A 72089-nucleotide genomic window follows, 5' to 3' on the forward strand; every position below is an offset into this window, starting at 1 on the left:
GGGTGTCACGATCGTCAAACGGAGTAGACCAAAGCGCAGTGTGGTAAGTGTTCATCGTTGTATTTATTGTAAATCAGAACACTACAAACAAAATAAGAAACAATGATAACGACCGACACGTCTTGCAGGCTTAACAAGCAGTACAAAAATAAGATCCCACAACTACAGGTGGGGAAAGGCTGCCTAAGTATGGTTCCTAATCAGAGACAACGATAGACAGCTGCCTCTGATTAGGAACCATACTCGGCTCAACACGAAGAAATAGACTCCATAGAATGACCACCCCACACCCTGACCTAACCACATAGAGAAACAAACCGTCTCTCTCAGGTCAGGGCGTGACATTGGAGGATTTCTTCTTCATCTGAAGATGATGCATCGTGCTCTGGGTTGTATTCTTCCCCATCTTCTTCTTCAGATACCTCCTCTTCTAAATCCTTGTTCTCTTGTTCCTCCTGGACATCTGAAAAAATCTGATCTTAGGACCTGTTGGGCACTGAAACGTGCACTCATGGCTTCATCAAAGAGAGAACTGGGGGGACTGTCATCTGCAGCACCTTCATAGCCTCTGTTGTCTGTGACTATCATTAAATGTGAAGACTGTTATTTTATCAAATCAATTTTCTATGGATTATTATTATTATTATTATTATTACGTGATCAAACTTATCACCCCCCAGGGCAGGTCATGACACCTCTGACTGCATTCCTCATTAGTAAACAATGCTTTCAAGAAATGTTTATTTTGTCTGAAATTGTTTTTATTTTGTCTGTGAACTTGAGTCATGTGTGGGGTCGTGGAGGGGAGATGCTGCACATGCACCAGAAAGTTTTAGTTTTGTCTGAGTTCAATCAGTAGCACACATGATCTCAATTTCTTAGTGTGTGTGTGTGTGTGTGTGTGTGTGTGTGTGTGTGTGTGTGTGTGTGTGTGTGTGTGTGTGTCTTTGTGGTGTATAAATTATTTTATAACTGCCGGGTCAAAAATGATCCTAAGACAATTGTTGTACCCTGGCGGTGTACAGCGTTCATGGAAATATGAACAAAGGTGATGTTTCACTTTTTCTAATGTTGGGGTCACTCTAGGGAAAGTAATACAATTTTAAGTTGAAAAAATATAATTTAGGGGGTTTTCTCTGCTGTTAAACATAGTGGCGGGTCAATTTTTACCCTTAAGACAACACAAGGGTTAAGACATCTGTGGCATTGTGTTGTGTGACAAAACGGCACATTCTAGAGAGGCCTTTTATTGTACCCAGCACAAGGTGCACCTGTGTAATGATCATGCTGTTTAATCAGCTTCTTGATATGCCACACCTATCAGGTGGATGGATTACCTTGGCAATGGAAAAATGCTCACTAACAGGGATGTAAACCATTGTAAACCAGTTTCCATGGACCCGTTGATACGGTAGAGTGTTGATTGTTTTCTCACAGTATTTATTCCCTGATAGACAACACAGTGTTTGGACCCAGAGGAAAGGGTTGTTGTGACAGGAAGACAGATCTACAGTTCTGGGTAGCCTGGTTACATCCGTCAGATGAGACCACATCCACTTTGGGGGCCCCAACTGTTTTGTACTGAACATCTCAAACAGGTGTCTAGACTGAAGAGGATGAAGATACTTTGAGCCACCTGGTAACAGAGCCTCATGATTCACTTCAGACTGTAAGGGTTGTCATACTCTTTAACAATGACATGGTGTTGTTGTGTGTCATCAATGCTGGGGAGATGACCAAACTCCTTCTCTTCACTCTCCTTCTTTCTCTCTGTGTCTCTCTCCATCACTCTCTCTTTCTCCATCTTGATCTATCCATCTCTGTACCTCTTCCTCTCTTTCCCCTTCTCTCTCTGTCCATCTCTTTACCTCCCTCGCTTTCTTTTCTCACCCCCCTCGCTCTCCCTCTTTTTCCTCTCTCACCTTCTCTCGCAGTCTCAGTTATTTGCATAATCCCTGTGACACGCAGATTAATAACTCCACAGTAATTAGCATATCTATGCCTGGAATTGAGAACAGAAATTAACACCATAAACACAGTCCATCTTGAAATAAACTGTTTACTGATGTAGGAATAGATGTGTTGAGTTACACTGGCAGAGTAGTGAGGGAAAGAAAGACAGCCTGATGGTTCCCAGGCCCCCAGTACACACACACACACACACACACACACCCTCACACTGTCCTTCCTTCTGCTCTCTTCAAGCCCTTCACCCCGACCAAACAAATGCAGGCCTGGGAAAAGGAAGACCTTGCCACTCTAATGGTTCTCGGTAACAAACTGCAGTTTAAGAAAATGTAACCCCAAATTACAAACCCAGAGCTTTGGTTAAAACCATTGCCTTCTCCTGTTGGGGGCGAGGAACCACCAAGATCATATCTGCATCAACACTGTCCCCCAGTGGAGATAAGATGGTCAGCTCTATCACAGATGGTTGCCTGGGAAGCACAGGACTTTGAGTTCTAGGAAAGAGATGGTCTTTCCTAGTATGAATAAGAGATCCATGACTTTGGAGCTTCTAGGAAAGGATTCCCCCGTGTGTACAAAGCAATCCGACGTCAAATATCAAATATGAATGAGACAGTTGAGAATTGAGAAAACTATAATGCAGTACCAAACCGTCAAACCAAGCGAGCCAAGCTGGTTCAAGTGATGTCATTACATCTCCTGCCAAGAAGAGATTGAGAATGTCTTCTCTAATAAATGAATTGAGGGTGGAACTCTGTCAACGAGACATAATATGCAAGTTCTGTCTCCATACAGATGAACAGCAATGTATGTACAGGTTCCATAAGAGCTTTGAGCATCTATTATAGTTTATTTACCCTTACAGCCATCAATAGATGAAACAACAAGAGTTTTCTTTTTTCAATTTAAAGTTTAAAGTTTTCTTGTTTTTCAATAAACCAACAAAACACATTCCACATTCACAGATGTGACAGACTTAAAACATATATAAATAATAATAATATATATAAAAAAAATATTAAAAAATAATAATTAAATTAAAAAAATATATATACACACACATACACACACATATATATACACACAAAGAATAATTATTAAAAAATAATAAATAAATATATAAACCTTGCAGCAGCACTATCAAGGTTCTTATTAGCTATTTCCAGCCTTAGCTGAGACGACAAGCAAATAATTCGTTTTTAGATTTTACAGCACCTTACACAACATGTATCTGCTCATTTCCCTAATCACCCCATTCACTCTGTCCAATTTGAAATATAGTTGAGTAGTGGAGACCAGTCTATCAAACTTGGGCTGTCTCTTGCAGAGGTCATAAGTGAGCTTTTCAAGAGAGAGAAAGTCAACAATCTGGTCAATCCACATTTTAAATGTAGGAGAGGTATTAGAGGCCCACAATAGAAGAATACATTTCTTAGCAAAGTATGTAATAGTCATAAGCAAAATTTCTCTGTCAGGATCAGGAACAAAGTACCACTGGGCATTAAGAAGATAGATACACGGGGTAATATCAAACTGTACATCTAGTATTTTCTGTGCAGCAGTATGTATAGATTGCCAGATTTTGGCAATCTCTCTACAGCTCCGAAATACATGCATATAGGTTCCACTTTCAGAGGTACATCTTTTACAGTTAGGAGAAATGTCTGTTTTCATTCTATGGAGTCTCATTGGAGTGTAATAAAATTTGTACAAAAATGTGTAATTAGATTCTTTCATTTTTACATTAGTAGAGGAGCAGTATACCCTGTGGCAAACCTCCACCCATAACTCATCACTGATAGTCAGACCAAGGTCCTTTTCCCAGATTATTTTCAAAGGAGTAAAGGAGGAGTCCACTTTCTCAGAAAGGAGTCTATAGATATAAGATATTTTGCCTTTAATGGATTGTGCTGTGACAAGAAGGGTTTCAACTTCATTCAGCTGAGTTCTAAACCTCCTAACAACAGTTTTCTGACATTTCAATCTCATATGTCAAGTCCTTTCAAATCAGTGGTCAGAAAGGAAAGGAAACATAGAAAGGAGGCCTATCGAGCCAGAGAGAATGTGTGTGTGTGTGACTGTTAGTTACTGACAGAGAGTGGCAGGGTGATCTCACCCCAGGATCTGGTGATAAGAGTCTGTTTATACCCCAGAGTTTGTGAACGGGGTCCTCCTGCTCTGCGCAGTGGGGCCTAATTCAATGCTACTGTGCACTTACACTACACACACTCTTCACTCACACGCACACACGCTCACACACACGCTCACACACGCACGCACGCACACACGCACGCACGCACGCACACACGCACACACACACACAGAGAGAGAGAGCGATGCACCACTGCGGAAATGACATGTGTACAATGAGGTAATGACATTTCCCCCATAATGTGGCCGAAGGCATCTTTCAGCAGAATGGCAGGTCTAAGAGTCTGACCTGCTCCAGTGACAAGTCAGGCTCTAATCGGTAGGTACAGCTTTCACTGCGGCTCAGGACCCAGCCACAGAGTGGCCGTTCAATTATTGAACAGGTGCAATATGTTCAGGCAGAGAGAGAGAGGTACTTCTCTAAAATGGCTGCAGTGTCCTTCCTCTGCTTGCCTGGTAGGAGTCATCAAATGTTAGACGGGAGAAAATGTCCAACTACTTTCCCCCTCGTTCCTTCGGTCCGGAAACATATTCCTCTCAATTCCCCAAAGGTGCAACGTCTTCGTCGGTTGTCAGCCGCGGCACTGATTTATTGTCTTTCTCTCCTATCTCCCTTTCAGACCTTTATTTTTTTATTTTTCTCCTAAGGATGTTTTATTGTTTTTCAGCTTTTCATCAGGGCCTGGGTTGCCATGACGACAAAGTGGAATGTCATGCTGAATTTCACCTTTGCTGTTTCACCTCATATGCAGCACAGCATCACTGTGTGTATCTGCACGCGTCTCATATGGAGCTTGCCACTCAGAGCAAACACTGCGGAACGACTCGGACATACAGATGCCTGATTTCATGGCGACGGGCGATGAGAGAAGGAGGCGGAGGGGAGGAGGAAGAGGAGATGGCATGGGAGAGTGACCTTGGGAGAGTGTCCCTCTTGAGGTTTGGGGGGGGCGGGGGGGTTTCACTCAGCAATCTGCTGCTTGTGAGCCCCCAACACGGGGCCCAAATGGTGAGTGCCACAACTGCACTCAGGTGAAACCGACATGGCCTCCCACTGAAGGCTAAGGACTGGAGGGAAAGTTGAAATTAAAAAACAGTAACACTGACTATACTGTTACTGTAGGAGACCTACAATAATATCTGAGGGGCTGTGTTATGGGACGGTATTATACCGTTACTGTAGGAGACCTACAGTAATATCTGAGGGGCTGTGTTATGGGACGGTATAATACCGTTACTGTAGGAGACCTACAGTAATATCTGAGGGGCTGTGTTATGGGACGGTATAATACCGTTACTGTAGGAGACCTACAGTAATATCTGAGGGGCTGTGTTATGGGACCAGGGGCGAAAATCTGATATCAACTCTGGGGGGGACAATTACATGAAATTTTCTCAAGAGCAATTCCTGAGAAGGGACACCAAAAGTAGCGCTGTAACACATAGCCTACATTGTAATATGGTAAATGTATATTGAGGAACCAAAGAAATAAGGTGTTTGCCGTACTCCTAACTACCGGTACCCAAAACTACACAACTACTCACAACAGCAATACCATTGCCTTTAACAAATCTTAGTTCAGTCACCAGTTTAAGTTGAGAGTGGGGGTATCCATGGCATTCACATCAATCATCTCCAATCCAAAGTTAAATCTAGAATTGGCTTCCTATTTCGCAACAATTCATCCTTCACTCATGCTGCCAAACTTACCCTCGTAAAACTGACCATCCTACCAATCCTCGACTTCGGCGATGTCATTTACAAAATAGCCTCTAATACCCTACTCAACAAGCTGGATGCAGTCTATCACAGTGCCATCCGTTTTGTCACCAAAGCCCCATATACTACCCACCACTGCGACCTGTACGCTCTCGTTGGCTGGCCTTCGCTTCATAATTGTCGCCAAATACATTGGCTCCAGGTCATCTACAAGACCCTGCTAGGTAAAGTCCCCCCTTATCTCCGCTCTCTGGTCACCATAGCAGCACCCACCTGTAGCACGCGCGCCATCAGGTATATCTCTCTGGTCACCCCTAAAGCCAACTCCTCCTTTGGTCGTCTCTCCTTCCAGTTCTCTGCTGCCAATGACTGGAACAAACTACAAAAATCTTTGAAACTGGAAACACTTATCTCCCTCACTAGCTTTAAGCACCAGTTATCAGAGCAGCTCCCAGATCACTGCACCTGTACATAGCCCATCTATAATTTAGCCCAAACTACTACCTCTTCCCCTACTTTATTTATTTTGCTCCTTTGCACCATATTATTTATATTTTAACTTTGAACTTTCTTCAAATAACAAATCTACCATTCCAGTGTTTTACTTGCTATACTTTATTTACTCTGCCACCATGGCCTTTTTTGCCTTTACCTCCCTTATCTCACATCATTTGCTCACATTGTATATAGTCTTATTTTTTTCTACTGTATCATTGATTGTATGTTGTTATACTCCATGTGTAACTCTGTGTTTTTGTATGTTGTCGAACTGCTTTGCTTTATCTTGGCCAGGTCGCAATTGTAAATGAGAACTTGTTCTCAACTTGCCTACCTGGTTAAATAAAGGTGAAATAAATAAATAAAATACATTTTCCAATTATGTTCCTATTTTACAAGTAAAAAAAATTGAGAACCTTTCATAATGTTGCCAAACAAAGACTCAACAAACTTACCTGAGACTCCGTCTCTGCCAGTCTGTCCCTGCATATCTGTCCCCAACTCTGTCTGTGTGCCATCTGTTGCCTGCTCTGCCTAATGACATCATTGTGAAACATTTCCATTAGAATTTCATTTCTTTCTTATGAACATTTTATCAACTAGTCTTTGAGATATTAGGCTACTAGGGTTCTTACTTTGCGTTTTGGTGTACTGAAAAATACTCTGATGTCCGTCTTTTATTTTTCTGCCATTTTTCTACCTGGCTGGCTGGCTACACACACACACACAGTGTGTAGGTTATTTACAGTAGGAGATGGGCTTCTATCATCTTATCTTTTATCATTCTATTTGGGCTTCGATCTAAAAGGTAGCTAGCAAATGTGAAACGGATTAAAATGACAAGAGTTGACAGCTGTATGAGTTCACCATTTACACAACATATGCTGCAACCTTTTGTAATTTTAATAGTTTGTTTCATATTGGCTGGCTTCCAACAATAGCTGAATTTGCAAAGCAAGCGAGCACCAATTCCGTTTCAGTGGTGTTTGCTATAATCTTTGCTACCCGGGTTAAATAAAGGTGAAATTAAATAAATAAAAGTTCCCTTGCGACAATTTAGCTTATGCAACGAGACCATTAAATATATTTAAGACAATGGTAGAAGAGAGTGTAGTTCTGTTCAGTTTGGACTTCAGTTTATCGCTAACCTTATCACAGGGACTTTGAAGCACTAACTTACATCATCTGCATGCTGATCTCGGAATAAATTGACGATAGCAAAAGATTCCATCTTTGACGAGGCCACATAAATGGAATAGGTACTAGCTAGCTTAATAGTTAATATTTGCGCGCTAGCTCTGCATATTCAGCTAGTGTGTGTGCGCGATTGACTGGATTAACCTCACGTCAGTTACGTTCATTGAATGCCTTTCAGACAGTAGATACGACCTCTCTGTTACCTTGCCAGTGGATCAAGCCATTGTGAGGCAAAGGGTGGGGGGGTCGCAATCTTTTGAAACTTAAAAAGGCGCTATTAAGTGTCTATAATCAGTACAATTGCTTTCATTGCGTATTATTAATATTATTTAAATTACATAGTTATGTTTCAGTGATATATTGGGGGGGACAAATCATATTTTTCCCAGGATGGGGGATCGTGTGTCCCCCCGTCCCCCCCGGGATTTCCGCCCCTGTATGGGACGGTATTATACCGTTACTGTAGGAGACCTACAGTTATATCTGAGGGGCTGTGTTATGGGACGGTATTATACCGTTACTGTAGGAGACCTACAGTAATATCTGAGGGGCTGTGTTATGGGACGGTATTATACCGTTACTGTCGGAGACCTACAGTAATATCAGAAAGTATTAAGATCCCTTGACTTCTTCCACATTTTATTACGTTACAGCCTTATCCTAAAATTTATTAAATAGTTTTTCCCCCTCATCAATCTACACACAATACCCCATAATGACAAAGCAAAAAAATGTTTTTACACATTTTTTCAAAAAAATTAATGAAATTTACATAAGTATTCAGACCCTTTACTCAGTACTTTGTTGAAGCACCTTTAGCAGCGATTACAGCATTGAGTCTTCTTGGGTATGACGCTACAAGCTTGGTACACCTGTATTTGGGGAGTTTCTCCCATTCTCTCCAGATCCTCTTAAGCTCTGTCAGGTTGGATGGGGAGCGTCGCTGCACAGCTATTTTCAGGTCTCTCCAGAGATGTTCGCTTGGGTTCAAGTCCGGGGCTCCGGCTGGGCCACTCAAGGAAACTTGTCTCGAAGCCACTCCTGCGTTGTCTTGGATGTGTGCTTAGGGTTATTTTCGTGATGGAAGGTGAACCTTCGCCCCAGTCTGAGGTCCTGAGCAGGTTTTCATCAAGGATCTCTCTGTAATTTGCTAAGTTCATCTTTCCCTCTATCCTGACAAGTCTCCCAGTCCATGCCACTGAACAACATCCCCACAGCATGATGCTGCCACCACTATGCTTCACCGTAGGTTTCCTCCAGACGTGACACTTGGCATTCAGGCCAAAGAGTTTAATATTGGTTTCATCCGACCACAGAATTTTGTTTTCATGGTCTAAGAGTCCTTCAGGTGCCTATTGGCAAACTCCAACCGGGCTGTCATTTACTGAGAAGTGGCTTCAGTCTGGCCACTCTTCCATAAAGGCCTGATTGGTGGAGTGCTGCAGAGATAGTTGTCCTTCTGGAAGGTTCTCCCATCTCCACAGAGGAACTCTGGAGCTCTGTGTGACCATCGGGTTCTTGGTCACCTCCCTGACCAAGGCCCTTCTCCCCCGATTACTCAGTTTGGACGGGCGGCCAGCTCTAGGAAGAATCTTGGTGGTTCCAAACTACTTCCATTTAAGAATGTTGGAGGCCAATGTGTTCTTGGGGACCTTCAATGTCGCCGAATGTTTTTGGTACCCTTCCCCAGATCTGTGCCTCGACACAATCCTGTCTCGGAGCTCTACAGACAATTCTTTCGACCTCATGGCTTGGTTCTTGCTCTGACATGCACTGACAACTTTCGGACCTTATATAGACAGGTATGTGCCTTTTCAAATCATGTCCAATCAATTGAATTTACCACAGGTGGACTCCAATCAAGTTGTAGAAATATCTCAAGGATGCTCAATGGAAACAGGATCCACCTGAGCTCAATTTCGAGTCTCATACGAAAGGGTCTGAATACTGTATAAATGCAAATAAGGTATTTTATTACATTTGCCAACATTTATAGAAATCTGTTTTCGCTTTGTCATTATGCAGCATTGTGTGTAGAATGATATATATAATATGTGGAATAAGGGAAGGGGTCTGAATACTTTCCAAATGCACTGTATACCTGAGGGGCTGTGTTATTGAACTCACAAGGCAGTATCACAGTAAACCGTATAAATTATGTGATGTTTAATATTCGTAAACATCAGCTGTTTCTGAGATCGCACAGTAAAGTTTAGAGTATGGCCTACAAATAATAACCGTAAACTCCTACTCAACAACAAAAACCATCTATTGTAATGACAGATCATGCAGTGTGTTTTCAGGAGTGTCTACATGCTCTGAAGGTCCCTATTAGACGAGTCATTGTTGTGAGAAGTGGCACGGTGCCACACAGGTGCCACAGCAAGCAGATGCTGTCGTAGCCTGTCACTGTTGAGTGGTAGACCGCAGGAAGAATACCCCCCCTCCCCCCCCGAGAGAGAGAAAGAAAGAGAGAGGGGAGGGAAAGAGAGGGAGACTGAGAGATGGAGAGAGAGAGAGACAGCGACAAAGACAGGATTGAGCTCGGTTTCGACATTGTTGTGTATCATGGGACCTCCTGTCAATCCTCCAGACAATGCCTCTCCTCTCCATTCATTCTGGGGTTTAACTGACAATAACGGCTCTAACTGTCATGGCTGACGGCTATATTATTCACCATGACAAATGGGGTTGAGTGAAGAGAGGTGCGGATGCCAGAGATCACCTCCCCCCTCTCTAATCCATACGTGTCTCTTTAATCCCCCCATCCCGACTCACACACACACACACATCCCACACCCCCTTACGTATGCTCGCCTCTAAAAAGTGACAACTTCATTATTAGACTGTAGAGGAATATAGAAATAATAGCTTTTCTGTGGTCGTCAGTGTGTGTGTGTGTGTTAGTGTTGAGTGAAAAGGCTTCTGACATGTCTGAGAGCTATTGTTAAACCATATGACAGATGTCATTATGAAGACTTAGGAAAAAGGCACATAAAGCCATCAACGAGATTGACTGTCATCTGCCAAGAGTCAAACACTGTGACCAAGTCCTGAGTTACTACAGCGTAAGACTAGAGTGGAAAATTAATATAGCTATGGTGTCATACTCTTCCCGTACCGAAATGCATTACTTCCAAAAACTGTTCCACAAACACCAACAACTATCACAGAATATTCTCTAAAAGCTGCATGTTCAAGATGAGTCTATTAGTGGGCCTATATTCCTGTCAGTTATGATACGAGAAGGGAGAATAGATTATAAGGCTGCTATCAGGGGCCTTGGGCCGTATAGTACTGTCTGCTGTTACAATTCATTAAGTGAGGATAGGCCCTATAGGATTATCTCTGTTCAGAGGCCGGGTTTAGACGCTGGCATCAGGCAGCCTTTCTGACAGGTCATTATGGCGCATCACACTGGGACCCACTGCAGAAAGAGGAGAGGATCAGGAGCAGGCCCACCATGCCACTGTGTGTGTGTGTGTGTGTGTGTGTGTGTGTGTGTGTGTGTGTGTGTGTGTGTGTGTGTGTGTGTGTGTGTGTGTGTGTGTGTGTGTGTGTGTGTGTGTGTGTGTGTGTGTGTGTGTGTGTGTGTGTGTGTGTGTGTGTGTGTGTGTGTGTGTGTGTGTGTGTACTTGTGCGTGTGCACCCCAACAGAGATGGGGTAGTAAGACCTGCTCTTCTCTGAGATGTGTGTGGAGGGTTCCCTGCTACACTAATGACTTATAGTTGTACACACTAGGCTCTGGAAGGCTTCACAGCAGTAGAGATGCATCAGGCATGCTTCAGACTGGGAGGGGAGGTCTGATACATCGTCTTAATGCAGATGTTAAACTAGTAGGGGGCACAATGTTAGAATCATAGGAGAGTGAGCCAATGTGTACTGGATAGCATAGATGAATACACACACACACATACAGTATCATTCAAAATTTTGGACACACCTACTCATTCAATGTTTTTTCTTTATTTGTACTATTTTCCCAATGTAGAATAATAGTGAAGACATCAAAACTATGAAATAACACATATGGAATCACGTAGTGACCAAAAAAGTGTTAATCAAATCAAAATATATTTTATATTTGAGATTCTTCAAAGTAGCCACCCTTTGCCTTGATGACAGCTTTGCACACTCTTGGCATTCACTCAACCAGCGTCATGAGGTAGTCACCAGGAATGTATTTCAATTAACAGGTGTGCCTGGTTAAAAGTAACTTTGTGTAATTTCTTTCATTCTTAATGTGTTTGAGCCAATCAGTTCTGTTGTGATAAGGTAGGGGTGGTAAACAGCAGAAAGCCCTATTTGGTATGAGACCACATCTATATTATGTCAAGAACAGCTCAAATAAGCAGAGAGAAACGACAGTCCATCATTAATAGAAGACATGAAGGTCAGTCAATCCGGAAAATGTCAAGAACTTTGATGAAACTGGCTCTGATGAGGACCGCCACAGGAAAGGAAGACCCAGAGTTACTTCTGCTGCAGAGGATAAGTTCATTAGAGTTACCAGCCTCAGAAATTGCAGCTCAAAGAAATGCTTCACAGAGGTCAAGTAACAGACACATCTCAATATCAACTGTTCAGAGAAGACTGTGTGAATCAGGCCTTCTTGGTCAAATTGCTGCAAAGAAACCACTACTAAAGGACACCAATAATAAGAAGATACTTGATTGGGCCAAGAAACACAAGCAACGAACATTAGACTGGTATAAATCTGTCCTTTGGCCTGATGAGACCATATTTGAGATTTTTGGTTCCAACCGCCTTTGTGAGACGCAGGGTAGATGAATGGATGATCTCTGCATGTGTGGTTCCAACTGTGAAGCATGGAGAAGGAGGTGTGATGGTGTGGGGTTCTTTTTCTGGTGTGACAAAGCTCCCACTCTGTCTGCCGAATTCTTTCTCTTTGCTCTTGTTTTCCTTAATAGGATGTCGGTGAGTGGAGCCGGGAGGGTTGTCAGCGAAATTGGACACACCTGCGCTCGGGTGTGTCCCAGGATAAATGCACCTCTTCCCCATTCATTGAGGAGACTCTCTCCATGCAGACACCCTGATAGATTTTGGTCAATTACACTACTGATTACTGAATACACACACGATTGTTAATTGTATTTAGTTTACTTTAGTTAATAAATATATTTTGTTATTCCTTATCTCCACGTCGTCTCCCTTTTTGTTACGGGCTTCGAGCCGGTTCGTGACACTGGTGACACTGTCAGTGATTTATTTCGAATTCAAGGCACACTTAACCAGTATGGCATTCTGCAGCGATACCCCATCCCATCTGGTTTGCGCTTAATGGGACTATCATTTGGTTTTCAACAGGACAATGACCCAACACACCTTGAGGCTGTGTAAAGGCTATTTGACTAAGAGAGAGATGGAGTGCTGTATCAGAATACCTGGCCTCCACAATCACCCGACCTCAACCCAATTGAGATGGTTTGGGATGAGTTGGACTGCAGAGTGAAGGAAAAGCAGGCTCAGCATATGTGGAAACTCCTTCAAGACTGTTGGAAAATCATTTGAGGCGAAGCTGGTTGAGAGAATGCCAAGTGTGCAAAGCTGTCATCAAGGCAAAGGGTGGCTACTTTGAAGAATCTCAAATATAAAACATTGTTTAACACTTTTTTGGTTACTACATGCATCCATATATGTTATTTCATAGTTTTGATGTCCAAAATTTTGACTCGTACTGTACATACAGTTGAAGTCGAAAGTTTACATACACTTAGGTTGGACTGTATCACAATTCCAATGGGTCATACACTAAGTTGACTGTGCCTTTAAACAGCTTGGAAAATTCCAGAAAAGGATGTCATAGCTTTAGAAGCTTCTGATAGGCTAATTGACATAATTTGAGTCAATTGGAGGTGTACCTGTGTATGTATTTCAAGGCCTACCTTCAAACTCAGTGCCTCTTTGCTTGACATTTTGGGAAAATCTAAAGAAATCAGCCAAGACCTCAGAAAAAAAATGGTAGACCTCCACAAGTCTGGTTCATCCTTGGGAGCAATTTCCAAATGCCTGAAGGTACCACGTTCATCTGTACAAACAATAGTATGCAAGTATAAACACCATGGGACCACGCAGCCGTCATACCGCTGTCTCCTAGAGATGAACGTACTTTGGTGCCAAAAGTGCAAATCAATCCCAGAACAACAGCAAAGGACCTTGTGAAGATACTGGAGGAAACAGGTACAAAAGTATCTATATAGAAGAAGCCACTGCTCCAAAACCGCCATAAAAAACCCAGACTACGTTTTGCAACTGCACATGGGGACAAAGATCGTACTTTTTGGAGAAATGTCCTCTGGTCTGATGAAACAAAAATAGAACTGTTTGGCCATAATGACCATCATTATGTTTGGAGGAAAAAGGGGGAGGCTTGCAAACCGAAGAACACCATCCCAACCGTGAAGCATGGGGGTGGCAGCATCATGTTGTGGGGGTGCTTTGCTGCAGGAGGGACCTGGTGCACTTCACAAAATAGGTGGCATCATGAGGAAGGACAATTATGTGGATATTTTGAAGCAACATCTCAAGACATCAGTCAGGAAGTTAAAGCTTGGTCGCAAATGGGTCTTCCAAATCGACAATGACCCAAATCATACTTCCAAAGTTGTGGCAAAATGGCTTAAGGACAACAATCCCATAGAAAATTTGTGGGCAGAACTGAAAAAGCGTGTGCGAGCGAGGAGACCTACAAACCTGACTCAGTTACACCAACTCTGTCAGGAGGAATGGGCCAAAATTCACCCAACTTATTGTGGGAAGCTTGTGGAAGGCTACCCGAAACATTTGACCCAAGTTAAACGATGTAAAAGCAATGCTACCAAATACTAATTGAGAGTATGTCAACTTCTGACCCACTGGGAATGTGATGAAAGAAATAAAAGCTGAAATAAATCATTCTCTCTACTATTATTCTGACATTTCACATTCTTAAAATAAAGTGGTGATCCTAACTGACCTAAGACAGGGAATTTTTACTAGTATTAAATGGCAGGAATTGTGAAAAACTGAGTTTAAATGTGCATCCAGGCATGCACACACATGAACAAACACGATTGAATACAAACCCAGTAGTAATAACTCCTCTATGAGAATCCTTTCTTGATGGACATAATGTGTATGAGTTGTTCATATTGGCAGCAGAACGATTATCTACTGTGTCATGCTTGAGCTTAATACCCACTCATGTTTGATGTCAGTGACTCCCAGTTCAGCTAAATGTCTGTCTGATGCTATCTTCCCTTTCACAGAGAGTAGAAATAGAGAGAGAGCGGGAGAGAGAAAGGAAGAGAAGCAGAGGGAGGGAGAGAGGGAGAGAGAAGGAGAGAGAGAGAACAAAAAAGAGAGAGTGACGGACAGAGAGAGAGAGAGAGAGAGAGATGCTACAGTGGGATGTTCCATATGTGCAGCAGACCTGGATCAATAAGCCTTGTTGCTATGGCAGACCAGAGAAAGAGAGAGAGAGAGAGAGAGAGAGAGAGACGGACGGGGTATCTGAAGGTAGATGGTATCGATTTGCTCCCGTTTAAACAAACCTCCGTAATGCAATTCCGAGGGTAACTGACACACACACACTGACGACCACGGAAAAGCTATTATTTCTCAATATTGCAAAACAAATTGTACGTCTGTGACTTTGAGGCCACAGACGATTGAGAAACACAAGAGAGCAGAGCCCTTTAAATTGATCTGCCATTTTATTTAACTTGACCTCTCATAAACAAGGAAGATTATTAGAGGCTTAGATGATAAACCTGTTTCGCTGGGAAACTGCCTGACTCACAGACATGGACAGACAAACAGACAGGAAGGGGATACTAGATCTCATCAAAATGAAAGGGACAGCTCAGCTACCCGTCTCATATAGAGCTAAGAGCAGCTCAACTAGCCCTAATGTAATGTGTGATTGACTTCTCCCCTTCATATGTCTGAGTCCGAGTCTGGCCCAGCCAGCTCCTAAAGACCTAGGATTTATGGGGGGCTCATTGGAAGTGGGAGTGCACACACACACACACACACACACACACACACACACACACACACACACACACACACACACACACACTACACATATATAGAAAGCATGCACACACGCACGCACACACACACACACACACACACACACACACACACACACACACACACACACACACACACACACACACACACACACACACACACACACACACACACACACGCACGCACGCACGCACACACACACACACACACACACAGCTTTCTCAATCACACAGTGGTGAATTAACAGGAATATGTAAATGCATTAGATGAGCATTAGATGAAATTACCCAGCCTGGGCTGCTCCCTCCCAGCTAATATTCATGGCTAATTACAAGGTGCTGGTCGACTGTCTATCAACATGGTTGGTGACGCAAGCAGACGTTACAAAGACTTGTTGGCCTAGGAGATGAGTGCAGAGACTGGATTAATGTTCATGACTGAGAAAACAGTGTTGAACTTCAGATGGGTGCTGAGGGGAACACCATCAGGCTTGACAATGTAATGCACAGAAATGAAGTTGTGAGTTTGTAGGAACTCGATAGGATTTTGTCAGACCTGGGTTCAAATACTATTCTATTTTTTTTTTTAATACTTTGAGTGTTTACTGTAGCTTTTGCAACAGGAAAGCTCAATCAAGGACAGCTAAAGTATTTGAAATCATTTCAAATAGTATTTGAACCCAGGTCCGAATCTTGTACATGCGTTACGCGTAGAAACTTTACTCCCTCCAGAGAAATGAGTAGGACTTTCTTCAAACATCTCACTCTTCAAGGTCATACATCTCTCTGCGTTCCTGTTGCTTTAATTCATCTTTATTTAAGGATTCATATCTAATTCTACCAGTGGGCCTAGATTACCCTTTTGTTATTGACTCTGGCACGGCGAAAGAAAACCTGTTGGATTATTTCAATTGAAATGTTTATTTTTTTAGGCTCATAGCCAATTGCACACTGTGCAGTGAAAGTTTACTCACCACATTGATCTCCTGGACAATATTGAGGGTGGAAATCCCAGGATACATCATCACCCTTCGATGGCTCCTACCCAACTTCTATAAGAGACCGGGCCGTCCGGCTGCTCTCTCTACACACGCTACGAGAGAGAAGAGCACAAGGTTAAAAGATTAGCAAAGTTCTGTTGAGGTTTGATGCCCCAAAGTAATGCATACCTGTCTGGAGCTTTGCATGCTGGGAGCTAGAAAAGCTAGAAATCTCTCGCTTAAAGGTCCAATGCAGCCGTTTTTATCTCAATATCAAATCATCTCTGGGTAAAAATTAAGTACCTTACTGTGATTGTTTTCAATTAAAATGGTCCAAAACAAAAATAGCTTCTTAGCAAAGAGCAATTTCTCAAGAAAGAATCTTCCTCCTCTCTTACGCTGTCTCCCTCTCCTTCTCTTCTCCCATCCTCTCCCTCCCTTTCTCTCTTCATCAGTATGCTGTCAGGTCATCTTCATACGTCCCCTATGAGGAATCCCCCTTTAGGTGGGAGATAAAGATAAACATTATGTTCCATAATTCATCCCGTTAATAAAGGAAGCATTTGCTTTTCAGATGTGGGAAAACATTATTATCTGTGCTCTGAAGGGAATCGCTGGAGACACTATCTCATTGATTGCAATATTCAATGGCGACATGTTGCACTACGGTAGTTGGTGCTACACATGGTTTAGTAGATAGCAGATAGTGGATTGTATAATGTCAGAGGCAATAGCAATATTTTTTATTCATGCAATACCTTCAGTTGCACTCCCTATCAGTTTGATCGTTCTCGTTTGAACACGCTCGACAGAAATGACTTGACTATTTTCGTGAATTGTATTTCTATGTTGTTATGCCTGTATTACAGAGCCAGTGGGTGGTAACTCACATTCCCAAGAGTGTTATCATGCCTGTAAGACATTCAAAACAGTCAGGCCTGGTACTCAGTCTGTGCATCAGGTCAAACTGAACATCTTGTAAAACAAAGGCTGGTACAGTAGATGGCTATGTTAACCCCTGACACAAATACACACACACTTGAATAACTTGCATGTAAATAGATATGTATCTATGCTAGATGTGACTGAATGTGGGCCTAGAACATAAATCTTCCTGCTTTCTCAGTGTCACTACAGGACCCTTTCATTTCTATATTTTTATTTGGGGGCGGCAGGTAGCCTAGTGGTCAGCGTGTTGGGCCAGTAACTGAAAGGTTGCTGGATCGAATCCCTGAGCTGACAAGATAAAAATCTGTTGTTCTGCACCTGAACAAGGCAGTTAACCCATTGTTTCCTGGTAGGCTGTCATTGTAAATAAGAATTTGTTCTTAACTAACTTGCCTAGTTAAATAAAATATTTTTTAAATGTGTGTAGTGCTGTTCTTGTCTCTTTATCAGGTTGAGTAGCTGATGCATTTGCAACAGCTAATGGGGATAATAAAATAACAATAACACACACACAGCTGAGTCAGGCCCACTAGGTCTGGGCTAATGATACACACTCAAAGATGGATACCGGCCCACCTTACCGGCTGTCTTGGAGCCGAAGGCCAGCTGAGCCATATTAAAACCATGGTGTCACAGCGGGCACACACACACACACACACACACACACACACACACACACACACACACACACACTGCCGTGCTGTTTGGCATGCTGCTCTGTCGCCTTACGTTAGTCCTGAAGAGTTACCCAGGGAATAGTTATATCCATACTGATCACTGCCCACACCCTTCTGGCCCTGAGAAATCAACAGGCAGGACATATATATTTGCCTTAGATTGCCTCTTCCGCATTTGTCCCCCCATAAATGCTTTTACAGCTCTACTAATGCCACTACGGGGAATAAGCAAGGTTACAGTGGATAAGATGAGGCTGAGATTTAGTTGGCGGTTCAGACAGCGCCGGACGAGTGATGAGGAAGGGACTGGTGTTGGGCTGTGTTAGCATTGTTAGCATGCTGTGTGTGTTGATATGTGTGTGTGTGTGTGTGTGTGTGTGTGTGTGTGTGTGTGTGTGTGTGTGTGTGTGTGTGTGGGAAGGCATCACAGATGCTGCCTGTGTGTGCTCCCAAGCTGGGTCTAGTGAGAATATTCCTCAGCCTAATGTGACAACACCACCCCATTGTACTCTCAACACATGCATTGAGTTTACTGTAGAGTGTGACATGTCTGTTCCATGTGTTGTTGTTTTGCTGGTGAAGGATTGCATAATTCAAGCCCTGTACTGTACCACAGCTATGGTGTTATGTCTATACCAAGCCCTCTGAATACATAAGAAGCATGTTTGGTTGAATGAGGAAGCTCCCTCTGTGACTATCTCTCTGTGTCTCTCTCTCTCTCACTCTCTCTCCCTCTGTGACTATCTCTCTGTGTCTCTCTCTGTGTCTGTGTCTCTCTCTCACTCTCTCTCCCTCTGTGACTATCTCTTTCCCTCTCTGTCTGTGTGTCTCTCTCTCTCTCTCTCTCTCCCTCTGTGTGATTGTCTCTCTCACTCTCTCTGTGTCTCTCTCTCTCTCTCTCTCTCTCTGTGTGATTGTCTCTCTCACTCTCTCTCTGTCTCTCGCGCTCTCTCTACCTGTGACTCTCTCTCTCTCTCTCCGTCTGTCTGTCTCTCTCCACCTGTCTGTGACTCTGTACATCTCTATCTGTCTGTGTCTCTGTGTGTCTCTCTCCACCTGTCTGTGTCTCTGTGTCTCTCTCCCTATCTGTTTGTGTCTCTCCACCTGTCTGTGTCTCTGTGTGTGTCTCTCTCCACCTGTCTGTGTCTCTTTGTCTCTCTCCACCTGCCTGTGTCTCTGTGTGTCTCTCTCCACATGCCTGTGTCTCTGTGTCTCTCTCCAACTGTCTGTGTCTCTGTGTGTCTCTCTCCACCTGTCTGTGTCTCTGTGTGTCTCTCTCCACATGCCTGTGTCTCTGTGTGTCTCTCTCCACCTGTCTGTGTCTCTGTGTGTCTCTCTCCACCTGCCTGTGTCTCTGTGTGTCTCTCTCCACATGCCTGTGTCTCTGTGTGTCTCTCTCCACCTGTCTGTGTCTCTGTGTGTCTCTCTCCACCTGTCTGTGTCTCTGTGTGTCTCTCTCCACATGCCTGTGTCTCTGTGTGTCTCTCTCCACCTGCCTGTGTCTCTGTGTGTCTCTCTCCACCTGTCTGTGTCTCTGTGTGTCTCTCTCTCTCTCTTTCCGTGACTACAAAGTTGTTTATCAATGGGCAGCATTATTGAAAAGCAGCTCGTGGCTGAAGCAAAAACAGATGACCATGGTGCTAATGCTTATCAGAGACATCCACTATAAATGATTAAAATGAATGACTTCATTTCAGTTTTAAATGCTACTCATTTGGACAACTTCATGAAACTTGCAGGGTTTAAAGCCATAAAATATGCATAGTAAAGCCATCACTCGTTGGATAATGAATAAGCACACCTTGGAATTGACAGATTTGCTCAGGGAAAGTCTTGATAAACTGATTACAAGAGTACTCTCTAGAGTTGGCTGGGTTATCTTCATACACTATGTGAAGCCACATCAGCAATATTAGGAGGGGTTGTAAAACTGGTTTTGTCATCATTGTGCCATGGCCAGGTAGCTTTAGAAAAATCTACATGACAGTTGTCAGTAAAAATAAAAAACGGAACTGGTTCTATTTCCAACTGGACATTTAATTGTATTTTACAAATGATAACACATACAGTATATAATGAATGCATGTATATTAACGCTAAATTTGAAGAGTCATTCAGAATCTATAGTGCGTGATCACATCTGACATAAAATTAACATTGATGTTTTTACACAGCTGTTGTTTGCATTTCACGACCCAAATTGATATGAGCCATTATAACACATGACATTTCAGTATCTCAGTACACCACTGTAGTATAATCTGGGTGGTTCGAGCCTTGAGTGCTGATTGGCTGACAGCCGTGGTATATCAGACCATATACCATGGGTATGACAACATTGTATTTTTACTGCTCTAATTACGTTGGTAACCAGTTTACAATAGCAATAAGGCACCTTGGGGGTTTGTGGTATATGGCCAATATACCACGTTGGCCATATACCACAGCCCCTCGTGCCTTATTGCTTAATCATCATCTTTCCAAACCTCGATAGAAAGACCACTTGAAATACAGTAATGATACACAAACTATAATATCACAGTCTGTGGTATAAAGTGCAGCGTTATTAGCTCCTACTCCAGCTTAGAGTGTGTGTGAATGGCTATGACAGGGTCCGGGTCAGAGGGGCTGATGGTGAAGTGTGCTCTCCCGTCCCCGCCAACGGTCACCTGTTTCCCCGAGCAACGCCCCCCTGACCTCTGACCGGAGATGACATCACAGTAGGTTCCTCCATGAAGGCCGGTGTACAGCATCACATCCAGGGAACTGAATAATAGGAAATAGCTCAAAGTGTTACAAACAAGTACTGTAGGATGACTACTAGGTTATGGAATTGATTTCCTTACCCATTCAGATATCATCTTATTAGCATTTGACAATTCCGTCAAACAGTGCTTCCCTTCCGATCCAAAATGGACCATTAAAATGTCCTCTAACAAATTAATTAATGGCATTCATTTAAATATATGCAAATGTGTTATCTATAACTTCTTTCATATGGTGAAACGTACCAGTTATCATTGTTGATAACTATGAAGCCTTGGTTGCCTCGTCCAAAAGCTATCTGGTTCCCCCCATTGTCCCACCAGTTAGACAACGGCTCTCCATCGACAACATTACGAAACATCACCATATTTCTACAAGGAGAGAGAGAGAGAGAGCAGTTCAGCAAAATAATAATCACCATCAAGCACACATACAAAATAACTGTACATTGACCAGGTCAAAATACTCACATTACTGGATGGACAACGCTTTGTTCGAAGGGGACCTACATTAAAACTTCATATAACACTTTCATAAGATGCTTATGTCAACATCCACATTTTTGAGACACTTACACATTTTTTAAGAATGCTTTACATATTGCTTACGAACGTGTTATGAAGTCCTTGTTAAAGTACCCTTCAAATAAAGTGTTACCCTTTACAGTAGGTCAATACAATACTATTCAACATGATTGACTGACTGAGATCTGGAGGTGTAAACTGTCACCTGATTGTGGGCCATCTGTGTTCACACACCCAGCCCTCCCCACAGCTGCCGTCTGGCTGGATGGGGACAGGCTTGGTGGAGCCGTCAGGGAAGCTGGGAGGACCTATCCAATCATTCTGGTCCTGACAGACAGATAGGTAGCAAGACGAACAGCACGACCGTGAGGCAGGCGGTCACATTGACCATAGTCATACACAATATGAGAGGTTTAAGATCTAAAGTGTCGCGGTTTAACAGTTTAAGTCACCAGAACTTTTTTGATATCGTTTTCGACTGTCAGAAGCATACCTTTCCATCCACAACACGTCGATCCCATCGGTAGCTTGACATCACTCTCGTAACTCCATAGGGATGGGCCAGCATGAAAGCTGTGGCCATTTTATACATTCTGAGGATATATGATAGAAATAATTTGTCTATACTTATGCAACATCTATAATCAGATTCTACAGTATGGTCCCTACCTGGGCTCCCAGAAGGTGAGGATGGAGGCCCCTCCTGCACCGTGCCCTCTCTGGTTGTCATGGTTATCCACAAACACCAATGCCTCGCCTGAGGGCAGCAGATCCCAGCTCTCACCACACGTCCTGAAACAACAGACTAGAAGCTAATTTTCACCTCAGAATAGTCCGAATTCTCACAGTATCTCAAGCTGGTTCTCTTTCAGTGATGCTTTGTTCTCTCCATCAGAGAACCAGGGTTTACGTAGTAACCTAGACAATATACTTTAGGGGGTTCAACATATATTTGAGAATTTGCTGATATACAATCTGCCATATTTATTTTCTTAGACCATGGCAATATGTTGTACTGTGTGTGTGTCCCCCAAATGGCACCCTATTCCATTCATAGTACACTAGATTTGACCAGCAGGGAACATAGGGCACTATACAGCGAATATGGTGCCATTTGGGAGGCATACTATATCATACTTGAGGTCAGAGAGTTTCCCTTGGTTCCACTTGCGGATGACAGAGCCCAGCATAGTACCATACTTGAACTCTGTGACAAGGCCCAGTCCAGAGTATTCTGTCGCTTTTATCGGCTCGCCACCGAGGTCGATAACCTTGAAGAGAAAATGGGAATGTGTTGCTGTTGGATATGTAGTGTTTTTGCTAAATCACACACGTAAACGTGGTGCCCCCAGTAGGCCTACAGCTTCAGTGTCGGAAGCTGATCGATAAATTCCTAAATCTGCAGCATTAATGTTTAATTGACACTTACAGGAAACGCATGACAAAATGAGAAAATATATATAAAATATTTGCTAGACTAGCCTGCATGTTGGACAAATCACAGTACATAAAACACATTGGAAGCAATCAAAAATGATCCCATTCAGGCCAAAACAACAGAATACATAGCCTACTTAAATACATAATACAAGTACAATAAGTCGACATATGGACATTTCTCATTCCCACCTCTTGGTAAATGAGTGGTCTGGATCCGTGTGTGAACCAGGTGGTGTTAAGGTTGTGAAGTCTGCTGTAGACGTTCTTTAGGTCCTCAGGCCACATGTGTTTACATGCGTCCACCCTGAAACCTGCTACACCCATATCCACCAGTCTGTTCATGTAGTCCACTATCCTCTCCCTCACATGCTCCTTGTCCTGCGCCAGATCCAGAAGTCCTAGCAGACGACAGTTACGCACCTGGTGGGTTGAAATGCCAAAGCAATACAGTGTATGATCTCTGGGTTTATATTACATTACATTATATTATTATAAAAAAAAGTGGTTCGCAGAGAGAGAGAGAACATAATACGTCTCCATCAGTGTCTAGTGGTATTTACAAGGAGTTATCCTTCTTATTTTCTCTCTGAAATAATACCTGATAAATGTCTTGGTAAGTCTCAATATTTCTGCTGCTGGTGGTGCATTTGTCATCGTTGAAGTGGGAAGCGGAGAAGGGCACAGATGGGAACTCCCTCTTGCTGGCATTGAAGTATGAGCCACAGGTCGAACGGCGTCTGCCCTCCCCCTCGCCCGCGTCAGACATACACATGTGATTAATGACCACGTCTGCATAGATCTTCACCTGCAGAGAGAGATGTGTTCATAACCACACTAATACTGATTCACGAATGTATTTCACTATTCAAACGGATATCACAGCCATTCATAGCTGTAGTTCACGCTATTTTAATGGATATACAATGAGAGACCTAAAGGCATTTAGTACAGTGCAGCCGTGCTCCCACCTGCAAGTGTTCACATCCACATGCATACCTGAAATTCATATTTAAATATTATTTCTATCTTATACAGTGCCTTCAGTATTCCACACCCAATGACGTATTCCACATTTTCTTGTGTTACAGTCTGAATTCAAAATGGATTAAATATACTGAACAAAAATAGAAACATGTAAAGTGTTGGTCCCATGTTTCATGAGCTGAAATAAAAGATTCCAGAAATGTTCCATACACACAAAAATGCACAAATTTGTTTAGATCCCTTTTAGTGAGAATTTCTCCTTTTCCAAGATAATCCATCCACCTGACAGGTGTGGCATATCAAGAAGCTGATTAAACAGCATGATCATTATAACAGGTGCATCTTGTGCTTGGGACAATAAAAGGCCACTCTAAAATGCACAGTTTTGCCACACAACACAATCCCACAGACATCTCGCCTTTTGAGGGAGCGTACAATTGGCATGTTGACTGCAGAAATGTCCGCCAGAGCTGTTGCCAGATAATTTATTGTTAATTTCTCTACCATAAGCCACCTCCAATGTTGTTTTAGAGAATTTGGCAGTACGCTCAACCGGCCTCACAAACGCAGACTACATGCAACCAAGCCAGCCCAGGACCTCCACATCCAACTTCTTCTCCTGCGGGATCGTCTGAGACCAGCCACCCGGACAGGTGATGAAACTGTGAGTTTGCACAAGCAAAAATTTCTGCACAAACTATCAGTAACCATCTCAGGGAAGCTCATCAGCATACTCGTCATCCTCACCAGGGTCTTGACCTAACTGCAGTTCTGCGTCGTAACCGACGTCAGTGGGCAAATGCTCACCTTCAATGGCCACTGGCATGCTGGATGAATTCCGGTTTCAACTGTACCGGGCAGATGGCAGACAGCGTGTATGGCGTTGTGTGGGCGAGCGGTTTGCTGATGTCAACGTTGTGAACAGAGTGCCCCATGGTGGCGGTGGGGTTATGATATGCGCCTTACGGATTGTGGTTGTTGTGGATGGCTGTTCATAAATCTAAGCTTTATTTAAACCCAATAATGGTTGAATTCAAGAAGTTTAAGCTGCCTATCAATTACTGTTTTGAAACCAGTGGACAGCCATTGAAAAATGCGCTCTTGCAACAGCTGCATATATGCGGATCCCAGACTATGAAATAAAAGTAGGGCTTTTATTAGGCAATCTAATTAATGCTGATAAAACAAATACATCCATAGACCTAATGGACACATGCTCAAACTCACACACTTTTGATAGTCTTAAGCAATCTGTAGTTGCTACATCCATTTTTGGAATTATAAATGATATATATACACAGTACCAGTCAAAAGTTTGGACATACCTACTCATACCAGGGTTTTTCTTTATTTTTACTATTTTGTACATTGTAGAACAATAGCGAAGACATCAAAACTATGAAATAACACACATGGAAGTATGTAGTAACCAAAAAAGTGTTAAACACATTCAAATATATTTTATATTTGAGATTCTTCAAAGTAGCCATCCTTTGCCTTGATGACAGCTTTGCACACTCTTGGCATTATCTCAACCAGCGTCATGAGGTAGTCACTTGGAATGCATTTCAATTAACAGGTGTGCCTTGTTAAAAGTCAATTTGTGAAATTTCTTTCATTCTTAATGCGTTTGACCCAATCAGTTGTGTTGTGACAAGGTAGGGGTGGTATACAGAAGATATCCCTATTTGGTAAAAGACCAAGTCCATATTAGGGCAAGAACAGCTCAAATAAGCAAAGAGAAATGACAGTCCATCATTACTTGAAGACATGAAGGTCAGTCAATCCGTTGCAGTCGCAAAAACCATCAAGCACTACGATGAAACTGGCTCTCATGAGGACCGCCACAGGAAAGGAAGAGCCAGAGTTACCTCTGCTGCAGAGGATAAGTTCATTAGAGTTAACTGCTCCTCAGATTGCAGCCCAAATAAATGCTTCCAAGAGTTCAAGTATCAGACTCATCTCAACATCAACTGTTCAGAGGAGACTTGGTTCCAACCGCCGTGTCTTTGTGAGACCAAGAGTAGGTGAACGAATGATCTCTGCATGTGTGGTTCCAACCGTGAAGCAGGGAGGAGGTGGTGTGATGGTGCTTTGCTGGTGACACTGTCTGTGATTTATTTAGAATTCAAGGCACTCTTAACCAGCATGGCTACCACAGCATTCTATACGCCACCCCATTTGGTTTGCGCTTAGTGGGACTATCATTTGGCTACTTTGAAGAATCTAAAATATATTTTGATTTGTTTAACACTTTTTTGGTTACTACATGATTCCAAATGTGTTATTTCATCATTTTGATATCTTCACTATTATTCTACAATGTAGAAAATACAACAAATAAAGAAAAACCCTTGAATGAGTAGGTGTGTCCAAACTTTTGAATGGTACTGTAATATTACACAATGTTTGTAAACATTGTAAATTTAAACAAACAATGTATAGCCTCATAACATGGTTAAAACCATACTTTTGATATAATGGAAGGTCAGTCCTTGCATCCATAGCTCTGTCTATTCATCTGAGAGTGATTACATTTCTCCAGGCCCATTCCTCAGCGTTGTACCAAAACAGAGGCGGGGCACCGTTTTGTTATTGTTTTATCTGTAAATTTGCCGTTTAAACAGCTGCATTATCAAGATATCAAAGTGTCACCAACAAAAATGTAAACAATAAGCCTATAGCAAACGTAGCATATGTCATTAATTTTTAACATGTAAATAACCATTTAAGGTAGTGCTCAAAGCATGCCATTCCATGAGCACAACATTTATTTTTCAACTCAAATCGATGAGCCCAATCAGTCCTCCATAACAACAAAATCATAAACAACAGAGTAGGCCTGGCTAATAAGTCCTTAGCTTTGGGGTTATGCTCAGGTAAAACAATTTGGCTAATCTATACTTCCATATTTCCAAGTCGTATTTTTTAAGATCAAGGGGTATAACATTTATTGAAATGACTGGAATTCTGAAAGACTTTGGTTTTTAACGTAAAGATATAATTTAATCGTATTATTATATGTAGTAGAAAGCGATGGGTTAGAAAAAGCCTACAAGCCTACAAAAAAAAAAAAAACTATTCCTTGCTAATGAAAAGCATACCCATAAAATGATGCAGCCACCACCATACTTGAAAATATGAAGAATGGTACTCAGTGATGTGTTGGATTTGCCACAAACATAACTCTTTGTATTGAGGACATAAAGTTCATTTCTTTGCCACATTTTTTGCGATTTTACTTTAGTGCCTTAATGCAAACAAGATTAACATTTTGGAATATTTTTATTCGGAACAGGCTTCCTTTTTTTCACTCTGTCATTTAGTTAGTATTGTGGAGTAACTATAATTTTGTTGATCCATCCTCAATTTTCTCTTATCACAGCCATTAAACTCTGTAACTGTTTTAAAATCACCATTGGCCTCATGGTGAAATCTGAGTGGTTTCCTTCCTCTCCAGCAACTGAGTTAGGAAGGGCATCTGTATCTTTGTATTGACTGGGTGTATTGATATACCATCCAAAGTGTAATTAATAAGGTCACCATCCTCAAAGGGATATTCAATGTCTGCTTTTTTGTTTTACCCATCTAGTGTACCAATGGGTGCCCTTCCTTGCGAGGCATTGGAAAACCTCCCTGGTCATTGTGGTTGAATCTGTGTTTAAAATTCACTGCTCGACTGAGGGACCTTACAGATAATTGTGTGTGTGAAGTACAGAGATGAGGTAGCCATTCAAATATCCTGTTAAGTACTATTATTGCAGTCCATGCAACTGATGTTACTTGTTAAGCACATTTTTACTCCTGAACATATTTAGACTTGCCATAACAAAGGGGTTGAATACTTATTGACTCAAAACATTTATGCTTTTTATTTATAATTAATTTGTAAAAGAAAATCTAAAAACATAATTAAATGTTGACATTATGGGGTATTGTGTGTAGGTTAGTGACACAAAATCTCAATTGAATCAATTTTAAATTCAGGCTGTAACACAACAAAATGTGGGAAAAGTCAGAGGGTGTGAATGTTTTCTGAAGGCACTGTACATGTTGTGTCTTAATATAAGGCTCTCGTTCACACTATTCAAATATATTTACACAATGAGGAGGTCAAAACGCATGCAGTACAGTATCTGTAGGCAGTCGTGTTCCTTCCCTAACAATTTAAACAGAAATTTGGTACATCCCTCTCGTACCAATGAGTTAAATTATGTCTCTTCTCAAGCAATCCATTGCATAACCCATTATGCAATAACACATTGCATAACCAATGAGATGCTAACGAATGAAATGAGAAATGATTGAACCAAGACATCTTTCTAAAAATTTATATAACCATGTCCCTTTTTCCTTCTATAAATGAATTCAAAGGAATCATGTTCCATCATCATTACCCCGACATTGTTGCACCTGCAGACCATGTCTCTGAGCTCCTGTTGGGTTCCAGAGCGGGAACAGAGGTTGTAGCTGACTGGCTGGTACCTCTCCCACCACGGTCTCCATGGCTTAGTCACCACCACGTTCTCACTGGGAGGGGAGATCTAGTACAAGACATTTCTATGAAGAATATAGTCTGTAAAATGAATCTATTATCAATCATTTCTATGAGGAATACCTACTGTGCATGTGCATCAGTGGAGGCTGGTGAGAGGAGCTATTGGAGGACGGGCTCACTGTAATGGCTGGAATGGAATCAATGGAACGGAGTCAAACGTGGTTTCCATATGTTTGATGTGTTCGATACCGTTCCATTTATTCCATTCCAGCGGTGGAGGCTACTGAAGGGAGGACGGCTGATCATAATGTTTGGAATGGAGTTAATGGAATGGTACCAAACACAAGTGGTTGATACTATTCCATTGACTCCATTCCAGCCATTATTATGAGCAGTCCTCCCCTCAGCAGCCTCCATTGATGTGCATCTATACTGTATGTACACATTATCTATATTATCAGTAGTGTTAACAGTGGAGGCTGGGTCATCAGATCGTATACCTAAATGGTGTAATAGACTTTAAAAGTAGAAGCGGTCTTCCAACAGAAATACAATGTGATTTGACTGTACTGTTGCCTGGTAGAAAAACACATGAGCCTACCTGCACTCCATCAAATCCATTGGGTCCCAGATATCGCTCACACTCTTCAGCTATGTCATTCCAGCGCCACTCAAACAGGTGGACTATGGTTGACCTGCCCTGTTGGATGTGATGCTTTGTGTGACTTTTAGACTGGTACTGGGAGAGGCCTACTCCAAGACCCAGAGCCAACAGACAGCCATACAGTTTAGCTTTTACCTGGTGGAGGCAATGACACAAGTGAATGATTAATTGATTACAATACCTAGGTTTCCATCCAACTGGCAAATCAGATTTTCATGTGAATATTCTAAAATCTGCATAAAAACGATATGCAAATGTTCCCTCCAGAGGGGTGTTCATCAACACTGACTTGTTGTGGATAAAAGGCTGTGAGTGATAATGTAGTATACATAAAAAACACTTTTGGTCCTGGGTGGCGCAGCGGTCAAAAGCACTGCACCGCACAACCGGCTGTGACCGGGAGCCCCATTGGTCTGCGAACAATTGGCCCAGCACTGTCCGGGGTAGTGGATGGTTTGACCGGTGGAGCTTTCCTTGGCTCTTCATGCTCTAGCGACACCTTGTGACAGTGCCGGCGCCTGCAAGCTGACTCCGGTTGTCAGTTGAACTGTGTTTCCTCCGACACATTGGTGCGGCTGACATTCGGGTCAAGCGAGCAGTGTGATAAGAAGTAGGCGACCAGGTGGGTCATGTTTCGATGGACACATGGCTCGACCTTTGCCTCTCCCGAGCCCATTGAGGAGTTGCAGAGATGTGCCAAGGGACCAAATTAGGGGAGAAAACGGGTAAAAAAATATGTTACTACTGGTACGATGACCATATGTGAATACCAGGTGCAGTAAGCTCAATTTTTTTATTTTATTATAACAATTACAAAGAATAATATATATATATATAAAAAAATGTATTGCATACATGGGAACTTAACCACAAAAGTGTGTATATAATATATATATATACACATACACACACACTTTTGTGGTTAAGTTCCCATGTATGCAATACAAAATCAAAGTTTAATGGATTTCCATCACATTTTCAACTCTACCGATGGTTTTGTCACAAAAACTGATATGGATAAAAAGGCAGGCAGATGGCGATATTAAGTTGTTTTATCTTACTGTACAAAGAGAATGCATGCATATGAGCTATACACTCGTTTTCCCTGTGGACCGGTTTGTACATAAAACATTCTGTATTCAGGCTGCAAAGATGACAATTACCTCCTTAATTCGATTTAATGGCGAGAAGACAAAAATATATAAAAAAGGGAAAATATGCATACGTTCTTTATGAAGAACCATTTTCCATCACCATGCTATGGCTAATGCTTCCCTAGTTCAGCCAGGGATAAACAACAGACTTCAGCAACCTGATTGGCTGAACACAATAGCCTGGACTAGGCATTCGCCACATGCTGGTGGGAAATGTATCACTAAGTAGTCATATTTTACGTATTTTTCCGCCTTTTCATTCAATCTAATTTAAGAGGAAATATATGTCTTTGGAGCCTGAATGAAGACTGTTTATTCACGAACCGATCCACAGCGGATACAAGTGTATCTGCATGCATTCACTTGGACAATAAAATGAAACGACTCAATATCGCCATCAGCCGGCGTTTGGGCTAGATAAACGCCAGATCCCTTTTATTTTATTATTGGCAGCCAAGCAACGATCATGTCACCAACATAATTCAAATAGCCCACCCTCGATATTTAGTGGAAATGTGCATGAAGCTCATCGCCGTGCACCTAACCACCATAAATTAAGTCACGAAATAAGTTATAAAGTTCATAATTTATTCCATCTGTCTATAAACTCGGTATGTTTTTCCATGTGGTGGTAACATGAAACATCGCGTGACTACAAATTGAATGGGACGGTGGTTTTTATATAAACAATTCTGCACAAAAGCGTTTCCCACCGCAATTGTCGCCTAATCCATTTCAACGACAAAAAAAGTTCCCACCTTGTATTGCAAGTATTATGTTAAGTCAAAATAGGGACATTTTAGAGACACATTTCCTGCTTCCATAAGGCCTGTAGTGAAACCTCAACGTGATAAAGAAACCTCACGAACACTAATACAAGTCCTACAACCAATTACTTGGGAATGATTGAACAAAATGTTTCAATGCAATAGAAAATATTAAATCAAGAAAAAAGCATACATTTGCAAAGGATACTAGTTTGTCTGTTCACATATTTTGGCAGTGGTAAAGGCCTGTCACACCAGATATTTCTAACTAGTGCGTTTGTATCTAAATGACTCACCTTCATGTTTGCTCTTCAGATCCATGCAGTCCAGCTGCTTCTCAGACAACACAACCAGTCTGTGCAGCATTTGAAGGGGCTTGTTTTTAACAGGCCCTATAGCAGGGAGCTGTTCCTCTTCTGAAGCCCACAGATCAGGCACCCTCGGTGGGCAAGGCAGTAACTAAGATACCCTGGTCAGTATATCTCTAGCAGTAGTTGCAAGTCATGCAAATGCTAACATATATTGCGAATACCATATATCGGTGCTTAAGATATGAATGGGTGACTGATTATCTTCATGAAACGAGGCATGGAACTGACAATATAAGAAAAGTGATTTTAATAATAAACAATGTCTGTTTTAATTGCACTGCTCACCTTCCTCCAGTGTGCATTTTGCTCCATCCCCAATAAAATCTATCAATCATCATGAATCCAGAGTACAGCCAGCAGAGTACAGCCAGCAGGGTACAGCTAAGTTTACGGACTCAGTCCCTGCCTACCAGCATCATCTCTCACAGTCCGTGTTTGTTTGTTTGTTTGTTTGTTTGTTTCGTCTCGTCTCGTCAGGAGTGTTACTCTAGTCTACAGCGTTGACACCACCATCTGTTGCTGCAGCTCACAGCCAATTCAGATTTCAAATTGCTTTCACTGTCTATATTTACCTACTCTCTCTCTCTCTTGTTCAGTTCTCACTTTCTCTGAGGTTAAAAACTCCTGTGACCCTACAGACAGTTCACCAATGATACAAAATTGTGTAAATTCATATCTATATTTTCTAATTAGGCAAATTTGACATTGTGTGATTATGTAACATGTACCAAACAAAAAAGTATTAAAGAAAACAAAAAAAGACCTTACAGTGGACTAGTAGGTATTTATAGACAGACAATATATAGATATAAAAAATATTTTATTTTAAAAAAAAAGAACTGAAGAAATTATATTCCTAACGTGTTGTCTTCAGTTTGCAGAGGATTCCATCACCTGTAGTTCAGAACCAAACAGGGGAGATGTCAAATATTGAATTTCACAGATTAAAAATACTACATCTCATAGCAACATATTCTTTTTTATCAGGGGAGAAGAACATTTCAGATAAATAACACTGACTCCAGGCGCTACAATTTAAGCAAGAATCAGTGTGTGTGTGCATGTTGGAAGGATACAAACAGGTATGTATTATGTCCCTCATCAGAAAAGAAAAACCCATAAGACTGTATACTGTGATTTCTTTAAAAACAATTATGTTAGGTCGTAACCTATCATTTTAAAACTGCTATTGATTTCACTGGATATTAGAGCTATGCTTAATGTTTGGTGTTTTATCTCCAAGGGTATTTCAGAACGGCATGGTTGTCTATGGGTCTAATGTGTACCAAAGAGGAGGAAAACACAGGTATCGTGATGGTATGATGTGCTTTGGAAAGGATATGACAGAATCAGAAGGATACAAATGGTACTGACTGCTGGGCCACACTATCACCATGTAACTTCAACTTGACATCAATATCTTCAACAAAAAATTTAAAGATACAGATAGTGTTTTAGATAAATATAGGGATCATGTCTTAGATACAGAACTATTATAATTTCACAAATAAATAGCTTGAATTTCTCAGATTAGGCCTATCTTTGAATCAACATTCAGCAAAGGAGCTATATTTCAAGAGTTCCATTTCTCTTTTTCAATGAGACAAGTCAGTGAGACAACATAATATGGACCTAGAGGAGCAGAAGAACCCTTCTCACCTGTTCATCGGGTTCGTTTGGGTCCTTTCTTGGGGTCCAGGGTGTCCGCTTTAGGTCTGGCAGACCTGGCAAATGACTGGAAGGTCTGAGTTAAGGTCTGAAAGAGTTAAAATATTGTACAGGAAACATCACACAAACTGTGATCCACTAAGCGTAATATGCATCTCTGGAGAATTTCAAAACCAACCTAGCTTTATAACTTAAAACTGTTTTGATTCCATTTTTTAAATGAACTAAACAAGTATATTCTTAATGATTGTTGAAAGTATATATTTTATCTGTTTTATACGTGATTAGAAGTAAAGGATACAACGACGAGGGGCTTGTCATAGAGGACGTAACCGTTGGTGTCTCTCAGGGCCTTCTCTGCACTCCTCTCACTGGGGAGACCTACGAATGCCTGGCCCTTCATACGACCCTCCTTCATCAGCACTATGTCAAACCTTAGGCAGAGACAAGGGAGAGGTTATTCTCACTGATACCTGGTCTACACATTCCCTATGTCAAACCTGGGGGAGAGAAGTGACGCAGATCATTCTCATGAAGATATCCGAAATATTTGATTTTGATTTGAAGCACCGTACACCGCAAGAAATGTCTTCATACATACATATTTCTCTCTGCCTCAGATGAAACGTCAATGTATCGCCCATAGATGTATTTCAGATCCTGCAATACAGAGAACAAATAGTCACCACCAACATAGTCATCTTAACACCACATTGTACATGATTTGATGCAATTAGACGGTAGAAGCAGAAGACTAGATGCAAATGTGTGTAAACTAAACATACATATTGAAAGTTTGTCAACTCTATAGTATAAAAAGGTACCTACTTTCTCTTCCACTGACTTGGCGATGTTCTTCACGTAAAGTCTGCTGGTCGGCTCTCCAGGTTCATAATTTTTATACACGGACATCCTTTTTATCTCTGGTTTAAAAGAAGTAAGAGAAGAACCCAGTCAACCCCAGTCCTACTTCAATAAACACAGCTACAAAAGACCACAGGGGTGCCTCTGCCAATCTGATGGCAATTCAAACCTTATTTCAATTCAAGGCCAAACATTGAGTCACTCCCTACAGTCAGAATACATTGCTACATTAAAAGGCATGTTTGATCTCAACACCCCCATTTTCTTTTCTATTTGATCTTATAAACAAGTGAGTTGGAACCAAACAACCAGTCTAGCAGACCCATTGCCAACAACGCTTCACAACAGTTACAAATCCAGACACTACGCATTTCTCTCGGACTTTTCAAGTAATGGTGCCCTTTCAAACATTGAAATGCTTAGAGAGTGGCGTCTGAGCTACCCAGACAGAGTAGTGTAGTGGTCTGTTAAAGTGAGAAGTGTACCGTCTCTGTCTGTTGATCAAAGGCTGTAGTAACAGACTAGTGATCTGGTAAGTAAGCGTACCGTCTCTGGACAGCCGTCCCTTATCCAGTTCCTTCCTGGAGATGACATCAGAGGGGACATCCTCGTCCTCATCACTCTCCTCCTCCAGTTGGGAGGCCTGGGCAGCAGGGTAGATCTTCCCAAAGCCCTCCCCTGGATCCTCCTCTGTAGTGGTGGTGGCCTGCATCTCCTCAGCTGCTACTGGGACAAATAGGGGATTATTAGTCTCAAATGTCATGTTAAATTTGGCTTATGTAATAAATACATTGGAAATCTTATTATGCGTTTAGGCTGAACCAATCTACTGTAATGAGTGGACAAGCTGCAATAAATGATACGTTTGTTAGAGCATTTGTTGACTGCTATTGCCATGCGGACCGTTTTAAAACAGAGCATTCAGCAAGCACTGCTCCATGGAACTTTCACTTGAGGCTGAGGAAAAAAGTAGTTGGGAACTGTAGCCTGGAGGTTAACTCTGAGGTGCGTGCGCACACACACACAAAATGATGAAGAGCAGAGAGCTTATACAAATCCTCTGGAAACTTGTCACACACATCCAGCTTGTGCGTGCTCGCCCACCGCGGCGGAATGCCAGGGCTGTTCTGATACATTCTCAGTATAGAACTAGATCCTTTTTTCAAATGATCCTCCTCATCACACCCCAACCCCCTTTACATAATTTAAAAACGGGTTGTTTATCAGCGCCCCAAAACAAGACTAATCCAAAAACCAACCTGCCACAGTTTGTCTTCTATGCCTTAGACAATCTTTTGCCTTGGACTTTTTAGATACGTTTTATTTCTCGGGAGTTGGGATGAGAGTGGATTCATGGGAAGACGGTGGCTTATAAGAGACAGAAGATAAGACAAGCTGAGACAGCCAGTCAGGGTGGCAGGTGACGACACAGTGCCACAAGATGACATTTCTCTAATCCTGATAGTGAAACACCTTCCTGCTTTGATAATTCTATAGTGCATTCTATAGAAGCCTTGAAATACAATACAGCATATGGTAGTGCGGCTACTGATTGAAATTAATCCATGTATTGTAAACATGGAATCACAGATGTTCCAATTAAAATTCCTTTTACATAATTCTGATTACTCATTATTACCATCCAAAATGTGCTAAAGCTTTATTATAACCTTTGTGTGGGCTATAATATTCTCTTCTCAATTTTTTTAGTTGACAAGTTAAATTCCCCCTTTGAACTGTTCTTCAAGTCTCAAGGAATAGAAGCTCCATCTAGGGGCAGCAGGTAGCCTAGCAGTTAACCTGTTAGGGCTAGGGGGCAGCATTTGCACGTCTGGATAAAAAAAATGTACCCGATTTAATCTGGTTACTAATCCTACCCAGTAACTAGAATATGCATATACTTATTACATATGGATAGAAAACACCCTAAAGTTTCTAAAACTGTTTGAATGGTGTCTGTGAGTATAACAGAACTCATTTGGCAGGCAAAACCCTGAGACATTTTCTGACAGGAAGTGGATACCTGATGTGTTGTATTGACTTTAAACCTATCCCATTGAAAAACACAGGGGCTGAGGAATATTTTGGCACTTCCTATTGCTTCCACTAGATGTCACCAGCCTTTACAAAGTGTTTTGAGTCTTCTGGAGGGAGATCTGACCGAACAAGAGCCATGGAACGATGATGTCCCATTAGACACCTGGCGCGCGAGTTCATGTTGGGTACCCTCGTTCCAATACGTTATAAAAGAGTATGCATTCGTCCACCTTGAATATTATTCATGTTCTGGTTAAAAAAGGCCCTAATGATTTATGCTATACAACGTTTGACATGTTTGAACGAACGTAAATATATTTTTTCCCCTCGTTCATGACGAGAAGTCCGGCTGGCTTAGATCATGTGCTAACAAGACGGAGATTTTTGGACATAAATGATGAGCTTTTTTGAACAAAACTACATTCGTTATGGACCTGTGATACCTGGAAGTGACATCTGATGAAGAGAATCAAAGGTAATGGATTATTTACATAGTATTTTCGATTTTAGATCTCCCCAACATGACGTCTAGTCTGTATCGCAACGCGTATTTTTCTGGGCGCAGTGCTCAGATTATTGCAAAGTGTGATTTCCCAGTAAGGTTATTTTTAAATCTGGCAAGTTGATTGCGTTCAAGAGATGTAAATCTATAATTCTTTAAATGACAATATACTATTTTACCAATGTTTTCTAATTTTAATTATTTAATTTGTGACGCTGACTTGACTGCCGGTTATTGGAGGGAAACGATTTCCTCAACATCAATGCCATAGTAAAACGCTGTTTTTGGATATAAATATGAACTTGATGGAACTAAAAATGCATGCATTGTCTAACAATGTCCTAGGAGTGTCATCTGATGGAGATTGTAAAAGGTTAGTGCATCATTTTAGCTGGTTTTATGGTTTTGGTGACCCTGTCTTTGACTTGACAAAACATTACACACAACTCTTGTAAATGTACTGTCCTAACATACTCTAAATTTATGCTTTCGCCGTAAAACCTTTTTGAAATCGTAAAACGTGGTTAGATTAAGGAGATGTTTATCTTTCAAAGGGTGTAAAATAGTTGTATGTTTGAAAAATTTGAATTTTGACATTTATTTGGATTCAAATTTGCCGCTCTTGAAATGCACCTGCTGTTGATGGAGTGCACCACGGGTGGCACGCTAGCGTCCCACCTAGCCCATAGAGGTTAAGAGCGTTGGGCTAGTAACTGAAAGGTTGCTGGTTCCAATCCCCGAGCTGACTAGGTGAAGAATCTGTCAATGTGCCCTTAAGCAAGGCACTTAACCCTAATTGCTCCTGTAAGACACTCTGGATAAGAGTGTCTGCTAAATTATGCGCAAATTCACTTTTAACAAGGCACACCTGTTCATTTAAATTAATAGCAGGTGACTACCTCATGAAGCTGGTTGAGAGAATGCCAAGAGTATTCAAAGCTGTCATCAAGGCAAAGGGTGGCTACTTTGCAGAATCTAAAATCTATTTTGATTTGGTTAACACTTTTTGGGTTACTACATGATTCCATATGTGTTATTTCATAGTTTTGATGTCTTCACTATTATTCTACAATAAAGAAAAACCCTTGAGTGAGTAGGTGTGTCCAAACGTTTGACTGGTACTGTAAATGACTTATGGATTCACTTTGAAATGGCACCCTTTTCCCTATACAGTGCACTCCTTTTGACCAAAGCCAAATGTAGTGCACTATATAGGAAATAGGGTGCCCTTTTGGATGTAACCTTAGACCACTGAAACTGTGGGTAGTCGGTGTGTTTCCCAGAGGGGTGCAGCCTGGTCCTGTGGCGAGTCCGAGTCAAAGGCCCTACCTTCAGCCTCCTCAGCTGGCTCAGTGGGCTCCTGTGGCTGGGTGGAGCTGCCTCCTCCTCCTTCCAGTATGGCCGACACGTCTGCTGAAATGTGGAACTCAATCTTCTTCTGTCCGCAGGGCTGGGGCTGCTCAAACACATCTGATGGCTGCAAGATGGACCCTGGAGCACTGAGACCACAAGAAAGCTAAAATACACCCCTAAACACCAGGGTCTGGTACAAGAAAGCTAATATACACCCTAAAAACACCAGGATCTGGTACAAGAAAGCTAATATACACCCTAAACACCAGGGTCTGGTACAAGAAAGCTAACATACCCCACTAAACACCAGGGTCTGGTACAAGAAAGCTAACATACCCCCCTAAACGCCAGGGTCTGGTACAAGAAAGCTAACATACCCCACTAAACACCAGGGTCTGGTACAAGAAAGCTAACATACCCCACTAAACACCAGGGTCTGGTACAAGAAAGCTAAAATACCCCACTAAACACCAGGGTCTGGTACAAGAAAGCTAAAATACCCCACTAAACACCAGGGTCTGGTACAAGAAAGCTAAAATACCCCACTAAACACCAGGGTCTGGTACAAGAAAGCTAAAATACCCCACTTAACACCAGGGTCTGGTACAAGAAAGCTAAAATACCCCACTAAACACCAGGGTCTGGCACAAGAAAGCTAAAATACCCCACTAAACACCAGGGTCTGGTACAAGAAAGCTAAAATACCCCACTAAACACCAGGGTCTGGTACAAGAAAGCTAACATACCCCACTAAACACCAGGGTCTGGCACAAGAAAGCTAAAATACCCCACTAAACACCAGGGTCTGTCTGGTACAAGAAAGCTAAAATAGACCACTAAACACCAGGGTCTGGCACAAGAAAGCTAAAATACCCCACTAAACACCAGGATCTGGTTCAAGAAAGCTAATATACACCCTAAACACCAGGGTCTGGTACAAGAAAGCTAACATACCCCACTAAACGCCAGGGTCTGGTACAAGAAAGCTAAAATACACCCTAAACACCAGGATCTGGTTCAAGAAAGCTAATATACACCCTAAACACCAGGGTCTGGTACAAGAAAGCTAAAATACCCCACTAAACACCAGGGTCTGGTACAAGAAAGCTAAAATAGACCACTAAACACCAGGGTCTGGTACAAGAAAGCTAAAATAGACCACTAAACACCAGGGTCTGGTACAAGAAAGCTAAAATACACCCTAAACACCAGGGTCTGGTACAAGAAAACTAAAATACCCCACTAAACACCAGGGTCTGGTACAAGAAAGCTAAAATACCCCACTAAACACCAGGGTCTGGTACAAGAAAGCTAAAATAGACCACTAAACACCAGGGTCTGGTACAAGAAAGCTAAAATAGACCACTAAACACCAGGGTCTGGTACAAGAAAGCTAAAATAGACCACTAAACACCAGGGTCTGGTACAAGAAAGCTAACATACCCCACTAAACACCAGGGTCTGGTACAAGAAAGCTAAAATACCCCACTAAACACCAGGGTCTGTCTGGTACAAGAAAGCTAACATACCCCACTAAACACCAGGGTCTGTCTGGTACAAGAAAACTAAAATACCCCACTAAACACCAGGGTCTGGCACAAGAAAGCTAAAATACCCCACTAAACACCAGGGTCTGGCACTGGGCACAGTAAACTGTATTCATCTGTGAATCTAGCTAGTTGATCTTTTTTTCTGGTCAGCTTGATATTTCCCAGGCCACTGAGTAGACTTAGGGAACATTAAGGGTGCGTGTGTTGTATTTCTACTCTCTTCAAACTGAGTTTGTGCTCTGATCTATTTTGGGGTTACACAAGGTGCAGGCAGATATCCAATATGCAGTCGAAGCCACATTGGGGGACTATTACGAGTGAGAAATGTCTGGAAGGAGGATAAATCCTTCACAGCTAGTTGTGTTGTCTGGCCCTTCAGACAGACAACCCTGTACCTTTCAAACAGAAAACTGCATATTTTAAAGTTGAGAATAGATTAAGAAGAAAAGGGAGAGGGTTGATGTGCATGAGCGGCTGGGTACCTCTGAGAGTCGGGCTTGGGGACAAAGAGAAGATCCTTGAACTTGGGTTTCTTTCTCTTGGAGGACACTTTAGTTCTCAGAGGTCTCTTGCATGCTTGGTTGACCAGACCCATCAGGCGAATCATCCTGGAGAAGAAATCAACAAAAGAAAATAAAGGCAGCCTAGACATTCACGCCACTGTGCAAATGATGACTGCTCTAGAAATGGCACAGGGGAAATAGTGGTATACTGTGAAATATTGTCAGAATAATGTGACTCAACATGCATTGCAACAACCCATTTGGATATGCTCGAGCAAATTCCTAGCTGTGAAGAAAAAAAATACAGGTACAGCTACCACACAAAATCGCCAAAATCTCATCTCTCTTGTAATCATTTGGCTTGAGACCAAAATACATCGACACGGGGCAGCCTCTAAACTGACTTTATTGGTTAAAATTTCCATCAATCGCCAATAAAGTAGTGTGATTGGTCCCTCACCTCTCTTTGTCCTCGTCATCTCCACTCTCATACTCAGACCCCTCCTCGCTGGAGAGGTCCATCTCATCTGCTGGTAAGGGGGGGTAGTGGGGAGGATAGGGGGGCGGCATTGGTGGAGGGGGGGCAGGATGCATTTCATACTAAGAGCAGAAAGAGAGAGTATATTAATTGAGGCCTGAATTTACAAGACCTGCTACAGTACACAATCTTTCATACAATCACACACAAAGTTGTAACACTAGTCTACATCCACAGATGGGATTGAAATCTAACTAGTGTATAATATACAGGTATTGGACAATCTAGTTGTGACAATAATCTGGGTCTTTCGGAGTATGGTCCCCGTAATCTAGCTATTGAACAATCTATAGATTATTAATCTGTGTTTTAGAATATGAAATGAAGCTAGTATATAATCTACTAATCTGTGTGTTGGAGTGTGATCCGGTAATCTCACCATCGGAGGTCTTGCTGTGATGGGGCCGAACGGAGACGGTAGGTTCATCTTGTTCATCAGGTGAAGGACCTGTTGGATGACAACACACTGTACTGTAGCACCCAGACTACAATGCTCCACTTCTTAAAGGCTTAGCTAGCTGAAGCTCTGAATCAAATTATTTATTGTAAAACGTCTGGGCGGATTGGCATGACTGGCCAACATCACAAACACACACTAGCAACCAGTCCCCCAGTGTCTGGTCTGGAGCGCGAAGTCACAGGCACTGCTGGGCGGCTGATGCGTAACTTATGATCGCCAGATCGGCCCCACAAAAATTTGGGCTGCCATTTTGGATTTTAAAATGTGTTTATTATGATCAAGTTCAATCCCCACAGTGAATTATTTGAACATTCGATACAAATCTAAATATTTTATGAAATAGTGATCCATTCTGACTATTACATTTGTCGTCATACATGCTGACACAAACAAATCACGGGTGAGGAGGCTACCTCTGTCAGGATGAAACGACTACATCAACCATGATCCTTTGTTAGTTCAGGCCACTTTCACCATGATCCTTAGCGATTGTTTGGTGCCATTCAGCAATATGGCACAACTCAAATTCAAATACTTACGACTTCATGAGCCAACGGGAGTTTTCAATAGGAATACGTGGATGACATCAGCACTAGAGGTCGGCCGATTAATTCGGGCCGATTTCAAGTTCTCATAAAAATCGGACGCCGATTATACCGATTACATCCGATTACATTGCAATCCACGAGGAGACTGCGTGGCAGGCTGACCACCTGTTACGCGAGTGCAGCATCAAAAGGACCTTGTGGCAGCAAGGAACCAAGGTAAGTTGCTAGCTAGCATTAAACTTATCTTATAAAAAAGCAATCAATCTTCACAATCACTAGTTAACTACACATGGTTGATGATATGACTAGGTTAACTAGCTTGTTCTGCGTTACATATAATCAATGTGGTGCCTGTTAATTTATCATCGAATCACAGCCTACTTCAACTAAGCCAAACAGGTGATGATTTAACAAAAGCGCATTCCCGAAAAAAGCAATCGTTGCAATAATGTACCTACCCATAAACATCAATGCCTTTCTTAAAATCAATACACAAGTATATATTTTTAAACCTGCATATTTAGTTAAAAGAAATTCATGTTAGCAGGCAATATTAACTAGGGAAATTGTGTCACTTCTCTTGCGTTCAGTGCAAGCAGAGTCAGGGTATATGCAGCCGTTTGGGCCGCCTGGCTCGTTGTGAACTGTTGAAAGGCCATATATTCCTAACAAAGACTAATTAGTTTGCCAGAATTGTACATAATTATGACATAACATTGAAGGTTGTGCAACGTAACAGCAATATTTAGACTTAGGGATGCCACCCGTTAGATAAAATACGGAACGGTTCCGTATTTCACTGAAAGAATAAATGTTTTGTTTTCTAAATGAAAGTTTCTGGATTTGACCATATTAATGACCAAAGGCTCGTATTTCTGTGTGTTTATTATATTATAATTAAGTATGTGATTTGATAAGAGCAGTCTGACTGAGCGGTGGAAGGCAGCTGCAGGCTCGTAAGCATTCATTCAAACACCAGTTATTAGCAATGCTTGAAGCACAGCGCTGTTTATGACTTCAAGCCTATCAACTCCCGAGATTAGGCTGGCAATACTAAAGTGCCTATAAGAACATCCAATAGTCAAAGATATATGAAATACAAATGGTAGAGAGAGAAATAGCCCTATAATAACTACAATCTAAAACTTCTTAACTGGGAATATTGAAGACTCATGTTAAAAGGAACCACCAGATTTCATATGTTCTCATGTTCTGAGCAAGGAACTTAAATGTTCGCTTTTTTACATGGCACATATTGCACTTTTACTTTCTTCTCCAACACTGTTTTTGCATTATTTAAACTAAATTGAACATGTTTCATTATTTATTTGAGGCTAAATTGATTTTATTTATGTATTATATTAAGTTTTAAAAAAAGTGTTCATTGTTCATTCAGTATTGTTGTAATTGTCATTATTACAAAATAGATATTAAAAAATTGCCCGTTTAATCGGTATCGGCATTTTTGGTCCTCCAATAATCGGTATCTGCTTTGAAAAATCATAATCGGTTGACCTCTAATCAGCACTATCACCATCTACTGGTTTTGACATCTATGCTAGCAACACAAACACACTGTCATTGTGACCTCAGCTCCATATGCAACACAGATTGCAAGGAGAGCATATGTCTGCAACATTTACCAATGGAACTATACAGTGGGTGAGGTAGTGAGTGAGGAGAGTGCCTGCATTGTTAGGACAATAGCATGCTTTTCCACAACACACTAGCACCACCAAGAGACCATTATGAGCTACTCCAAATGTGAATAGCTCCCACAGAGTAAGAAGGGCAGCCCAGCAGCATGGAGGCAAATGTTAAACCCTTTACTCATGCCTCCCACTTAGCCTTAATATTATAAATTTGCAACGCACCCTTAATTGTAATTTCCAAGGCAAATGTTTTCTGTTTGATCTTTAAAGTGTGTTGGATGTGGTAAAAAATAAAAAAAACACTAGGGAGAATGTTAAAATTAGAAGAAAAAAAAATGTTCTGAGTCCATTTGGACCTCTTATAATAATATATAAATGCTATTTTGTTAACACAATTGTTTTTCTCTAAGGTTAAAAGAAGGACATTAACTGTGGAATAAATAAAAGCAGAGATATGAGGATATATATTTGAATAAATACATTTCCCAGCATGCTCTCCGAAATAAACCAACACAGAAGGAAATATCACTTTGCAGGATGTACTCACCTGAACGTAAAAGTTTGGAACGCTCAGAAGGGCATGTGTTATGTTTGTCAGGATCCCATTCGAAGGAGGTGGATATAAATATTTCAGACTGGGATTTGATTGAAATTTCAACCTGCAGAGAATGAGGGACAAAAAAAGCCACAGGAAAGAGAATAATTAGCACATAAAACATGTCAAGCGCTACCTACGAACGTACGGTCTCCCAACACGCAGAAATAATACCAGAAACAATATATGTCTAAATAATGGGGCCGCATAAATATGTAAGCAGGCTACCGAGGTTTAGTAGCGGGCTTTGGCTGCCTTTCTCCTTAACAACCTGCACAGCATGCGACTGAAATATACTCAATATCACACTTCCTCTTCAGGGATGTTGGGAACAGTATGCCATCTCAGCATCTACTCAAGGTCTGTTCTCGTGTAATGACTAAGGTCTGAGCTTAGGCTAGGCCCTGTTCTGTGCTGGGCCAGCCACGGAGGCTGAAACTCATTCAATTCAAAGTCTATTTACACTCAGGGTATGGGGGCCTTTTAATTAAAAAAGCCATTACCTGCAATAAAAATTATATTTTGTAACTGAATGTGCAGGGAACATGAACTCAATGGGCCGCTTTCCTGGAATAAGCCTATTCCTGGACTAAAAAACACTCAGTATAGGACTGAGAAACCGTCCCTAAAGCACAACTTGCTGCAAGTCTTGCTGTAGGCTTACTGGAGCTTCAAAGCCACGTAATTACAAAAAATGACTGTACACATGCATTTCATCCAACAACGATTAAGCACATACCCTCAAATAACTGACAGACAAATCAACCTCCAATGTGTGTGATGTATAGGATAGGTGACTTCTCATAGTGGCATGACACCTTACACCTCAGCCCTGAGTGTCTTTATCAAAGGCCACCTGGTGCCACCAACTGGAAGCGGCAGATGGCCTGCCACTGCTGATGTCACTACCGAGCACCAAGCCACAGACCTGACCTGCCACTGCTGATGTGCTCAGCCACAGACCTGAGACCTGGGGTTATAATTGGACATGAGAATGCTGACAGCTCCTCATTGGAGATTCCGGCTGAGTCTCAGTCAGTCTCCCCCCAGGCAGCACACACACACAGCATCAGTCTCAAGACACACACATGCACGCACACAATTACCCGAGTTTGGGTGCAGTGCCAGTCTCTATTAGTGGTATACTCGGTTGTGTCACTTCCTTTTTCTTCTTCACATCTTTGCCATCTGTTGCACTGAGAAAAATAAAGGGTTTAATACACACTAGACAAGTTTTGCTTTTCAATTGAACATATTTGACTGCCTCACCTAGTTGAGGTAAATTACCTGTCTGACACAGGTGGGTCTTTCAGCACCGTCACATGTTCCTGCTCTTTGGCGAACTCCACCACCAGGGTGTGGTTGAGGATCTGTAGCTGGTGAAGCCTGCTCAGAGCCTGCAGGACAGGGGAGAGAATACAGGTTTTACTACAACTCTAATTTACATCATGTAATATGATAATGAACTGCTACTGAAGGCAGAAACAATTAGCCTACCTTTGCTGCAGACTTTTCACTCGCAAATGTTGCAAAGGCTGTGTGTCTCTGGAGGTATAAGAATTGAATGGCATTAACACGAGAACGGCTAAAGCAGTCATTGTGACTGCTCATGATTTTGCAGTTATTTATTACTCTGCCATTTAAGTCAATATCCGTCCTTGACTTTTCCTAAATAAGTCTAAATAACACACTGTTGGTGTTAAAATCTTAATATCATAAAAAGAAAGGACAAGTCATTATTTTGTATTGTTTTCCCCATTGCCTCTCCTTCTCTGATAATCACACCAATAATTGCCTCAAAACCTGAATCTAAACTATGCCAAAATGAATTTCACACATACACTATATGTACACAAAAGTATGTGGACACCCCTTCAAATTAGTGGATTTGGCTATTTCAGCCACACCCGTTGCTAACAGGTGTATAACATCGAGCACATGGGCATGCAATCTCCATAGACAAACATTGGCAGTAGAATGGCCTTACGAAAGAGCTCAGTGACTTTCAACGTAGCACATCAAAGGATGCCACCTTTCCAACAAGTCAGTTCATCAAATTTCTGCCCTTCTAGAGCTGCTCCGGTCAACTATTTGTGCTGTTATTGTCAAGTGAAAACGTCTAGGAGCAACAACAGCTCAGCCTCGAAGTGGTAGGCCACACAAGCTCACAGAACGGGATCGCCAAGTGCTGAAGTGCGTAAAAATCGTTTGTCCTCAGTTGCAACACTCACTACCGAGTTCCAAACTGCCTCTGGAAGCAACGTCAGCACAAGAACTGTTCGTCTGGCGCCTAAGATCACTATGCGCAATGCCAACAGTCAGCTGGAGTAGTGTAAAGCTCACCGCCATTGGACTCTGGAGAAGTGGAAACGCATTCTCCAGTATGATGGGGAGAAAAGGGGAGAATGGGTGAGTTGATGAGCGAGGGGAAGCGAACGATGCATAATTGTGTAATCACCAATTATGAATGAAGAACGGGGGGGGGCATTCTATTGTACTGATCCATTCTAATCTTAAAATGGTATGTACCCTACTTCAGTCCACTAAATAAAAGCAGTTTTATCAGTCTCCTCTGGCCATACTTGGAGTAGGCTTCACAGTTATAGTAGGCGTAATTGTACATGCTGAACGGCTTTCAATATCTGGGAAAATATCTACATCGGGCAGCAGGTGAGCGAATGTCGGAGACCTCATGAGAAATGTCACCATGGACAATTTATTAACTTCACTGTCATTGGCGAACAAGTTGCTTGCAGAGGAAACAAGTCTGGCCGGCACCATGAACAAAGTGAGAGGCAAGCTCCTTCACGCTGCGCAAAATAAGGCACCCGCTCAGCCGTACAACGGTGCTGAAGAATGACAAGACAACGGGAACACAAAGAGAAAACCGGAGACTATTATGCGACAACCAAACGAACGTCAGTCAAACTGTGTCAAGGAAGTGAAAGTTATGAAATTGTGTCAACTGTTAGGACAAGGGATAACAGCTAAATGAAATCCAACTGATGCCATTGCCTGAAGATGTACACAATAAAAGCACGTAGCTGACAATAATTGACTATTTTTGACTGCCGTCATATCGACACATTAATTATAATGCAATTATTACATTTGTGCCGAGTGTCACTATTTATCAAGGCCACTTTGCACTTATAGGCTATGAAATATATAAATTACACTGTTAGAATGTTGCTGGCAGAATGACTGCTCATTAGCTTGAAGGTGGTCCATCAAGGCCCAGCGGTTTTGAGTTAATGTACAATTGTTGAAAAAAAATATATTTTTTATTTCACCTTTATTTAACCAGGTAGGCTAGTTGAGAACAAGTTCTCATTTACAACTACGACCTAGCCAAGATAAAGCAAAGCAGCGCGACACAAACAACAACACAGAGTTACACATGGAATAAACAAACATGCAGTCAATAATAAAATAGAAAAGGTCTATATACAGTGTGTGCAAATGAGGTAGGATAAGGGAGGTAAGGCAATAAATAGGCCATAGTGGCGAGATAATTCCAATATAGCAATTAAACACTGGAGTGATAGATGTGCAGAAGATGAGTGTGCAAGTAGAGATACTGGGGTGCAAAGGAGCAAAATAAATAAAATAACAGTATGGGGATGAGGCAGTTGGATGGGCTATTTACAGATGGGCTATGTACAGGTGCAGTGATCTGCTCTGACAGCTGGTGTTAAAGTTAGTGAGGGAGATATGAATCTCCAGCTTCAGTGATGTATTAAATGGGCTATTGGATTGTGTTTTTTGATTTCATGTTGTTTTGTCATCATGATGGTGTTGTTTATTGTGAAAAATCGACTGTTTTAAGACCGTAGCCACTTAAGACTGTAGATACGGCAGTGGGCTACATGGTCTGACCTACCAGTACTCCTTTATCAGAGAACACTCTGACTCCCACGGCACCAAAGTACTTGAGTAGATCCTGCTTCTCATCCCTGGACAGGTCAGCAGGGAGATGGCGGATGATCAGAGTTCTACTTTTCCTCGACTGGACCAACTCCTCGTCCTCACCCGCCATAGCGCTGTCAGAGATGGATCAGAATACATTGACTAACCCGGTAACATTACCTGGGGATAGAAAAAGAAAGCTAACGAGCTACGAGAGTTAATGTTACTGTTGAGGGAGGGATGAATGCAATATGGTGGCTTGTAAGTATGCATCTGCAATGGTGTGAATCCCTTGTCTCCTTTACTTTATCTGTAGTGATTTATAGGAACTGGGCTTTTACCTACCCTGTGTTCTCAGATCAGAGTGCAGATAAAGGAGAATCAATGACAAGGCTGGGAAATAACCCACATTATTGAGAGAGATCAACCTGTGCTGGCTAGCTAGTTGCTGTCGTGTACAGTTAACTGTCAAAATAGAGGAAACGCCAACATAAAGTGTGTTATTAATATGGTGTTGGGCCACCAAGAGCAAGAACAGATTCAATGCGCCTAGGCATAAACTCTACACATGTCTGGGACTCTATTGGAGGGATGCGACACCATTCTTCCAAAATAAATTCCATCATTTCGTGTTTTGTTGATGGTGGTGCAAAACACTGTCTCAGGCGCATCTCCAGAATCTCCTATAAGTGTTCATTTGGGTTGAGATTTGGTGACTGAGATGCCCATGGCATATGGTTTACATCGTTTTCATGCTAATCAAACCATTCAGTGACCTGTTGATACGGGCATAGCCATGGTAGCAAAGATTAATGACCAAAATAATGACCTGCACAGCATTTTAATACATGACCCTAAAAGCATGATGTATGTTAATTGCTTAAAGGAAAACTCCACCCATAAACTATCTTTTGGTATTCGTTTCATTAGTCCATTGTTGATATAGTCCCAAACTGTTTTGTATGTCAGCAATCAGGTTTTCAAGAGATATAGCTTTCAAAAACAGAAATACAGCTGGTATGACGTATTCAGCATCATATGATGCAAAACGCAGCATCATATGTGTATGGACCAATAAAATTGTATTTGAAAATGCAGCATCATATGATGCAAAACGCATCATACAAACTGTATTCTTAATTTTCCTTTAAACAACTCAATAACCACACCTGTGTGGAAGAACCTGCTTTCAATTGACCTTGTATTCCTCATTTACTCAAGTGTTAACATTATCTTGACAGTTAAAGTGGGTGGGTATAATTTGTGGAACGTTCCAACAGGAATCTGTTCCAAAAACTTCGTAAAGTACAAGGATGCCAACAAACAACGCATACAAAGTAGCATGACCAATTCACCTCGCTAACTAGCTGCTGAATAGGCATCAACTAACCACGTAGCTTATTCTTAACGTTTGTCCATAGACTACCAGAGTGAGGACAGACATGTTTCGGAATATACATTGGGAGTGAAAAACGTAATTAAAAAGCCCACGCCCTACGTTACCGGGTATCTTATTCTGCCGCTATACAACTTTGTATGCGTTGTTTGTTGGCAGCCTTGTTATTTACGACGTTTTTGCAACAGATTCCTGTTCGAACGTTCCACAAATTATTCCCACCCGTTAACTATACAGTGTTCAGCGAAATGAAACCTGCTAGTTCATCCTCTGAAATCCTCTCGGCCGAACCCGGCCTGCCAAACAAAACCCACACCGGTATGATATCCAACATATCAAAGCTTTCTTTGGTTATTCCTTTCTGATAGCTAATTTCCCACAGCGTCCAGACACAGACCTAACATTTTGTCGATGAACTCAACTCAGACTCCGAGGCAAGTACAGTAGGTAGCTAGCTAGATAGCTATTGGACCTGCATCAGCTAGACAAGCTGATGTTTGTAACAAGCGTGTAATTCACATTCTCTACCATTCAATGTCGTACATGTAGATATAACATTACAACACGTCATTCAATGAGTAGCTCATTGTAATTAAAAACATTTATGAATTGAAAGAACTGTTTTTGCCACATACCTGCTACCTAATATAGGTTTGTCTTGCAACCAAGAGCGCATGCGAACCACTTCCGCCCCAAATGGTCGATGATTGGATGTTTACACATTTGACCGCCTACCAAGAGTTCAAAGTCTGTTGGTTAATCAGGATGTCCATCACTAGGATTATTTACTTGAGTGTATCGCTTTCCTTTCACCAGTAGAGGTCAACATTATCAATAAAATAGTCAGGTTCCTAAAGTTTATGAACTATGGGAAATGAGAGGTTTTAGTTTGAAACCCATTGCACAAAGCACATCACAGTATTGGAGGTATACTCACCGTTTTCTTTGTCTTTGATTGTCTAGAGATACTACTAAGAAGACACAGACAACTGAAAGTAAATGTTATTACTTAGTTGGTCTGAGTAATGAGGAACAACAACCCCTGAAACTATTGTAGACAAGACAATGAATCCAGTATTAATATATATTTCCTCAACTACCCCAGTTGTCCTAACCATAGTGCATTGTCCACAGTGGCTCCAAGTGGCTCTCTCTCTCAGGGGCCTGTATAGTTGGCATCTGACTAAGCAAAATTGTCAACTTCTGTCACTCATTCATTCCAGGCCAAACTAGTTCCCTGTGTCACACTTCATCTTGGATAGAGGCAAGCTTCTCGAGACAGTTTTGAAAATGCCCTTCAAACAGTTGGTTACTATCTGGGATGTTATAATGTATGATAAAGTAATCTGAAATATGAAGAAAAAAACTAATCAGATAACATCATCACAGAAGTTCCTTACTGTCACATACTCATATCTCATTGAAAATGAGGGCATATTAATCTACAGTTACACAACCCACTGACCAGTTAGTGACCAGTCCCACCTGAGTACATCAACCCAAGATCTCCTCTATGTTCTCAAGTCTCAAGGAGCTTCCAAATTCCTGTGCAAATTAAGCCTTTATTTGAGGACAACACGGGGCATTCCTCTAGGGGGGAAACAATGCCCCCTTTCACCCTGGCTCCCTCTGAAATTTCACAGGTGAGGGGAGGAACGGTATACTTTTTCCCCATCCCAGGACTATGCACTCAGCCCAAGCCCCTGGCAGAGGTTCGGTGGAATTTTATGGGAGAGAGAGGGAGATAGAGAAGGAGACATAGATAGAGGGTGAGGGAGAGAGAGAGAGAGAGAGCCATATGAAGCCCTTGAATTGAATTGAATTGAGAGAGAGACATTCTCACAGTGACCATCAAGGATTTATTTGTAAAATATATTTTACAGTGATTACAGCGATATCACTTTACAGTAGAAAATTAAAATGCATTTTGTCTCAAATCATACATGAAACTGACAGCTGGCTACACCCTGAGATTTGGGATTTGTGTTCGGTGCAGTGTAAATGTACAGTTGAAGTCAGAAGTTTACATACACTTAGGTTGGAGTCATTAAAACTTGTTTTTCAGCCACTCCACAAATTTCTTGTTAACAAACTATAGTTTTGGCAAGTCGGTTAGGACATCTACAGTGAGGGGAAAAAAGTATTTGATCCCCTGCTGATTTTGTACGTTTGCCCACTGACAAAGAAATGATCAGTCTATAATTTTAATGGTAGGTTTATTTGAACAGTGCGAGACAGAATAACAACTAAAAAAATCCAGAAAAACGCATGTAAGGAATGTTATAAAATGATTTGCATTTTAATGAGGGAAATAAGTATTTGACCCCTCTGCAAAACATGACTTAGTACTTGGTGGCAAAACTCTCGTTGGCAATCTTTACATTTACGTCATTTAGCAGACGCTCTAATCCAGAGCAATTTACAGTAGTGAATGCATACATTTCTTTTTTCTCCATACTGGTCCCCCGTGGGAATTGAACCCACAACCGTGGCGTTGCAAGCACCATGCTCTACCAACTGAGCCACACGGGACCAATCACAGAGGTCAGACGTTTCTTGTAGTTGGCCACCAGGTTTGCACACATCTCAGGAGGGATTTTGTCCCACTCCTCTTTGCAGATCTTCTTCAAGTCATTAAGGTTTCGAGGCTGACATTGGCAACTCGAACCTTCAGCTCCCTCCACAGACTTTCTATGGGATTAAGGTCTGGAGACTGGCTAGGCCACTCCAGGACCTTAATGTGCTTCTTCTTGAGCCACTCCTTTGTTGCCTTGGCCGTGTGTTTTGGGTCATTGTCATGCTGGAATACCCATCCACGATCCATTTTCAATGCCCTTGCTGAGGGAAGGAGGTTCTCGCCCAAGATATGACGGTAGATGGCCCCGTCCATTGTCCCTTTGATGCGGTGAAGTTGTCCTGTCCCCTTAGCAGAAAAACACCCCCAAAGCATAATGTTTCCACCTCCATGTTTGATGGTGGAGATGGTGTTCTTGGGGTCATAGGCAGCATTCCTCCTCCTCCAAACACGGTGAGTTTAGTTGATGCCAAAGAGCTCCATTTTGGTCTCATCTGACCACAACACTTTCACCCAGTTGTCCTCTGAATCATTCAGATGATCATTGGCAAACTTCAGACGGGCATGTATATGTGCTTTCTTGAGAAGGGGGACCTTGCGGGCGCTGCAGGATTTCAGTCCTTCATGGCGTAGTGTGTATCCAATTGTTTTCTTGGTGACTATGGTCCCAGCTGCCTTGAGATCATTGACAAGATCCTCCCGTGTAGTTCTGGGCTGATTAATCACCGTTCTCATGATCATTGCAACTCCACGAGGTGAGATCTTGCATGGAGCCCCAGGCCGAGGGAGATTGACAGTTCTTTTGTGTTTCTTCCATTTGCAAATAATCGCACCAACTGTTGTCACCTTCTCACCAAGCTGCTTGGCGATGGTCTTGTAGCCCATTCCAGCCTTGTGTAGGTCTACAATCTTGTCCCTGACATCCTTGGAGAGCTCTTTGGTCTTGGCCATGGTGGAGAGTTTGGAATCTGATTGATTGATTGCTTCTGTGGACAGGTGCTCTTTTATACAGGTAACAAGCTGAGATTAGGAGCACTCCCTTTAAGAGTGTGCTCCTAATCTCAGCTCGTTGCCTGTATAAAAGACACCTGGGAGCCAGAAATCTTTCTGATTGAGAGGGGGTCAAATATTAAAATGCAAATCAATGCAAATCAATTTATAACATTTTGACATGCGTTTTTCTGGATTTTTGTTGTTGTTATTCTGTCTCTCATTGTTCAAATAAACCGAACGTTAAAATTATAGACTGAACATTTCTTTGTCAGTGGGCAAACGTACAAAATCAGTAGGGGATCAAATACTTTTTTCCCTCACTGTACTTTGTGCATGACACAAGTAATTTTTCCAACAATTGTTTACAGACTTTATTATTTCACTTATAATTCACTGTATCACAATTCCAGTGGGTCAGAAGTTTACATACACAAAGTTGACTGTGCCTTTAAACAGTTTGGAAAATTCCATAAAATTATGTCATGGCTTTAGAAGCTTCTGGTGGGCTATTTGACATAATTTGAGTCAATTGGAGGTGTACCTGTGGATGTATTTCAAGGCCTACCTTCAAACTCAGTGCCTCTTTGCTTGACATCATGGGAAAATCAAAAGAAATCAGCCAAGACCTCAGAAAATATATTGTAGACCTCCACAAGTCTGGTTCATCATTGGGATAAATTTCCAAACGCCTGAAGGTACCACGTTCATCTGTACAAACAATAGTACGCAAGTATAAACACCATGGGACCACGCAGCCGTCATACCTCTCAGGAAGGAGACACATTCTGTCTCCTAGAGATGAACGTACTTTGGTGCAAAAAGTGCAAATCAATCCCAGAACAACAGCAAAGGACCTTGTGAAGATGCTGGAGGAAACAGGTACAAAAGTATCTATATCCACAGTAAAACGAGTCCTATATCAACATAACCTGAAGGGCTGCTCCGCAAGGAAGAAGCCACTGCTCCAAAACCACCATAAAAAAAGCCAGACTACAGTTTGCAACTGCACATGGGGACAAAGATCGTACTTTTTGGAGAAATGTCCTCTGGTCTGATAAAATAAAAATAGAACTGTTTGGCCATAATGACCATCATTATGTTTGGAGGAAAAGGGGGTAGGCTTGCAAGCCGAAGAACACCATCCCAACCGTGAAGCACAGGGGTGGCAGCATCATGTTGTGGGGGTGCTTTGCTGCAGGAGGGACTGGTGCACTTCACAAAATAGAGGGCATCATGAGGAGAGAGGGAAATTACATGGATATATTGTAGCAACATCTCAAGAAATTAGTCAGGAAGTTAAAGCTTAATCACAAATGGGTCTTCCAAATCGACAATGACCCCAAGCATACTCCCAAAGTTGTGGCAAAATGGCTTAAGGACAACCAAGTCAAGGTATTGGAGTGGCCATCACAAAGCCCTGACCTCAATCCCATAGAAAATTTGTGGGCAGAACTGAAGAAATGTATGCGAGCAAGGAGGCCTACAAACCTGACTCAGTTACACCAGCTCTGTCAGGAGAAATGGGCCAAAATTCACCCAATTTATTGTGGGAAGCATGTGGAAGGCTATCCGAAACATTTGACCCAAGTTAAACAATTTAAAGGCAATGCTACCAAATACTAATTGTGTGTATGTAAACTTCTGACCCACTGGGAATGTGAAGAAAGAAATAAAAGCAGAAATAAATCATTCTCTCTACTATTATTCTGACATTTCACATTTTTAAAATAAAGTGGTGATCCTAACTGACTTAAGACTACGATTAAATGTCAGGAATTGTGAAAAACTGAGTTTAAATGTATTTGGCTAAGGTGTATGTAAACTTCCAACTTCAACTGTATTAGTAAGCTGGTCACGTTGAGAAATACTTTCTCAGCTGTATATGACAGTAGCCAACAGTAAAGATTTGGGCCTGCTGTTGTATACAGTAGCATACAACAAAACCATAAACATATGTAAACCAAAAGTATATTGTTTAGAATACAGTAAAGAACACAATTGTGTGTGTGGGGTAGGGGGGGGGCAGTCACCAGTGCTAAACTACACTTCATCTCTTCTCCGGGCTGGGTCTGGCCACAATACTTCGTCCACATCACAAGATACGTTTTCTCTTGCCAAACATCGAGGGAAGTATCTCCTAGCATGGCGTATCCAACCTTGGACAGAGGCAACCTCTATGTCCCCACATGCGTCCTCCATTGCCTGGAGAAGCGGCATGCGGGCATAGGGTTGGCGATCATACACTTTCCAGTGCCAGGCTGAGAAGAATTCCTCTATGGGATTTAGAAAAGGTGAATATGGGCGTAGGTACAAAACTACAAATTGTGGATGGGTGGCAAACCAGTTTTGGACCAGAACAGCCCAGTGAAAACTAACATTGTCCCATAAAACCACAAATCTAGCAGGCTCCTGATCTGGATCAGGGACAAGCATTGTGTAAATTGCATCCAGAAAAGTGAGCATATGGCCGGTGTTGTACGGACCCAGTGTGGTATTGTGATGGAGGACCCCGTTTTGAGTGATGGCAGCACACATAGTTATATTACCCCCACGCTGTCCAGGGACCTTGGTAATTGCCCACTGTCCTATTACATTTCTTCCGCGGCGCCTGGTTTTGGTGAGGTTGAAGCCAACCTCATCCACATAAATAAATTCATGGCGAATTACATGGGCATCCAGCTCCAATACTCTCTGTAACAGACAAAAGGATATACAGATAAGTAAATATGGTATGTCTGAAGTACTGGAAGTAGTGTTGCATACATACCTCTACAAAGTCTTGTCGCATATTCTTGACTCTGTCAGAGTTTCTCTCAAATGGCACCTTGTAAAGTTGTTTCATCGTCACTCGGTGCCGTTGGAGGATGCGTTGTATGGTCGACAGGCTTACAGCATTGATGTTGTTAAATATGGTGTCATTATTCAAGATATGCTCTCTTATCTCTCGAATCCTAATTGCATTGTTGGCTTAAACCATATTTATAATTGCAGTCTCTTGTACATCTGTAAACAAGCGTCCTCGTCCTCCATGATGTCTTTGCCTTTCCACTCTGTACAGAATTCAAACACAGTATGTGTTCAGCATAGGAACTGTAAACAATGTACAAAACAATGTAGTACAGCATGATAACCAACCTCATTCATTCAATCCAGTGCAGTAAATGGGTGGCTTAGAGTTACAAATGTTTATGCAATACTATGCAGTCATACGTATTTTACAGTACATTACTGTAATGCTAAAATAGTCATTAGATAGTTGCATACCTGTTCTCATTTCTGAAGGTTCGAATTATGGACGCCACTGTAAATCGACTCAAGTTGGGCTGGACTCTCAGTCCAGCCTCTCTCATGGTCAAACCGTGGTTGATCACATGATCAACAAGTGTTGCCCTAATCTCATCAGAGATGGCTCTCCTTCCTTCTCTTCTTTGCCCTCGTCCTCTTCTTCCTCCTACTCCTCCTCCTCTTCCAACTCTTTGTCTTTGAATTTGTCCTCGTTGTTGTCCCCTGCCTCTCCCTCCTACTCCTCTTGCTCCCTGTCCATTGTTGGCATCCATTGTTCAAAACAGGTAATCTGACCTTTGAACTATTTATAGGCCTATACTACAGTAAAGCAGTGATGGGTTAGTGATCAGTTAAGCAATTAGTGTTTGCACATGTGAGGAGTGTGTGTGTGACCTGGTGAATAAGTGTAGCATTTTGATTGGATGTGTTTGGAAAAGGAAAGCAAGTCACTTCCTGTTAGATTTTTGTGTTTTAGGTAGAGAATTGTGTGTAGTGTTTTGAAAAAAGTGTTTTATGCAATTGACAACTGAGTCAAAGGCTGAGAAATAGCTTATGGTTTTGGATATTTGGTGTGTAGTTTTGCACTTTGAGTGAGAGGTTTCAAAAATCGTGTGACATGAAAAGATTTTGTGTGTAAGCAGTTGGAAAAAACTGTAAGTTTTAGAGCTATGTGGAGCAGATGTTTCAGATCTGACATCTCTCAGTCACTTTCTTAACAGTGGGTGGGAACTTCAGCAGAGATCCAGAAGCCTGCTGGTTGCAGATCTGTTTGTGCTGTAATACTCACACAGCGACCTTAGGAGTTGGTAAGACAGCTCAAACTGATCTGGGACCAGCAGGTTAGAAGTCCTCTGAGAAGGCTCCTTATTCAAGTTTCAAGTTTTATTGTCATGTGCATAAGTACACAGAAATGCCTTTCTTGCAAGTTCTTTCCCAACAATGCTGTAATCAGTATCAGTAGTAAAAAATATTATACTATAAAATAAAGTAAAGTAGAACAAAAACACACAATAAAAATAAATAAAAATAACACAAGACAGTATGTAAGCTAGTTACAGGATCAGTGCCAGTACCATATTTACAATGTGCAGAGATACTGGAGTGGTGCACTCTTAGAAAGGGTTCTCCTATGGGGAGAGACAAAGAACACTTTGTGGTTTTAGATAGAACATTTTCTAAGATAGCACCTTTACTGTAGTAGTAGTAGATACAGTATGTATAGGGGTAAGGTGACTAGGCATCGGGAGATATGATAAAAGCAGAGTAGCAGCAGCGTATATTATGATTATACCTGCGTGTGTGTGCGTGTGTGGAGAGAGTATGAATGTGTGTGCGTGTTATGTTTGTGTGAGCAAATTAAGTATGTGTGTGTGTGTGTGTGTGTGTGTGTGTGTGTGTGTGTGTGTGTGTGTGTGTGTGTGTGTGTGTTGTAGTTGTGTGTGTGTGTGTGTGTGTGTGTGTGTGTGTGTGTGTGTGTGTGTGTGTGTGTGTGTGTGTGTGTGTGTGTGTGTGTGTAGTGTGTGTGTGTGTGTGTGTGTGTGTGTGTGTGTGTGTGTGTGTGTGTGTGTGTGTGTGTGTGTGTGTGTGTGTGTGTGTGTGTGTGTGTGTGTGTCTGTGTGTGTGTTGTAGTATCAGTGTGAGTGTGTAGAGTCCTGTGAGTCTAAAATATAAATATAAGGGTCAATGCAGATAGTCCGTGTAGCCATTTTGTTAGCTATTTAGCAGTCTTATGGCTTGGCAATAGAAGCTGTTCAGGAGCATGTTGGTGTCAGACTTGACGCTCCGGTACTGCTTGCCTTTCGGAAACAGAGAGAACAGTCTATGGCTTGGGTGGTTGGAGTCTTTAACAATTTTCTGGGCCTTCCATTCACACTGCCTGTTATAAAGGTCCTGGATGGCAGGGAGCTCGGCCCCAGTGATATACTGGGCTGTAAGCACCACCCTAAGTAGTGCCATGCCAGATCACTGACCGACCTCCTCCCTGTAGGCTGTCTCATCCTCACCGGTGATCAGGCCTACCACCACCATGTCGTCAGCAAACTTGATGATGGTGTTGGAGTCGTGCGTGGCAACGCAGTCGTGGGTGAACAGGGAGTACAAGAGGGGACTAAACGCACACCCCTGTGGGGCCCACGTGTTGAGAGTCAGTGTGGTGAAAGTAATGTTGCCTACCCTCACCACCTGGGGTTGTTCCCATCAGGAAGTTCAATATCCAGTTGCAGAGAGAGAGGGATATTAAAATAGGTCCCGTATTCCAAAGGTTCTAGGTTCCATATTTCTGAGCTTGGTCTGGGTCTTACTGTTTGTTCAAGCTCCCTGAGTGCTCCTTTAGCAGGTCGTTGGTGCAGCAACCCCAGCCCAGACCCAAACAGTAAACCAGGTCATCCCCAGCCTCAGAGTGAGGTCTTTCATTATGGGAGAACTGACGTAGGTAGGGGAGAAAGTACCCTCAGGTAAGTAGGGGCCAGACAGTGTGTTTATAATTCCCTTTATGGAAACTGTAGTTTCTATCCATGATACATTGTCCTTTCATTAGCCTGGACAGGAAGTGGCGAACTGGAAGTGCGGTTTCCATGGTGTTCATAGGGTGGGTTTGTATTTCTGTTGTAAGACCTTTATGCATGAAATTAGTAGTTGTTTAGGTAATTTAAGATTTAAATAATTTTTTATCTTATCCTGATGGTCAAAAGTGCTCTCTATAGGAAATAGGGTGCCTGTCAGATGTGCTTTCTATAGGAAATAGGGTGCCTGTCAGATGTGCTCTCTATAGGAAATAGGGTGCCTGTCAGATGTGCTCTCTATAGGAAATAGGGTGCCTGTCAGATGTGCTCTCTATAGGAAATAGGGTGCCTGTCAGATGCAGCCCAGCTGAGTTAGCCAAACACAATGAAGGTATTTGCAAGATCACAACCAAGATTTAATAATGACATACTATTACATGGGTTGCATGTTATTAAATGGGGAAAGTCAGGGCCATATCCATGTTATCACACATTTAGTTAATCTCAGAGAGTATAATGAGAAGCATGTCCAGAGGATATGAACTCTCCTGCTCCAATGATTTTCCACAGTAATGTGCCATGCAGATGTGCTTCACTTCTTTTGATGGAAAATAATCTACGCCAGGCAGGACTCTTAAAAGGGTTTCTTTTTTTCATCCCTTCTTTGCTCTGTGTTTAATCTGCTTTCAACAACAGAACTGAACCGGGAAAGGTGGCCTACACTGCTTTGACCAGGGAGAGAATTAAGAAATTAGTGCCCTAAAGTTTTGTGCTGAGGCCAACAGTCATATACAAATTGATATTGTCATATACAAATTGATATTTCATCTTCATTTATTTGAATGCGATTGTGGTTTCTGTGCTGGAATCTCTGTTTTCCTGATTTCATGTCTCTTAGCCTGGCTACATGCACTAACTACACTGGAAGCCAGTATAGTATGACTGACTGCAGACAGACAAAGTCCAGTCCTAGATGTTATCCATGTTAGGCCCATATCCTCCTTGTGTTTCAAGGGGCCTTATGATAATCAATGATGAAGGAACTAAATCCTGTGTTATTCCGGTAAATTCTCCCGTTGGAGAAATATTCAAGGCAATTTATGTGTTCATTATCGGCTTCCCTTTCCTGTCCATATGGGAGTGGGTGAGCATGGCCGGCCCTAGACTTTTTGGGGCCCTGACTATAATTTTGGGACGCAGATAAATATTGCAATTTCAAAGCAAATTTACTCCAATTCTACACAATTTACGATGATTTATGCCATGTTTGTATACACTACATGACCTAAAGTATGTAGACACCTGCTCGTCGAACATCTCATTCCAAAATCATGGGCATTAATATGGAGTCCACTCTTCTGGGAAGGCTTTCCACTAGATATTTGAACATTGCTTCCATTCAGCCACAAGAGCATTAGCGAGGTCGGAACTGATGTTGGGCGATTAGGCACGAAGTTGGCATTCCAATTTATCCCTAAGGTGTTTGATGGGGTTGAGGTCAGGGCTCTGAGCAGGCCAGTCAAGATCTTCCACACCAATCTCGACAAACCATTTCTGTATGGACCTCGCTTTGTACACAAGGCAATTTGTCATGTTAAAACAGGAAATGTCCTTCCCCAAACTGTTGCCATAAAGTTGGAAGCACAGAATCGTATAGAATGTCATTGTATGCTGTAGCATAAACATTTTTCTTAGGAGCCGAGCCCAAACCATGAAAAACAGCCCCAGACCATTATTCGTTCTTCACCAAACTTTACAGTTGGCACTTTGGATTCGGGCAGGTAGCGTTCTGCTGGCATTCGCCAAACCCAGATTTGTCCATTGGACTGCCAGATGGTGAAGCTTGATTCATCAGTCCAGAAAACTGATTTCCACTGCTCCAGAGTCCCAATGGCGGTGAGCTTTACACCACTCCAGCCGAAGCTTAGCATTGCGAATGGTGATTTTTGTTTTGTGTGCGACTGCTCGGCCATGGAAACCCATTTCATGAAGCTCCAGACGAACAGTTCTTATGCTGATGTTGCTTCCAGAGGCAGATTTGAACTCAGTAGTGAATGTTACAACCGAGAATTTTTTTCAGAGATCGGCAGTCCCATTCTGTGAGCTTGTGTGGCCTACCACTTTGTAGCTGAGCCGTTGTTGCTCCTTGACATTTCCACTTCACAATAACAGCACAGTTGACCGAGGCAGCTCTAGCAGGGCAGAAAGTAGACAAACTGACTTGTTGGAAAGGTGGCATCCTATGACGGTGCCACGTTGAAAGTCACTGAGTTCTTCAGTAAGCCCATTCTACTGCCAATGTGTGTCTATGGAGATTGCATGGCAGTGTGCTCGATTTTATACACCTGTCAGCAACAGGTGTGGCTGAAATGGCCGAATCCACAAATTTGAAGGGGTGTCCACATACTTTTGTATATATAGCGTATCTGAGTGAGAGTCACTAACAAAATCAATGGGGGCCCCCTGGAGATCAGGGCCCTTGGGCACAAGTTTAGATAGCTGGCACCTTGTGTATTCTACTATTCTAACTCTCAACAGTAAGTTTAGACCCCAACTGAGTTCCTAAAATCTCAGACCGAGTTCCTTTTATTTGGTCACTAAGCGACCCTGTGGGTGAGGTATAAAGTAGTGCCCACCAGGTGTCATTCCTGGTGACATTCTACATGGCCATGGTATTGACATGGAAGGATAGGAAGAAAAATATATATATTTGTTAGGAATGGCCAAAATTCCCTCCCTAATGTTGGAGTTAACATATTAATACATACATGGGTAGTTAGATCCAATTATGTCATCCAAGAATTGAAAAAAATCTAAGCTAATTTCGGGACCACACCCTCTTGATAGTAAAGCTCTATATGAGGCCCCCAATAGTGAGAACTAAATACGTCACAACATTGTGAAATGAGAAGCGTAGGCCTTCGTACCAGACATTGACATTTTCAGACACTGCCTCTCTAATCAACTCATGAAGTCCTTGTTTGACATATGTTGGCTCAGTCTGGGGAGACCACAGAGAGCTGAGATATGGAGTTATGGTTTCATACTGACAATTACTTCTCGGTGACACTGAGATCATACCAACAAATTACAGTAGAAAAAAGACCCAGGATTTGTCCAAGGGATCTTGCTGCATTGTATCAGAGTTTGTCATTGCCTGTAAGAAGAGAAGTTCGAACAAACATAAGGTACTTTTTGAAAACACCAAATAGATGTTCAGACTATCAAATAGTTTCAGCATGTTGAAGCACAACAGTAAAATGTGTCTCCCAATAGCAACATAGACATAGTTTAAAGGGTCTAACATTGCTAATCTAACTAGGTTTAACTTAGCTTCCTCAACAAGAAAAAAAACATTTATAATTATGATCATTTGTCTCCAGTAGTCTACCATCTGAAGAATACCATCCTGCATCCCACTGCTGGCTCGCTTCTGATGCTAAGCAGGGTTGGTTCTGTTTGGTCCCTGGATGGGAGAACAGATGCTGCTGGAAGTGGTGTTGCAGAGCCAGTAGGAGGCACTCTTTCCTCTGGTCTAAAAAAGAACAAAATTGTATGTCCCAGGGTAGTGATTTAGGACATTATCCTGTGTTGGGTGCTGTCTTTTGGATGGGATGTTAAACGGGTGTTCTGACTCTCTGTGGTCACCAAAGTCCCATGGCACTTGTCGTAAGTGTAGGGAAAGGGGGATACTTAGTCAGTTATTCAACTGAAATGTGTCTTCTCTATTTAACCCAACCCCTCTGAATCAGAGAGGTGTGGGGTGCTGTCATAATTGACATCAATGTCTTCGGTGCCTGGGAAACAGGCGTGTTAACCCTGGTGTCCTAGCTAAATTCCCAATCTGGCCCTCATACCATCATGGTTACTTAATCATCGTTTCCAATTGGCTCATTCATTGCCTCTCCCCTGTAACTATTCCCCAGGTTGTTGCTGTAAATGAGAATGTGTTCTCAGTCAACTTACCTGGTAAACAAAAAAAGGATCCTTTCTATTGCCAATTTTTCAAAGTGAATCTCAGTTGGAAGGCAGCCTAATCACTCATCAGCCAAGTCTGGCCGTTAAGCTTGATCTTATCAGGCTTATACGGTACATTATGTCGTTTTTTTGTCCGAGTGTGTGCATAGAGAAGGCAGCCATCTTGGCATGGTGGGGGAAAGGTTGGGACATGGTATAGAGCCTCTCCACTGACCTCTATTTTGAGGTGCATTTTCAGCCCTCACACGGAATCAGTATTTTCTCTTCCAACAAGGCCCCAGTCATGAAGGCTGCTCCTGACACGGGCTACAATGGACTCTCTGTACTGCTCACCTAGAGTCTCCATCTGCCACATAGGCATGAACGATAATGAGTGACATTTACTCAGAGGTTGCTGTAATGCACTGTAAAACACTATTCTTTAGCACAGGTGAACCCCCTGAGAAAGAGGATCTAGCCCTCTCCAAATGCGACACGATAAGCAAACTGCTGTAGTTGTATCACGATGCTAGTCTACCTGTGATTTAGTTGTTATATGATATGGGGTTTTTCCCAAGAAAAGTGGCCATCATTGTTAAGTGTCATTGAGATTGTACTTGGGAAAGCCCTGAATTGTATGTCTAGGAGCCAATGCCAGAACAGGATATTCATGTATAGTAGCCTATATGCCTAATGTATAGCAAGTATCCTCCAAGTTTTTTTTTTACAAAGGCTATCAGAAGTAGGCTGATCTCAACACAAATAAATGTCTCCGTTATTTGGAGAAGTTGTTTTCAGTATCAGAGAAGAAGAAGAAGATGAAGAAGAAGAGAACCCATCTCCAGCAGCGTACTGAGCGCAGAGGAGAACAGCAGCAGTCTCAGTGGGCTTGTTTAACTAATCTGCTCAGACCATTTAGTCTCTCCCCTTGAGGAAGAAAAGCATTAACACTGTTCTTTCTTCCTGCATGCTGCTCTGCTATGGGATTATGCCACCCAAACCTATTTTACCAAGAGGATCAATTCACTCCATCCTTCATACTGGCAAGTGTGTCTTCTATCCAAACACCTGAAACAGAAATAAACAGTGAAAGGAGTGCTGCTAGTCAATTGTTTTATTTGACATGCAATGTTACTGAGGTGAGTGGAATAGTGGTAAGAGTAGATAGACAGTAGATAGACTCCTATTAGCCATTCTGGTTGGCACAAGCTAAGGCTCTTGTGAGGCTACTGACTTACATACCTGGTACCTACGCTTCAAAGGAGGGTGTTTTTGGCCTTGAGCTGCTAAATCTTACCTCATAGTGCATTGTCAAATTGAGTGATGTAGCCTATACACCTCTCTCTCTCGCTCTCGCTCTTGCTCTCTCTCTCAGCATGTCAAGGCAATGGCTAGGCGCAGTTCAGACACAAACCAACATGCCAAAGTTGTCTTAGTTGAGTATAATCTGAGTTTTACTCACATTGTGAGTGAAAGGAATCAAAGTATTGATGGTGTCTGGCAAACACGGAAAATGTGGAGAATGGGAGTAGATTAAATATGAACAGTGTCACTGGGAGATTGTTTACGTCCTTGTTTGGAATGCCTGGAAGAAAGACACAGCTCTTTAACAACAATAATAGGGAGGTACTCTCTCTGTGCAGCATAATCACATCGTTGCCCTCCAAACGCTTCCAAAATTAAACCAAATCTCACACGTTGATAGCCGGGTAGCTGCAATCATGGTTTTCAGAAATCCCCATCTTGTCCAAACATGGTCGCTGTAATTGCATAGTCACCAGGATTGTTTTAATGAAAAATCCCTTGGTGGACTATCCTTTTACTCTGAAGGTGGTTGTTAGAACTACCTCTATGCTGCAGGGACTACATTATTTCAACCAGCGTAGGGTTATCATGGTGCTGCAGCGTCTCTGTTGGTGTGCAGCTGTCTCTAGGGCCTTTGACCTCTCAGCCTGTAGGTGAAACATGTTGGGGTCAAGGATCAAGGCTTCCACTTCGTGTTGGTTGGTTCACTACCTCCAGCGTTGGACTGCTGCCTGTCTCTGTATTGCTCAGACCTGCTCTGCCACGTCTGGGCTGTGTCATCCCAGCAATGCCCCCCTCGTTGCCTCCAGCACCAGCGCCAGGGCTCACTTCCATCTTCCACCACAAGCCCCGTGTTGTGATTGAGTGTGCTGCCAAAAAGCAAATGGGCAGAAAGAATGAGGAAAAATTATTATTTTCAAAAAAAGAGACCTTCACTTCTGCAGGTGTATGGTTAGATAAGACACACGTTTCAGCTTGCCCTGCTTGTATTTTCCTCTTAACTACCAGGTGACTATTTGCCCCTAGTCTTCCCTGTTTTTAATCGCCATCAAATTCTATCTCCCGCTGCAGTGAACAATTGTCATTACATAAATGTCAGCGTGAGATTTATAAAGTGTTAGAATACCCTGCAGGAATAAGGTTTATTGTGTCATCATTACCCAATATGTCTTTAATGTAACACAGTATGCTGTATACAATGAAGTGTATGACAGTGTATCACTTACCTTCCATGTGGAGCCACAAGCCTACCTGGCATGGTCAGGCATTCTGCCAGTCAGATAATGGCTGGTTGCACTCTGAGGCACCCTCATATTACCTCTAGATCTGTAATCAACAATTAGTGTCAAAGAGAAACTTTTGATCAGAACCGTCCGCGGCGAGGAGTATTAATAAAGAAAGAGAAGTAGGTTTATGCACCTATGTTTATTCTGCTTTTTTCCCAACCAACTGTTTTCTGCCTGAAGCGGGATCCAATAAAATTGGTGCTCATTTTGATAACGTGTAGATACAGTCAATCAATCGGTCAATTGTTATTTCATTTTTTACGTCGACAGTTGTCATAACGTGCTTTACATTAACCTGGCCTAGACCGCAAACAGCAAGCAGGAGCACAGTGTTTCTCTGAAATCTATTAAACTGTATGCCTAGTTATGGTACTTCCATACATGTTTCTCTCATTCCTTCAGTATATCCCTCCTAAAATGAAGCTCCTGTTGACTCTGACTGACTGACTCTAGTACAGTGAAGGGAGATGAAAAATATGTGACTGATCGTTATTTTAAAGTTCCGGCCTTCTGCTCTTCCATTCCAGTTGATGACAGCTCCAGACATTTTCACCGGTTACCCCAAGAAAGACAAGCTTATGCTAAAAGAGAAAACATGAAGGTTCCAATACAGTAACGACATAATACTCTGTTCATTTGTATTTTTTTATTTTATCTATACTGATTGCTGTAACAGAGAATAGTCAATACGAAAGTAACTATTTTGTTAAGATGGATCGGTCATCCCATAGCTCACCTCCTCGCTCCAGGAAAGGGAAACTTCACTAAAATCTACATCAACTGTGATGTCATCTGTTTTCAGCCCTGTAGCAGGAGAAAAGTGGAATTGTAGGGTACTCTACTCTCATATTTCATGAAATATGTGAGCGTCAAGCCTCTGCATGTCCAACTCCTGTCCACATTAGATATCATTTACAAAGAGGGCCAGCTTCAAACTGTCAAATACAGTGTCTGGAAGTTAACTTTTCACCCAAGATGATGGCAATATTTATTTTGACAGTAAAGAGAAATATGTTTCAGTTAACAAGTTCTCCACTTCTAACCAATCCTAGTAAAACAAAACAGTTCTGTTTTTGGGACATGATGTGGCCTATAGGTAATAGATGTCAGAAAAGGCCTGTCACCGATACTTAAATATTCCAGAATATGTTCTAGATAAACATGGTTATGGGAAGATGTGTAAAGCTGGGGACTGGTGTAAAGAATCATTTAGTGAGTTGAATGGTCTGCTTATGTGGAGTCCTATTTGTACTGATACCGTCTCATGGTATGGTGATGCATTTGGTATGCTTACATGACATTGCAGGGTTTTGGTTGTTTCAACACCAGATATTTTTCTCTTTTTGAGCTTGTTGAGTTCCCTGCCGAGCGTCTGTAAATGTTAGCAGATTGACGGCAGAGCTGACGAGACAAAGTTTACCGTAGAGATACAATATATCTGCTCAGAAAAGGAGGGGTGAAAAGGGAATCCAATGAGGGTCCAGTCGGTGTATAATCTAATGGGAAAGGGTAGAGAGGGGTTACATTAACATTTCATTTTAAGAAAACAGTCCATGTCACCCAACACAACCCAGGAGTCATATGCCGTGACCCCTGCCAAGTGTTGGAGGAGACCCCTGTTGTGGTCCAGATGTATGGTTCCAGGGCCGGCCCTAGCCTTTTGGGGACCTGCTGGGCCACTCAGGAGGCCCGTATTCTACCTAACAACAGTAAATTGAGACCCCATGTTTTATGAACTGATACACAAAACAACGGCAGATTCAAACTTTACGTTTTTCAATTTAAATTATTATAAAAAAATTATTGCGTCCAACAAAATGTTATATATATGGGGGATACAACCATCCCAGCTTTGCAGATTTTATCTGAAAAGAGACAGAATCATTAGATCATTTGTTTTGGTACTGGTTCAGAAATGGCTGAAGAATTGCAACATTTACCTGGAATTAAATCTGCAAATAGCACAGCTGGGTGATCTGAAAAGTCAAAGGCAATTGATTCATATTATATAATAATACTCTTAGCAAAAAAATGTTATGTATAATTTACAATCTGTTGAAACAATCTGGACAACCGTAAGTGCTGTTATTGTAAAGTGGAAACATCTAGGAGCAAGTGGTAGGCCACACAAGCTCACAGAATGTGCTGAAGTGCATAGCGTGTAAAAATCATCTGTCCTCGGTTGCAACACTCACTACCGAGTTCCAAACTGCCTCTGGAAGCAAGGTCAGTACAAGAACTGTTCGTCGGGAGCTTGGGAAATGGGTTTCCATGGCCGAGCAGCCGCACACAAGCCTAAGATCACCATGTGCAATGCCAAGAGTCAGGTGGAGTAGTGTGAAGCTCACCGCCATTGGACTCAGGAGCAGTTGAAATGCGCTCTCTGGAGTGATGAATCACACTTCACCATCTGGCAGTCTGACAGACGAATCTGGGCAGTCTGACAGACGAATCTGGTTCAGCGGATGCCAGGAGAACGCTACCTGCCCCAATACATAGTGCCAACTGCAAAGTGTTGGTGGAGGAGGAATAAAGGTCTGGGGCTGTTTTTAATGGTTCAGGCACGGCCCCTTAGTTCCGGTGAAGGGAAATCTTAACGCAACAGCATACAATGACATGCCTGACGATCCTGTGCTTCCAAATTTGTAGCAACAGTTTGGAGAAGGCCCTTTCCTGTTTCAGCATGACAATGCCCCTATGCACAAAGCGAGGTCCATACAGAAATGATTTGTCGAGATTGGTGTGGAAGAACTTTACTGGCCTGCACAGAGCCCTGACCTTAATCCCATCGAGCACCTTTGGGATGAATTGGAATGCCGACTGTGAGCCAGGCCTAATCGCCCAACATCAGTGCCCTTCCTCACTAATGTTCTTGTGGCTGGATGGAAGTCCCTGCAGCAATGTTCCAACATCTAGTGGAAAGCCTTCCCAGAAGAGTGAAGGATGATATAGCAGCAAAGGGGGACCAACTCCATATTAATGCCCATGATTTTGGAATGAGATGTTTGATGAGCACGTTTCCACATACTTTTGGTCAGGTACTGTATATAGATAGATATGTGTTATTGGTCGGGGACCCCCTAGAGGCCTAGGGCCCTAGGCAACCGCCTATGTCGCTTATGACTGTGGCCGGCTCTGTATGGTTCCATGGTTCCATATGATCCCCACATATCTCTGGGAGGGGCCCAGTATTAGACAGAGATAATTGGTACTTGAGAAAGGGCAGCATGGCTTTAACCAGTGGATTGGGCGAGGTGGAAAAAATAAACATCAAAAGCGTCTGCAAGCGAGAAGACAGGGCAGTACTGCAGCCAAAGCAGGATTACCAGTACTTTAGCTGAAATAGAAATGTGTGTGGAAGCATATACATTATGGTTTCTCTGAAGAAATGAGAGTGCTTACTTGCTAAAAGGGGTTTGGACAGGGCTGAAAGCAATGGGTGCTCCCATATGCACTTAAACGAAACAACACAAAAATACTATACTAACTGACGATACAGACGTGACCAAAAAACAATTACATCATTCTTCTGTGTGTAAATTCCTTCCCAATCAAGTGATTCATCGTTTGAAACGTCATTAAAATGTAGGGGATCTTGTGGTCTACCACAAACAAGACATATGACTAAGTCTACCCTTACATATTTCAAAAGTGTGAAAAAAGGAGAAGGGGCACATCCCAGCCCCCAGGATGTGTTTTAATTTACAAAGGGGTTTGGTGCGCTAGCTAGCTGCAAGAAGGGAAGGCCGACCTAAGCTGGGGGGGGGAATGTCAGCATTCCTATTCACAGTCGTTTAATCCCCACTCTAGGAGAAGAAGAAGAAGAACAACCAAGAGAGAAGAACCACGAGCTAGGTCCAGTGCAGTGATACTGTTGAGACAACCAATTCATGAATCTTGATCATCCAGATCATCCTCTTTTGTAGGCCCGCAGATCATACAGTAGTTATAGGGTTGTCAAAGTAATTTCTATAAGGGAATCAGCTTTTGTCAAATTAATGTCAAAAGCAGATTTTTTTGTTGTTGCTGCATTTTAGTTAACCCTAACCCTTTTAATAACCTTAACCTAATTATCATAATCTGCTACTTTAATTATCCTAACCTGCTTTGTAAATTCTCCTACAAAAAGTCAAATCTGACAAAAGCTGTATCCCATCTAGTCAAAACCAGTTGTCGGGGGAGCCCCTTAACAAACATGCATTAAAAAAAATCCATACCTCTCACTCACACCCTATCATTTTGATTCAATGTCTTAACAGACACCACTTACAGTGTCCATAAACCCAGCGTTATAGACTGACATCCATATAAAAACTCGAATCAAATCAAATTGTATTGGTCGCATACACATATTTAGCAGATGTTTAGCTGATAGAATATGTAGTATATCTGAATAATACGTGGGATAGAATAGTATATGTACAGCAATAGTTGAATAGGATGGCCTTGACTAGAATACAGTATATACATATGAAGTGGATAAAACAGTATGTTAACATTCTTAATGTGACCGGTGTTCCATCACTGCATGCATAGGCCAGCACCCTCTACGGTGCATGGTAGAATAAGCGGGTGGTAGCCGGCTAGTGACAGTAAAGTTCAGGGCACGGTACTGGGCGGAGGCTGGCCTAGTGGTGACTATTTAACAGTCTGATGGCCTTGAGATACAAGCTGTCTCTTGGTCCCAGCATTGATGCACCTGTACTGACCTCATCTTCTGAATGATAGCAGGGTGAACAGGCTGTGGCTCAGGTAGCTGAGGTCCTTGATGATCTTCTTGGCCTTCCTGTGACACCGGGTGCTGTAGATGTCCTGGAGGGCAGGCAGTGTGCCCCAGGTGATACGTTGGGCGGAACGCACCACCCTATGGAGAGCCCTGCGGACGGTGCAGTTGCCGTACCAGGCGGTGATACAGCCCAACAGGATGCTCCCAATGGTCCATCTGTAAAAGTTTGTGAGGGTCTTAGGGCCAAGCCAAATTTCTTCAGCCCCCTAAAGGTTGAAGTGGTGCTGTTGCACCTTCTTCCCCACACTGTCTGTGTGGTTGGACCATTTAAGATTGTCAGTGATGTGAACACAGAGGAACTTGAAGGTTTTCACCTTCTCCACTGCAGCCCGACCCTGCTGCTGGTATTCTGGTGCCGCTCCATAGACATGTAGCACTGCGTGCTGGTACAGGACGTACAGGAGGGGTTCATTAGGAGGAGGGAGGTATGAAAGAAGCCTCTGTTGGTAGAGGAGAGGGCCGGGGTGGGAGAGAAAGAACGATGGGGGGGGGGGGAGGGTCGGGTCGGGGTGGGAGAGGAAGAACGATGGGGTGGGAGAGGGCCGGGGTGGGAGAGGAAGAACGATGGGGGGGGGAGGGTCGGGGTGGGAGAGGAAGAACGATGAGGGGGGAGGGTCGGGGTGGGAGAGGAAGAACGATGGGGTGGGAGAGGGCCGGGGTGGGAGAGGAAGAACGATGGGGTGGGAGAGGGCCGGGGTGGGAGAGGAAGAACGATGGGGTGGGAGAGGGCCGGGGTGGGAGAGGAAGAACGATGGGGTGGGAGAGGGCCGGGGTGGGAGAGGAAGAACGATGGGGTGGGAGAGGGTCGGGGTGGGAGAGGTGTGGGAGAAGAAGAATGATGGGGTGGGAAAGGAAGAACAATGGGGTAGAAGAGGGACAGCCTCCCTGTCCGGTTGAACCTGGAACGCCTGGGATATCTTGGTAAGGACAGGGCCTGAATAAGTGGTCTGCATCCAGTGAGAAATGCCCATCTCATCCCTGGTCACTGTAAAAAATGAAGTGCTTTCAACTTAGTTAAAAAGATTAGTTACCCAGCTAAAATAAGTTTAGTTGTTTGACATGTGTGTTTTCAAGCAAAAGATTACAACTGTTAATCTATGATATCTTCACCATCATTGGTTAGATAATGTCTGGCCCGTCATCCACACAACACTTTAATTAAAACGTGCTGTATGCTTGTGTGAGGTTGAACCATCCAGGACCTTTATATCAGGTGCTGTTAGAGGAAGGCCCGGAAAATTGCCAAAGACTTCAGCATCCCAAGCAGTGGAATGTTCTCTCTGCTGCCGTCCGGCAAGCGGTACCGGAGCATAGGGTCTCGGACCAACAGGCTCCAAGACAGCTTCTATCCCCAACCCATAAGACTGATGAGTAGTTAATCAAATGGCTACCCGGACTATATACACTGACACTTTGCACACTCACAGGACTCTACCCACACACTCACACACACTTACACTGACACACACACACACACACTATATACTCACACACACACATAATGCACACACACAAACACATGCGTACTGACGTCACACATGTACCCTCACACACACGCACACACGCACACACACACTCTCACACATGTACACATACACTCATCTTATACGCTGCTGCTACTATCTTATTATATCTATCCTGATGTCTAGTCACTCTACTCTAACCCTGCACATTGATATTGTACTGGTACTCCCTATATATTAATTCTTATTTTAACTCTATATTGTTGGGAAAGAGCTTGTAAGTAAGCATTTCACTGTAAGATCTACTGGACCTGTTGTATTCGGAGTATTTGACAAATATTTTATTTTATTTGGTATACTTATTTCCAATACTTCAGAAAGAGTTTATTGAGAGTCTCTACATATATTATGTCTGTCTCTACATATATGATCTAAATTAGAGGTGAGATAGATCTTGTTCTGTTTATTTTTGTGTTTCTTTATGCTACTCGTTAAAGCTGTGTGTTTCTGGTAAGACATATATACAGAAGCACAAGCGTTGTCCAGATGGGAATACAATGGGTGGTCCACGTCTGTTTTCTGAGGAAGTGATTCAAATAAACAGTGAGAGACAAGCAGACTTCAGCAGACTCTCGTCAGCTGGGATGTGTAAAATGGTACATTAAGTTCTTTTTCAAATGGTTTTTTTCACCTCTCCTTTTAAGTGCTTAATGTTTCAACCATTACACATTCATCACAAGACAAGGGGATTCCAAAAAAATAAATAAAGTCAAAATAAACAAAAAAAAGTATGTTTGAATGACACTGAGGGGCAACGCTGTTTACATCCAAACGACCCGCATTCAAACGCACACATGTGCACACACACCGACACACACACACACATACACACACACGTAAATAGTGCCACACATGCACTCAAACATATCTAGTTGGCCTTGCTGTTAAGAGTTTTGTTGTCCTTGATGTCTTTTGTTTTGATTTGTTATTTTCTGTTTTATTTCATTTTTCTCATCAGA

General features: G+C 42.2%; 2 protein-coding genes and 1 non-coding gene across 6 annotated transcripts; all 3 read right to left on the minus strand.

The window, feature by feature from the left end:
- Positions 1–20192: 20192 nt before the first annotated feature.
- On the minus strand, positions 20193–32044 carry LOC106578483 (alpha-amylase). The gene is made up of 11 exons (XM_014157333.3): positions 31270–32044; positions 28990–29187; positions 28288–28434; positions 23505–23711; positions 23096–23326; positions 22604–22737; positions 22136–22258; positions 21960–22059; positions 21672–21793; positions 21188–21313; positions 20193–20942 (listed from the first exon to the last, which is right to left on the minus strand). The coding sequence occupies exons 1-11, from the start codon at positions 31273–31275 to the stop codon at positions 20750–20752; spliced, it is 1587 nt and encodes a 528-aa protein (XP_014012808.1). The 5' UTR covers positions 31276–32044; the 3' UTR covers positions 20193–20749.
- A 103-nt stretch (positions 32045–32147) lies between these two features.
- Positions 32148–49648, minus strand: rnpc3 (RNA-binding region (RNP1, RRM) containing 3). 4 transcript variants are annotated; one of them, XR_014381603.1, is made up of 17 exons: positions 49555–49648; positions 47498–47657; positions 45112–45159; positions 44902–45011; positions 44721–44810; positions 43567–43678; positions 40739–40807; positions 40282–40421; positions 39801–39926; positions 37745–37914; positions 34423–34602; positions 33841–33935; positions 33614–33672; positions 33314–33446; positions 33004–33079; positions 32719–32764; positions 32148–32238 (listed from the first exon to the last, which is right to left on the minus strand). XR_014381603.1 is itself a non-coding variant. In XM_082965634.1 (16 exons), exons 1-15 carry the CDS (start codon positions 49593–49595, stop codon positions 33008–33010), a joined length of 1602 nt encoding a protein of 533 aa, XP_082821760.1. In that variant the 5' UTR covers positions 49596–49648; the 3' UTR covers positions 32148–32764; positions 33004–33007. The 4 variants fall into 4 exon arrangements, 3 of the variants coding, with proteins under 3 accessions (XP_082821760.1, XP_082821759.1, XP_082821758.1); XM_082965634.1 differs by having other exon boundaries at positions 32148–32764; positions 34423–34599; XM_082965633.1 differs by lacking the exon at positions 32719–32764.
- A 1729-nt stretch (positions 49649–51377) lies between these two features.
- trnaa-ugc (transfer RNA alanine (anticodon UGC)) lies at positions 51378–51453 on the minus strand. Its single transcript has one exon. It is a non-coding gene; the product is annotated as a tRNA-Ala (tRNA).
- Between the last annotated feature and the right edge of the window lie 20636 nt (positions 51454–72089).

This window comes from Salmo salar, chromosome 19, assembly GCF_965601325.2.
Source record: "Salmo salar chromosome 19, fSalSal1, whole genome shotgun sequence".
NCBI lineage: Eukaryota > Metazoa > Chordata > Actinopteri > Salmoniformes > Salmonidae > Salmo > Salmo salar.

Excerpts from the sequence above, each read along its gene's own strand:
- LOC106578483 (XM_014157333.3), bottom strand. Across the intron at positions 23,327-23,504 it reads CTTACCAAGACATTTATCAG|GTGCGTAACTGTCGTCTGCT; the intron begins GTATTATTTCAG and ends TCAACCCACCAG. Across the intron at positions 22,060-22,135 it reads CTCACCTTCTGGGAGCCCAG|AATGTATAAAATGGCCACAG; the intron begins GTAGGGACCATA and ends ATATATCCTCAG.
- rnpc3 (XM_082965633.1), bottom strand. The coding sequence starts at position 49,595 with ATGCGCTCTTGGTTGCAAGACAAACCTATATTAGGTAGCAG. Across the intron at positions 47,658-49,554 it reads AAACCTATATTAGGTAGCAG|CGCTATGGCGGGTGAGGACG; the intron begins GTATGTGGCAAA and ends CATCTCTGACAG. Across the intron at positions 34,603-37,744 it reads GCCAGCTGAGGAGGCTGAAG|TAGCAGCTGAGGAGATGCAG; the intron begins GTAGGGCCTTTG and ends TATTTGTCCCAG.